This window comes from Electrona antarctica, assembly GCF_951216825.1.
Source record: "Electrona antarctica genome assembly, chromosome: 24".
Taxonomy (NCBI): Eukaryota; Metazoa; Chordata; class Actinopteri; order Myctophiformes; family Myctophidae; genus Electrona; species Electrona antarctica.
The window spans coordinates 21,052,960-21,125,048 of record NC_136803.1 but is presented as its reverse complement, the minus strand read 5'-3'; the positions used below and the strand labels follow the sequence as shown (position 1 = coordinate 21,125,048).

The following is a 72,089-nucleotide window of genomic DNA, read 5'->3' as shown; positions in this document are numbered from 1 at the left end:
GACTTTTTGCCGATGATGTAATTGCCTTCCTCCAGAGACCAAATGACTCACTTCCCGTTTTAAGCAAGGTATTAGAAGAATTTGGTCGTTTGTCAGGATACAAGATCAACATAGCCAAAACACAGATTTTGGCTTTAAATTATGCTCCAAATGCATCTATAAGGGAAGCCTTCAACTTTAATTGGGAACAAAAAAGTATTAAATATTTGGGTATAAACATAACGAAAAAATTGTCTACATTATATAAAGCCAACTACGATAAATTAAATCAGGAGATAAAAAGAGATATTGAACGATGGGCTACTTTGCCACTAGACCTGAACTCAAGGTTGGAGGCAGTTAAAATAAATGTATTATCCAGGTTGCTCTTTCTATTCCAGTCCTTACCGGTAGAGGTCCCCCAAGGGCAATTTATTACATGGGACAGAATGATTTCTAGGTTTGTGTGGGCCGGGCAGAGGCCAAGGGTCAGATTTCAGACCCTTCAACTCCCAAAGGAGGGAGGGGGCATGGGTCTTCCCAATTTAAAAATGTATTATCATGCGGCCCAGCTACGATATGTAGGATGTTGGTGTAAACCAAATTATATAGCAAAATGGAAAGATATGGAAAAGGAATTCGATAAACATCCAATACAGAATATTATAGGAGACAAAGAAAAGTTTAAGAAAATAAAACACCGTATTGATCCAATCACCCTATTTACATTAGAGATCTGGTTTAAAATTGTTAAAAAATATAGGTTTGAAGAGGATATAAAGGTTTTAAAATGGATGGCATTTGATAGTTCATTTAAACCTGCAGGACATGATAAGGGCTTTAAAGTGTGGAGCAATAGAGGAATGACAGCCTGGTGTGTTTTGGAGAAGAATGGGGCATTGGAGAGTTTCACAGATTTGAGTGTTAAATACATGTTGGATAAACATGATTTCTTCAGGTATCTGCAACTAAGGGATTATTATATTAAGGAAATCAAAGGGAGGCCCTCCATAGAAGTGAATGGTATTGTCCAAATTATTAAAAATATATACAAGGGGAAAAATATTCGAATTATATCAGCAATATATACGACTTTGATGAGTGGCAGTCATTCAACAGAATATATTAAAAAGAAATGGGAAGCAGAACTAGACATAGAAATTACAGAAAAAGATTGGGCTCATATGTGGAAAATGCACCAGTCATCTACCAATTCACGGATATGGAGGGAATTCTCTTGGAAAAATCTTTGCAGGTTTTTCATAACACCAAAAATTATGAGCAAGCAGTTGAAGCAACAGATACAATGTTGGAGGGGTTGTGGAGATGTAAATGTGGATCACTCACATGTGTTTTGGAAATGTCCCAGAATTGAGCCTTTTTGGAAAGTGATACATGATCAGATACAAAAGGTGTTGGGTTATGAGGTGCCTATGAAGTGTGATGTTCTGTATTTAGGAAACTTGATGGGGGGAAAGATACGAGGAGAGGATAGGTATCTGGTAAACATTTTATTGGCGGCAGGAAAGAAGGCTATCACAAGGAAATGGGGACAGAAGGAGCCTCCAACACAGGGACAATGGGAGGAGTTGATTCAGGAGATACAGCTCATGGAGAAACTGACACATCGCCTGAGACTGCAGGAGGAACGAATGGAGGACAAATGGTCCAAATGGACAATATTCAAGGACCTGATCATGAGCAATGAGGGCATGGGGGAATGAGGACCACCAGAATATGTCTAGGAATAAGTGATGTTTTGAAAAAGATTTGATAAGCATTGTCGACTTTATTGTATTTTTTATTTTTTGTTTTTCATGTTTGTTTGTGCTGTGTTTGTCCTTTTCTATTGTGTGTTTGTTCAAAAACAAATAAAAATCTAAGTGATAAAAAAAAAACTGCACCGATCTGCGTGAAACGTTGCATGCACACTCCCTAGAGGCCAAGGACAAACCGTTGACCTGCATTTTCCGCATCTGCCTTTTAGAGCGCCACCAGGAGGCCGACTTTTGTAAAACACATTTTTGGATATTACTCCTCCAGATTCTGTCCAAAAATCTCACAAATCGTTACACACTATCTCTATGGTCATGTGCTCAAGTCGGATCTGTCCGATATTTCATATTCCATCCTAATTGGCTATAATTAGCTTTCAGTTTGCAAGATTGCCCCGTTTTGAACAAAAGCCTCAAATCATGAACGCAGCAAGCAATTTACGTGAAATCTTTCACACATTTTCTTACTAGGCTGAGGCCAATTTCACATTGGCCTGTTATAGCGCCACCAACAGGTTGATTTTTGCAAAATTTTTTGGAACAAAATGCCTCAAAAACATGTTTATATTTTACTATGAAAACCTGCATTTCCTGTGCGTCCGTCCGTCCGTTAGTTAGTCACCCCATGCACGCCTCCATATGGTCACGCCTCCATATGGTCACACCTCACGACATCACACCTCCAGGTCACGCCTCGTGACATCACTGTGACATCCATATATGGTCACGCCTTGTGACATCACTGTGACATCCATATATGGTCACGCCTCACGCCTTGTGAAACATCACGCCACCATATATGGCTATCTCCAATCTCCATATATGAAGATCACGACACTGACCTCATCTAACCCTGGATAACCATACATGGAGATGACTGGATCATCAGATCTAGATCTCTCTATACAGTCAGGCGTCTTACTGGTCGTAATAGAAGATTATTTTATATCAGTGTGATAAACTAACCTTTTATGCTTTTAACCTCACTTTTAAGTCACTACAAAACATAAATTATGATAAAATCTTTATCTTTGGGGTACAGACCCTGCGTAAGTGGGTATGAGGAGCTACAGCTATATGACAAATTGTAATAAAACAATTGTACACTTATACCATTAATGCTGGTAGAAAATATATGTTTTGAACCTAAACCGATTAAACTAGATCTTTGGTTTCAATGGACATACGGTACTAGCGTTAAATTAAATAAACCACAACACAATTAGTTATAGATTAAAACATAATAAAATCACCAGAGAAAATCACTGCTACTTTTATGTTTTATAGGCTGCTAATTTGAATAATGCAAACGGAATAATTAAATAATTTGAAACTAACAGTAAACTAACACTAGTTTAATATGAATAAAGGCATGCGCGCACGCGCACACACGCACACACACACACACACACACACACACACACACACACACACACACACACACACACACACACACACACACACACACACACACACACACACACACACACACACACACACACACACACACACACACACACACACACACACACACACACACACACACACACACACACACACACACACACACACGATACTGGAAGAAAGAACCGAAATCTCAGTCATATGACTGAAGATTTCAGTTCTGTCTTTCTTGCCACTTCACTGCCAGTCATGTGTGGTGTGTCTTTGTCCAATTTCCACTTTCCCACCATCACAGTTGTCGATGCGTCAAAACGTACAGTAAAACATTGATGCCATCCATGCTTGTGATCCAGTTTCATGCGTTTACGGTTTATTGCGGTTCCCCATTTAGCCCTCATGGCCGCAGTGAAGTCTACTCTTCCTGGGGCCGTATATGCATGGTCAGCTAATTGGCTGAGGTTTCAGTTCCTTCTTTAATTTTCAGTTCCTTCTTCTTTAAAATAAATCTGAAATGAACTTGTCTTTCCAAGTTCCCTTAAATTTCTTCACGTTGCATTTGTGCCACTCACAACCTGTAAGGATGCATTTGGTTCCCAGTGGTGGAAAGTAACATTTACTTGAGTATACTGTACTGTACTTATTAAGTACAATTTTGCGATATTTGTACTTTACTTGAGTGTTTCCATTTTCCAATACTGTTACTTCTACGCTACTACATCTCAGAGGTAAATATTGTACTTTTACTCCACTACAATCACTTGAAAACTTTAGTTACTAGTTACTTAAGTGTAAGGCCTCACTCACACGGTCGCTGCACTGCATTGCTGTTGTGAGTGTCATGGCCGCCCCAATGCATTTCCAATGGAGGTCACATGCTCTGTTGTATGGCTTTCAGCTGTGTTTCGACTGCCCCCCTCCCCCTCACACAACACAATGTTGTGTCAAACCATGTGACCTCCATTGGAAATGCATTGGGGCGGCCATGACACTACCCAACATTCATCCAACAAGCGCAGTAAAGGTCTGAGCTCAGCCTAAGGCTGTTTGCAAAAAACAAACAAACATGTTTATATTACTCCTAAACATTTTGCCAAACATCTCACACAGTCCTATCCTCCTGGTGGAGACCTGTGCCCAGAAGGGCACTTTTTCTAGTTTTTTCTAATAAGGTTTGGCCTTATAGATTTTGTATAGTTTTGGATATTGATTAATTAATGAACACAAACATTTTTCTCCCAGGCGGCTCTGATGTGCATGCCTCATTGTTATTCATTCATTGATATTTAAAATAAATATTTGAATGAATCATGCTGTAGTAGGCCTATACCTAATTTTGTAAAATCTATTTGCAGTGTTTCAGATCAAGATTGTTTTCTGTGCCTATCAAATAAGAAAAAAACAAGGTCTTGGTCTTAACTCGGTCTCGCCTTGCGGCGGTCTCGGTCTCGTCTCGGTCTCGACCCCTCTATGTCTTGGTCTTGTCTTGGTCTCGGCCCCCTAGGGTCACGGCGGTCTCGGTCTCGTCTTTGGTCTCGACCCCTCTGGGTCTTGGTCTTGTCTTGGTCTCGGCCCCCTAGGGTCGCGGCGGTCTCGGTCTCGTCTTTGGTCTCGACCCCTCTAGGTCTTGGTCTTGTCTTGGTCTCGCTTTAGGTGGTCTCGACTACAACACTATCATAAACTATTCAATCAATCAACTGTTATGTGACAATGAACAACACCTTGAAGCTGTAAAAGAGAGAGACTTACTGAGGTCTGGCTGCTCTTCAGGTTCCTCCTGTTTCACTGGAACAGCTCTGGAGAAAGCCCTGGTTGCTCAAAGCTCTATCTGGGTTTCAGGTTGAAAAGGACAGACTGTCCCTCAAAACGACCAACTGGTTTAAGTTCAACTTTAGCTACAAAACGTCTGTTCACTTGGAATGGACAGACTCTGACTCTAGACTGTCCTCGGGGCTAGCTTAGCATTAGCGTTAGCTCACAATAAAACTAACAGTCTTTGATCTTCGCCGTGGAAATTCCTCCTATTGTCACAACTTTACACAGACTGTCATGCAAACACAACCTCAGACACAAAGTTACACACAGGTTTGTTCACTGCAAACTTCTATTATAAAACGTTCTCTGTTCGTTCACTCTCTGCTGTTTGTTTGTCTCTCTGGTTCACAACGGACGGACGTGGTGGAAGTATAAACCCGGACGAAAGAGGCACGGACCCGGTGTCCGACGCCTCTCTCCCCTCCGTGTTGCAACCATAGAGTATTGCAACCTATGATTGCAACACACTCTTGAGCTCCGTCTGGGGTGACGTCACCAGTGGAGTGAAACCACTGCGTCCCGAAATTCCACATCCACAACTATACTATGTACAATCACAATGCCAAATTACTAGTTGTAATAATGTGACAGGACTCAGTGGGTATATTGATACTTTAATACTACTCCACTCAATAGTACAATGATTTGCTGCATTAACTACTTTTCCTGGAGACCCCCTGGAATGACATTTTAAACATGAAAACAGTCTGTTGTGTGTCTAGTCGTGTGCTTCAAACGATTGTGATGCTACATTTGGGGACCCCCTGGAAACCCCCCCATGCAAGGACCCATGGGGACAGACCCCTTTGAGAAGTAGCCTACTGGTGTAAAACAATAATTTCCATGAATCAATGAAAACATTTAAGAAATAGTGAAAATAGTAGACCTAAAAGCTCACAACACGGCACGAAGCGAATTACATTTTAAACATTATGAAAATAATACCAAAGTTAAATACCAACCTGATTTACACCAAGTTTCATGCACGGTGCACGTACCATATACGGCCATTAGGGGGAGCCATGGTACAGTGTAACACAGTGGTGGAACCAGCTATGGATCATTTGTAGGCCTACTTAATTAGACTTTTCTGTGATGTTATAAACAGTTGACAAGTAATAGCTCTATTATTGTGGATAAAATGTCCAGCAGGTGGCAGTGATGTATCAGTATTCATATGTCATTTGAACCATTTTGTTTTGGGGTTATTTTAATGTAATTATTTATTATAGTCTATAAATTGATCATTTTGACAGATAATGTACGCTTTATTTGAACAATAATCTATAACAGATAACAGTATACTTAAGTTGCTGCGAGAGTGAGGTCTAGCCAACACCAACTTGAGATTCCTGGATCGCTACCACAAATTCCTATCCAACATCAGGTTCTTGAGCTCTGCAGTGTTGTTAGCCAAGCTGTCGCACCGCAGCACGTCTACATAGGTGGTACGCTTCTTTCCCCTCCTGGCTTTGCCCTGGGTTGGCTCCCATAGGGTCAATTGACTTGCCTCAAGTTCTGGGTGCCTGAGTGCCCTGCCAGCCTCATCCTTCTCTCTCTGACTTTGTCCGTGACCTGTGGTAGGTCTCCATAGAGGTCCACATTTCTGATGTGGTCCGTCCATGTGACACCTAGTGCTATTCGTAGCATTCTTGTGTAGACTCCATCCAGGGCTTAAACTACTAACTAACTAGGGGTGTAACCATATAGTAACTTTATAGTAATCTTTCTAATCTGAAATTGTATCGAATACAAGAACGTCAGCACGGTGAATGCTAACGTGTCATTGTTCGCTCGCTCCCAAAGCAACTTTACAGATAAACAAATTAAGTCCAAAGTAGCTTATAATGACCATTCTTGGCAACCCGGTCTGTATAGCTGCAGTACTACAACTCTACAAGCTCACAATATTAAATCTCTGCTGCATGTCAGGAGGAAACCACATAACTCCAAAATGTTCATTTTTCAGGAAATGAAAAATATAGCCTACATTTTTCAGGAAATTATAAGAAAACCTAATTTTCAAAACAAAGCAATACTGCCTCGTCAAAGTTGGTGTTGTGACTTATATTGGCAATTACTTGCACGAGAGGGGGAGAGGTGGTGGAGTTAGCTGCTTTAGGTATACCAATGGAGTTGAGAGGTTTTGTCCAAAGCGTTTTTTATTACTTTCCATTGGTTTCATATTTTCAAAACAACACACAGACGTAAAGGGTGTTCAATAGCACTGATTTATGCAAGAAAAGAAAACCTAAAAAAAAAAATGGAGTTAGGTTTCCTCCCGACAGCAACCAAAAGGCCTACTGTATTTTGGTGGAGATTTGGTGACAGGAGAAGATCACTCAACTGTACTACAAGTACAGTTGTAGTTCATGTCTGTCTCTCTAAGACTAGAGGGTAGAAAATAAAGTGAATACAGTGAACATTTAATTTTTTATTTTCTTTATTTCTGTAGGAGCATGATGTCATCGGTATGTTTTTAAACATTGAAACTACATGGTCTCATAAATACACTTACACAGGCAGAGAGAGAGAGAGAGAGAGAGAGAGAGCGAGAGAGACATGGTTAAGTAGAGCACAGAAACAATCACGGGACTGCAGGAGTTAATAACCAACATCAGGAGACACAGAGAAAGAGAGAGAGAGAGAGAGTCCTCATGGTGAGCACAGAATAAGCCAGATCATGTTTTCTTTTTGCAATAATAATAATAAGTTCCATTCCATTCATTTCTTACGGTATGTTTCCCCCAGCCTCCCCCCAATAAGGTCACGTGTACACAGTCAAAATGGCCTCCCTGCGTGGCCTCCCCCCCCCCCCCAATATGTAAGGGATCATGTTTGGCTGGGCTGTCATTTAGACCTGAAGACGATTCTATAAATGTCTTCTAAATCCTGACAGTTTTCTGAAAAACCCTATGTTTCTATGTCAGTGGTTCTCAAACTTTTTCATGTCAAGGACAAGGACCCCCACAATTATCTGTATTTGGCCACCGACCCCCATCTGAAAATATGTTGTTCCAGGGACCTCCCCCCCAGAAGCAAAGATTTGAGTTAAAAATGTTCGCTCTGAAAGAATATATATTTTAAGATTTGCCACATTTCCGCGATTTTTCAAAAATAGCAGATCTACAAGCTCGTAGCGCGGCACTCGGTGCCGTGCTATGAGCTTGTAGATCTGCTATTTTTCAATAGCTAACGTTTAAAATAATTGTTAAAACACCAAAAGGGGTTCCCGTCCAGAATGGGTTAAATCACCGACAGGATGGTTTATATATAAACCCAGCCAGACATTATCCTGCTTCTTACACGGCTACATAAATACACAAATTAATAAATTGACTCAAAAGTGACAACAAAGTATTTCCTTGCTTTAACGGTAATGAAAGTATATTCCAAGTTGACCCCGCAGGGTGAGTGCAACGAGTCGCCTCGGAAACAAGGGAAGTGAGTGTTGATCAAATGGAATACATTTTCGGGTAGAGCATCGTCTATTTCTCACTTCAAATGTTTTCAAAAACATTCTTGAAAGCATGTTGTTTAGTTACATGACATTGTGTGTTAAGTTTACAATACGTGGCTGTCATGTTGGATACAGCATCAAATCCGTGCAGCGCAGCAGAGCCTTTGATTAGACAGCGGTCTGTTATAGAGCGGAGCGGTCGTTATCCAGAAATAACACACCGCTGAAATTCGGGCGGTTGACCAATCAGAATCAAGCATTCAAACAAGCCGTGCAATAAGGTCACGTATACAGGGTCAAAATGGCCTCAGTGCGTGGCCAATCATAGCTGCTCTTGTGGTGGACGTATGGTTAGAGATGAGTGGTTCCAATTGGTTCTAAACTACACCGTAGTTCACGTAGTTCGCATTTCACTATAGTTTTAACGACTCCAATCCAAGGCCAGTAGAGAAAATGGACACACAAATTGCGAGTCTTTCAGTGTTTCTTTTCAATTCATACCCAGCCTTATTGTGGAATGTTTTCATATTAAAGCTCCAGGCGTTCCAACATAAGTCACTGGAGTGACTGCAGAGTATTTCTCCACAGTCAAGGCTAACAGCGGAGAAGTTAAGAGAAAGGGTTTGCTTCTTGTAGCGAATGAGATTGACTATAGCAGTGGTTCCCAAACTTAAAAAAAAAAGAGTTGACACTAATTAGCCCGTGGACCCCCATTTGAAGAGATATGCCAGGGACCCCCCCTCCCACATAAGAGAAGAGTTTTACGGCTCTAGCAGAGATTCTCAACCCGTTTAATTTCAAGGATCCCCAGATTTACATCCATTAGGCTACGGAGTGGACCCCCATTTAATGGCATTTCTATCTCTGGGACCCCCAATTTATATTGTAAAATCAATGCTAATTTAACTCTGAGAGTGTGCAAATGGAACCAAAGGGACCCATTAGGGTGCGTTTGGTTCCATTTGTACACTCAGAGTTACAGACCCATAAGGGTCCATTTGGTTCCTAACTGTCATTTTGCTGGGGACCCCCTGGAACTCCATCAAGGACCCCTGGGCGGTCCCCGAACCCCACTTTGGGAACCACTGGACTATAGGCTGTGAAAATGAACCCGGAATGCACTCTAGCCAATGACACTCACACTGAAGACATCTAGCTACAGTACAAGTTCCATTAGTACATACCTAATTCTTTTTTTTATTTATTTTTGTCTTGTCTTTTCTTTTTTTTGTCTTTTTTTACTTTTTCTTTACCATGCCAACAGAACAGCATTGTTGCGTTAAAATAACAGGCCTGCGTAGAAATCAGCGCCCAAATCACCCCGACAGGAAGAAGCGCAGCCAATGGTTTGTGGACAAAAAACTAAACAAAACAGAACAAATGTATGTTTTTGTAAAGCTAGCCTTTTAGCATTTGATTCAACATAAGCTCTGCAATGGTCATCTATAAGTCCTACGCCAGTGGTCAATTAACTAGTACGACAGAAAACTACGCCAGTGCAGCCACAGGGAACAAAATGGCATCTTTTTTTCATTCTTTCTTTCTTTCTTTCTATATTTACATAAATAAACTAAAACAGCAACTTTGAACACAATTGTCCAACAACTCAGCACATACTGATCAGGAAAACATGTGATTAAAAAGAAGGGGGAAAAAAAGTAGAAAACAACAACGCTTGTCTAGTAAATCATGTCACGTCGTAGCGGACATGCTCAGTACATCGTCAGCCATTCTTTTACAAGCTAAGTCTTTCTCTCTCACACACAGACACATGAAGACATACGCACAGATGTACACGCACGCACACACACACACACGCACACACACATTTTAAGATTATAGTCTATCATCTAGTCATCTATAGCTGACATTCGGTACCGTATCTTTTGTGACGGCCATGTTTGTCTGCTTGTTCTCTTTGAGCGAGTGGAATGTGGCCGTGAATTAAAATGAATTAAACTAAAATGAATGATGAAAGTAATTGTGGCGGTGGGTTTAAAATTTACACCCGAAACACACCTGTGCAATCTCACAGCGAGAAGATTGTACAGATTGTACCGGGAATATTTCCGGCGCTGCGTGACTCCTGCGCCCGACCGACCACGCATTAAACCAGCCATAACAACTCATCTAGCATCATTACACAACAGAACAAACAGTCCAAAGTCAAATGCATGACAAAATAAGCAAATAAAATGCAGAAAAAGGTGAGCATATGCCTCTTTTTTTCCCCCCTTCCATTTTTTAAGGGATCGAATGAGCAAGGAAAGAGAAATGTTAGAATTCAGGCTTTGGAAATCCCTTCCGGCCGACGAGTGTGTGTGCATGTGTGTGTGCGTGTGTGTGTGTGTGTGTGTGTGTGTGTGTGTGTGTGTGTGGTTTAGAAGATTATTTCCACAGAAAGAAGAGGAGAGGAGGTCAGGAGGACAGTCAACCACCAAGTACAGGACAGGAGAACCACAGGGTCTTCTGAGGTCAGGGGTTATCGGAGGTCAGGGGTCATCTGAGGCTGGGGTCAGGGGTCAAGCACCTAGAGAGACTGTGACGGATGCATTATGGAGTTGACTGACAGTGAAGGGAGAGAGCGGTGTGTGTGTGTGTGTGTGTGTGTGCGCGCGTGCGTGCGTGTGTTACTATACGTGTGAGGGCCAAATGTCCCCACAAGCGCAGTAGAACGTAGACATTGTTGTTAGTAGAGGACAATGTGAGGACAATTATTTTTCCTCATAATAAAAAAAATTAGGGATGCACGATTAATCGGTAGCATAATCGGAATTCGCCATATCGGCCATAAAAATGCCACATCGGTATCAGAATGGTCTCAAAATAATACAGATTATTTAATCTGTTTTCACCAGCAAAAAATAAATACATTTTAAAAACAAATCTACATTTAATTTGTGTACTCATCTCATTCAGTTATGTTAAGTATTATGCTATTTATTGATTGATTGAATACTTTATTAACAGGCTTTGGGCCAAGCCCCTATAATAGGACCTATGCTTGTTTCCATTGTGGTATAATATCGGAATCGGTCAGAATCGGCAGATGTGACCCTGCAAATAATCGGAGATCGGATATTGGTCATGATTTCATAATCGTGCACCCCGTTTCATGGTTACAAGATATTCGGGGAGTTACTTAGACTTATACAGGTAATTAGGAAAAACCTTGATGTTGAGGTTACAAATATAGGCCTGGTCATTTAGGCTATTCAGCTGTTTCCAATGCCGTCGTAAATGTAGATGTGCTCCCAAGTATAGTAATACACGTGCGTGTGTGTGTGTGTACAGTATGTGTGTGTGTGTGTGTGTACAGTATGTGTGTGTGTGCGTACAGTATGTGTGTGTGTGTGTGTGTGTGTGTACAGTATGTGTGTGTACAGTATGTGTGTGTGTGTGTGCGTGCGTGCGTGTACAGTATGTGTGTGTGTGTACAGTATGTGTGTGTGTGTGTGTGTGTGTGTACAGTATGTGTGTGTGTGTGTGTGCGTACAGGATATGTGTGTGTGTGTGTGTGTGTGTGTGTGTGTGTGTGTGTGTGTACAGTATGTGTGTGTGTGTGTGTGTGTACAGTATGTGTGTGTACAGTATGTGTGTGTGCGTACAGTATGTGTGTGTGTGCGTACAGTATGTGTGTGTGTGCGTACAGTATGTGTGTGTGTGTGCGTACAGTATGTGTGTGTGTGTGTGTGTGTGTGTGTGTGTGTACAGTATGTGTGTGTGTGTACAGTATGTGTGTGTACAGTATGTGTGTGTGCGTACAGTATGTGTGTGTGTGCGTACAGTATGTGTCTGTGTGCGTACAGTATGTGTGTGTGTGCGTACAGTATGTGTGTGTACAGTATGTGTGTGTGTGTGTGTGTGTGTGTGTGTGTGTGTACAGTATGTGTGTGTGTGTGTGTGTGTGTGTACAGTATGTGTGTGTACAGTATGTGTGTGTGCGTACAGTATGTGTGTGTGTGCGTACAGTATGTGTGTGTGTGTGTGCGTACAGTATGTGTGTGTGTGTGTGTGTGTGTGTGTGTGTGTGTGTGTACAGTATGTGTGTGTGTGTGTGTACAGTATGTGTGTGTGCGTACAGTATGTGTGTGTGTGCGTACAGTATGTGTGTGTGTGTGTGTACAGTATGTGTGTGTGCGTGTACAGTATGTGTGCGTGTGCAGTATGTGTGTTTGTGTGTGTGCGTAGACTGCGTGTGTCTACACTGTACAGTATGTGTGTGTACGTGTGTGTGTGTGTGTGTGGCATGGGGGGGGAAGGGGGTGGTGTTATGAGACGAGGCGAGGTGAATCCAACGTCAGCACGTCGTAGAGAAGAGAAGAGCGCCCCCTACAGGGAGGAGCAGGAGGTGTTCATTCATAAGCCCTGCTTGGCCAGCGCGTCCGTGACGTCCTGGGCCAGCGTGGACAGATGGGGCGACTCCAAGAGGACCCCCGAGGACCCCCTGCTAGGGGAGGTCCCCCCAGTGCCCTCCGCGCACCCCACGGGCCCCCCGGGGGCCCCAGGGCCATGGGTGATGACGATCTCCGCGCCGTGGTCCACGCGCGCCTTGGCCTCCTCCCGGAACGTCAGCTTGTGGCTCTCGATCTGTGAAGGAAGGATACGGACATGTTTTATAATACTTTTATAATGTCCAGAACATACGTCTATCTGTGAAGGAACGGTGTTGGAATTAGGGATGTTAATAGTTACTCATTAATTGATTAAGCAGCGTTAAGAAATTATTCAATTGAACATAACAGTTAACACTTAGCTCGCTAGCATTTATTGAAAAATTAGGATCTAATTTACGCCAGCATTTTTCCCAGTTGAGCTCTTATTTTGAAAAGCCACATTTCCAGACTTCCGGAAGTAGACATATCCTAGTAAGTTTAACGGGTCTCGGCTCCACAGCGTCGGCTCTGTGCCGTCAAAGAAACGTTGTTGTGACCAAAAATGCCAACTGGGACAAGGAATAGGAGATACAGGCGATTGAAAGAAACAGATTATTATGGCGAGGACGATCTAAGATGGGCGATCCATTGTCATGACAACAACCCGATGCAAGTAGCATTATGGCTTGATCGATCGAAAGCGCTATAAAAGCGCAATTGCCATTGATCAACGGCAATGGCGGTAAGCGTAGTGTCAAAAAATAGGCTTCAATTGACCTAGATCTACGGCAAACGCAGACAGCATTATGTGAATGTAATGCTGTCTGGCCGAGGAACGCACATGTGGGCCGGTTAAAAAAATGTACCCCGCACCTTGGTAGCCACAGAAACGTCACTGCTTTTGAATGTGCAATTGTATTCCTCACATTTTCCATTGCCTGGCCCTGTATCTCAAATGGTCAAATAAATATTTGATTAAGGAATATAATATTGTATGCATTATTGTATTATTTCTTGTATTATCAGCAAAATGCAGATTTGTATGTTAGACATTGAGGGAAATTAAGATTCTCCATACGGTCATCAAAACGTATCAATTATCAATTCATTAATTAATCGATAATTTCCAACACGACACAACAGAACAGTATTACCAGTACAGTACAGTACAGTACAGTACAGTACAGTACAGTACAGTACAGTACAGTACAGTACAGTACAGTACATATTACCATAATATTTCCTCCTCCAGGCATGTGGGTAGAATTGTCCAAGGATCCGATCTTGGGCTGAGCTTTGTCTTTGAAATCCAGTTTGACGCTCTCAATCCGTACCTGGCCGCCCCCTGGTGGACAGACAGGGAACAGTCATCACATGTCTGGAAGGGGTGCATACTGTGGGGGGGGGGTGTTGTACAGACACACTATTTACACACAGACACACGTGCACGGCTGCTACAATGTATTTGAAACCAGAACTAAATATGTGCTCTCATATACACAAGATGGCTAGTTTTATATTTATATATTTATTATTTAACAAATATATTTTTAATATTTATATATTTTATTTCCTGACCTACCAATGCTAATACAAATGCTTCCAGCACATCACGCATGATCAACAAAGTTTGAGTGCATGCTGTGCACAGTGCAACACAGTGTGGGCTTGTAGGTCAGCTTAAGACACCAGCAAAAAGCAGGCTTTTATGTTGCGTTCACATGGGGCAGATGAAACGATGCAGTCTACCATCCATTGTCAAAGGAAGCCAGCGACATGGCGTTGCAAAGGTGCAAAGATGCATGTAGCTGCTCCACATCAACTCACAACGCGTTTTGCATCGTTTCAACTGCCCCTGTGAACGCACCAGCAGGAACGCAGTGAAAGCCTGGTGACGCGAGGTTAGGAACGCACAGAGGCAAGCGGTGTTTTTTTTGATACAGTACGTGCCAGGCGAGTAGGTGAACTCCTCATGTAAACAAAGCCATGCATTAGCATTTCTATGGCCGAGGGTCGTTAAGACTGGTGGGGATGGGCAACAACAACGAACGGACCGCATGGCAGCCCACTAAGCCCAGTATCTATTTCTGTCTGGGGAGAGTCTGCGTTACTTTTTTTCCCAACGAAAATAGAAGCTTGCGTACCGAGGCTACTTTTGTTCAAATCAAACGGCACACCTGGCCATTTCAAACGGCACACTAAAGTGCCGCGGCACTAAGGTTGGCAATCACTGGGTTAGACATACCAACAGAACTACAATTTACAGTGTAGGCATTTAGCAGACGCTATTAATCCAGAGATTAAGCAAGACCGTAAGCTTCAACACATGGTAATACATCAAATACATAAAAATAGTCATCATGAATCATATGTAAGTCATAAACTAAGAACCTAACAGTGGAATATCTATATAATGAGACTATGCGTACATAAGTTGAGCCTTTGCATACGCCTATAAGGTCGGCGAGGCTAGAGCAAGTGCTACGGGCCAAGATGGAGTCTGAAGAGGTGCTACAGTCATGAGTCCGACAACACTGTCGCGTCGCTCCCAACATGCGCGGCAGGTTAAAACTAACCTGTGGCAGGTTAAAACTAACCCGTGGCTTCCTGTGAGGTTAGGGTTAGGGTTAGGGTAGGGTGTCGGCCTCCTGACTGTAGGACCAAACACATGCTACCGTAGACTGTGGAACTTAGCCTAAACGTGACATGCCAGAACAGTGATGCAAGCATTCAGTTGCGGTTAGTTTCCAAAATGTTACTGTACAGTAACCTGTGTACTAAATGTATGTACAGTTAGTAGTACTTCACGTACCTGGTCTATGTTACTGTACAGTAACCCCGCGTACAGTATGTACAGTATTTACAGTTTGTACCTGGTATATGTTACTGTACAGTAACCCCGTGTACAAGTATGTACAGTATTTACAGTTTGTACCTGGTCTATGGCGGATGTTGGACATGGAGCCACATTTAGAGGTGATGTGGCTGACATCAACGACCTTCTGGGTCTGGATTTGAATCTGCAAACAGTACATTGTATACATTAGCCAAACAGACAAACAGCAGTGTATACATTAGCCAAACAGACAAACAGTACAGTGTATACATTAGCCAAACAGTCCAGTCCAGTCCAGTCCAGTCCAGTCTAGTCTAGTCTAGTCCAGTCCAGTCCAGTCCAGTACAGGTGTCATACTTACGTTCCCTCCTCCAGGACTGTGCTGCAGCTTGGTGAGCGAGCCACATTTTGCCTGGACATGACTGAAGTCCAATTTAACACTGGGAATGAACACCTGGGGGCAACAGAGAGACAATGTTATCCAAGTAATCCCCAGGAAGAGGAAAGCTAAAGACAAGTTGAAGTCTCACGTCACCCACTGTGAGCTGAATTACATTGTCAACGAACGGCTCTTACCACAGACAGACAGACAGACAGACAGACAGACAGACAGACAGACCCACCTGGCCTCCTTTGGGCTGGTGCTTGAGGTTGGAGGTGGAGCCGATCTTGGACTTGATGTTGCTGAGGTCGGGCAGCGGCTGGTTGAGCACTTTCAGCTGGCGGTGGAGCGAGGACGGCGACTTGGGCGGCGTGCGGATGACGGCCACCTTCCTCTCCTGCGGCAGGCTGAACGACTTGGGCGTGTGGCTGCCGGGCGTGCGAGAGCCGGGCGTGCGAGAGCCGCCGGGCGTGCGACACGCGTAGGCGGGCGGCGAGCCGGGCGTGACCGCCGTGGAGCCCGGGGTGGAGGCGCCGCTGCGGGTCTGAGGGCGAGAGCCACCTAGAGAGAGAGAGAGAGAGAGAGAGAGAGAGAGAGAGAGAGAGAGAGAGAGAGAGAGAGAGAGAGAGAGAGAGAGAGAGAGAGAGAGAGAGAGAGAGAGAGAGAGAGAGAGAGAGAGAGAGACAGACAGAGAGACAGAGACAGAGACATCAACAGTGCACATGAATTGAGAGAGAGGGGGAGAGAGAGAGAGACTATGACAGAGTATGACTTTAACAAGTCAGTCTCGCGTAGCCAGACACCCTGCTGGAAAAACCAGCATGTATGACCAGCATAACCAGCATACCAGCATACCAGCAAAACCAGCATATGTTGTGTTTTGGTGCTGGTATGCTGATGACCAGCATGGGATGCTGGGATGCTGGTATGCTGGTGACTAGCATGGGATGCTGGGATGCTGGAACAGCATGGGATGCTGGGATGGGATGCTGGGATGCTGGAACAGCATGGGATGCTGGTATGGGATGCTGGGATGCTGGTCACCAGCATGGGATGCTGGTGACTAGCATGGGATGCTGGTGAGCCCACCCCTGGGGGGTGTCGACCATCACCCTATGACACCAGCTATACAGTTCGGCAGAAATTCCACTTCTCTTTCAATCACAGCAGAAACACTCATCACTTCAGCAAGGAGCTACCAACAATACACTGAAAAAAAATAGAATTCATCCAATTGATTATTATATAGCAACTTGTTGCAATTCGTTTTTTGAGTTGAGTCAATGTTGTAGCTTAAATCGTTGACAGAACAAAAAACTTTCCATTGGCTTATTCATTCAGCCAATTGCAAATTTCCAGTTTAAAATGTTGACAGAACGAAGAACTTTATTGGCCATTAATTCAGCCAATTGCAATTTTCCAGAATAAAATGTTGACAGAACGAAGAACCTTTCATTGGCTATTAATTCAGTCAATTGCAATTCTCCATTTTAAAATGTTGACATAACGAAAAACTTTTCATTGGCCATTAATTCAGCCAATTGCAATTTCAGTTTAAAATGTTGACTGAACAAAACTCTATGTTGGCTTATTAATTCAGCCAATTGACACAATTTAGTTATCGCCACTTGTGTAATACACTCAGTCAACTAGTACTGGTTATTTAGACATTAAAACAAATTATTTTACATTACAACATAATTGATTGAATTAAATGTACTATTTATTTAAAAGTACCAATAACATTGGGAACATATTCACTATCTTCACAATACTTGTCACAGTAAACTATAAATTCAGTGCAAAAGTGCCATCATATGGCATCAAAATACTGTCACCATGTTCAGTGCAAATGCCTTCTGTGCAAGTACCAATAACATTGGGAACAACAATGTTCAATATCTCCACAATATTCGTCAGTGCAAATGTGCCATCATATGGCATCAAAATACTGTCACCATGTTCAGTGCAAGTGCAACCATTGGCAACATACATTCTATAACCGCATGTAAAATAAATCATTGTCTGACTTATATGGCTTATGACAAGCTTAACAATTCTTGTAGTGGTTCTCAAACTTTCTTTTTAAGTATGGCCATTGGGCCACCAGGGGGCCCCATTACAACTCTGTGTTTCACTGCCACCTGTTTCAAAAGTGAATTGTTTCGTAATGTGGAGAGACTCTGGCAGATTGACACGTTTCCCAACGCAAATGAAAAGACAGCAATAAGGTCAAAGCAAGACACGCTGGCTCTAGATCTCCTCCATTCTAAGACAGTTAGGGTAGAGGTAGACGGTGTAATGCGCTATGCCACTCCACTGCTAAGAGCTCCCAACATTCCTGTCTTTAAAGCTCCAAAGGAAGCTGTCCTGCCCCGTCTCTGCGCTACAGAAAGACGCCTGTCCAAAGATCCCAACCTGTCTGATAAATACCAAGAGGAACTGGATAAGCTTGTACAGGCTGGATATGTTCAAAGGATTCCCAGTAACCAGGTGGACCAATCACATGAAACCTGGTATTTCCCACATCACATTGTTGAACACAATAACAAGCACAGAATTGTATTCGACTGTTCCTTTGAATACATGGGCCAAAATCTGAACAAATGTCTCCTGCCCGGCCCAACTTTGGGTCCTTCTCTCCTTGGGGTTCTTCTTAGATTCCGTCAACATGCCATTGCCATTTGCGGAGATATTAAAGGTATGTTCCATCAGGTGCGCCTTCTAAATGATGACAAGCCATTACTGCGTTTCATATGGAGAGGAATGCAGCTGGACCAGGAACCCACTGTCTTTGAATGGCAAGTTTTGCCTTTTGGAACAACATGTAGCCCATGCTGTGCCACTTATGCAGTTCAAAAACATGTTCAAGAGCATTCCGAGGGCAATGAGGATATCCTTAACTCTGTCCAACATTGCTTCTATGTCGATAACTGCCTTCAAAGTTTCCCTTCCTCTCATGAAGCCAAAGCCCTCATCGACAAAATGAGACCCCTGCTTGCTGATGGTGGGTTTGACATCAGACAATGGGCTAGCAATGACCCAGCTGTAATCCACCATCTCCCACCAGACGCTAAATCCAAAACAAGTGAACTGTGGCTATCAGAAAATGGAGACCCCAAAGAGCTGACACTAGGCCTCAAATGGAACTGCTCTACCGACATGCTGAGTTACAAGAACAAGTGCATTATTTACCATCAGCCTACAATGAGGAACATATATAAGGTACTGGCAAGCCAATATGATCCCCTGGGCTATCTGACCGCTTTCACAGCTCGTGCAAAGATTATAGTGCAGGATCTATGGAAGCAGGAAAGAGAATGGGATAACATCATTAAAACGGAAAGTTTACTGAAGAAATGGCAAGAATGGGAAATGGAACTGCAAAATCTCCCTGACATTCACTTTCCTCGCTGTTATCTACCCCCCTCTATGAATGCAGCCACATCAGAATCTCACCTGCATGTTTTCTGTGATGCCTCCGAGCGCATCTATGGTGCAGTCGCCTACCTCCAGACTACAGACAAACATCACCACACCCATGTCAGCTTCATCATGGCCAGGTCTCGTATAGCCCCTAAACGCCAGTTATCTATCCCCCGCCTCGAATTGTGTGCAGCCCTATCAGGTGCACAACTGGCTAACCTCCTCAGTTCTGAACTCACTATCCCACTACAGTCAGTGACCCTTTGGACAGATTCCACAACTGTCCTAACATGGCTAACATCTGACTCATGTCGCTACAAGGTATTTGTCGGCACAAGAGTAGCTGAGATTCAGACAATGACTGACACAAAGAGCTGGAGATATGTCGACTCAAAAAGTAATCCAGCTGATGACTTAACACGTGGCAAAACCCTCCTTGAACTGTCTCAGCCACACAGATGGAATCAAGGCCCTCCATTCCTCTTGATGACTTCCGACTGCTGGCCAGCCAATCCAGCTGTGCTCACTGAATCAGAACCTGTGGAGGAACTTAGGCAATCAATGTTCTGTGGCACAGTGATGTTGTCTGACAATACAAACCTCCCTGATCCTAACAAGTACAGCAGCTGGGATGAGCTCATGGAGGAAACAAACAATATGCTTCATGGGGCGGCAGATCATAACTCAAACGTGGCCCAACACTACATAAACTCAGAGAAGCATCTTCTGCAAAGGGCCCAAACAGAGCGTTTTCCCGAGGAGTTCAATGCCCTCAAAACAAACAAACCCATTCCAAAAAGTAGCAAACTACTCCCCCTGTCTCCTGAATATGACCCTGATCTTGGTCTCATTAGAGTGGGAGGTAGACTTCGAAGGGCAGAGTCCCTCGACCATGACAGCATCCATCCAATTATACTGGATCCTAAACATCCCATAACAAAACTCATTATTAAACATTATGATGAGAAACTGTTCCACCCAGGCTCTGAGCGCGTTCTGGGAGAAGTTAGACGCAGGTACTGGATCCTGCGTGGCCGCCAAGCCATTCGCCAACATCAGCACCAATGTCGAGACTGTCAGAGATGGAGAGCAAATCCAGTAATTCCCAAAATGGCAGACCTTCCTCCAGCCCGTCTTAGACTGTTCAAGCCCCCCTTTTGGTCCACAGGCATAGATTGCTTCGGGCCTTTCACTGTCAAAATCGGTCGCCGCACAGAGAAAAGGTGGGGATTGCTCTTTAAATGTCTAACGACACGCTGTATACACCTTGAGCTGCTCAGCAGTATGGATGCAGATACATTCCTAATGGCCTTCAGAAGATTTGTCTCACGCAGAGGTAACTTTTATCTGATTGTGGAACTAATTTCAAAGCAGGAGAGGCAGAGCTGCGAAATGCCTACCAGGCCATGGCACCAGACTTAAAGCAGCAATTGGCCCGTACTCAAGTCAACTTCCAATTCAATCCTCCATCTGCCCCACATTTCGGTGGAAGCTGGGAACGAGAAATCAAATCAATAAAAATGGCCCTCCGTGTTGTTCTAGGGAACCAACCAACAACAGAAACAGTCCTACACACCGTCCTGATCGAAGTGGAAGGTACTCTGAACTCAAAACCCCTTGCATACATCTCCTCTGACCTTGCTGACCCTGACCCTGTCACACCAAACATGTTGTTGATGGGGCGGCCTGATTCCTCTCTTCCCCAGGCAATCTATTGTTCAAGTGAACTCCTTGGCAAAAGAAAATGGCGTCACAGTCAGATCCTAGCTGACCAATTTTGGTCAGCCTTCATCAAATTCTACCTACCGACCCTTCAAGCCAGGCAAAAATGGGAGACTGACAAGGTGAATTTGGATTCAGGTCAGGTTGTGATGCTAGTTGACCCTCAACTGCCCCGAGCATCATGGCCTATTGGAAGGATCACTGAAACCTACCCTGGAAAGGACGGAAGAGTCCGCAGTGCTAAAGTCATTATCAAAGGCCGAGGATACATACGCCCTGTATCCAGACTAATCCCACTCCCTGAAATCCCAGAAGAAACCAACTGAGCGTATTTGCTGCACAAATCCGGGGGCGGCTGTCACAAACTAAAAGATCAACTTCCCCTCCACTCCACAAGGAGACTCCACAGTGGTTCAGGAAGTATCTCAGAGAGCCAGTGAGGTTCTTGAACCAATGAGGCACATCTCGTATGACGTGGCGGTTGCCCTCCCTGATCTGCTGGACTACTCGAGATGTGTGCAGGAATATTCCAGCAGTCTGCAAGCTGCTGTGGAGGCTCTGCAGGCTGCTGTGGAGGAGGAGCGAGCGTCACGTCTGCCTAAAGCATCAGGCTCCCGCCGCTGAGCAGCCCTGGAGAACGCCTGTACTGTTACTGATTTAAATGTTCATTCCGTTTTAAGTTCTGTTGGTTTTAAACGTGTTTTGTAATAAAGCAATTTGTCATGTAAAAAAAATAATAATAAGAATATCAATATATATATATAACCCACATCATGGAGGTGACTTACATTGAAACAAGTTCAAAGACGCATAGGCAATCATCTGGTCATGCACACAGCAAACAAGGGTGGCTGTGTGGTTGGGGATAAAGGGACAAGTGAGCATCCAGGCCTGCTTTATTGAAGGGAAATGAGGGGGAGGAAGTGAGGGAGGCAGTGAGGCACTGCCACAGGTACTTCCTGAACCACTGTGGAGTCTCCTTGTGGAGTGGAGGGGAAGTTGATCTTTTAGTTTGTGACAGTCAGGATCCCAAATTGAAACAAATTACCCCCCCCCCCCCCCATTTGTATTAAAATGTTCACAATATTAGTTCAAATCCCACAATTATTCAACTGTTTTAGAAAATATCCGATCTACATGCTCACAACGCACCACAATGCCTTTTGAGCTTGTAGATCAGCTACCTTCAAACAGCCAAAGTATATGATAAAGGTTGATTTTTATGCCATTGTAAGTAATTGTTGAGAATTCCCTTCAGGACCCCATTTTGAGAACCACTGTCTTAAAGTTCTGAAGTCTGTAACAATATGTAAAAAGTAAAAAAGTTAAATGTGGCCTTTAGTTTTAGTTTAGTAGAGACATAGTTAAGATTTGAAACATTGTGTATTACTGAGACAATATGTTTCTCAGTGTCTCAACGTGTGTTGAACATTTCTCGCTTTTGCACAGCCTCAAAGAAGAACTTCCAACGTGGTGGATACTCGAGACAGTTTGGTTCTAAAGTCAATCTTGTGCAACACCTTATGCAGATCCATTTGGCAAAAGAAAGAAAAAAGTCTATATCTGAGACATAGTTAGATGTAGACCCCATCTTGTGCAACGCCCGTACCCCTTATGCAGATCCATTTGGCAAAAAGAAGAAGAAAAAAAGGTCTATGATGAGACATAGTTGGAAGTCTGAGATTCAACTTCAAAACAATCGGATCTAAAACATTGTCTATTACTGAGACAATAAGTTTCTCAGTGTCTCAACGCGTGCTGAACATTTCTCGGCATCCAGAGAGAGGAACAGCTTTTGCACAGCCTCAAAGAAGAACTTCCAACCTGGTGGATACTCGATGTGGAGCGCATAAATAAGGCCAAAGAGAACAGCGAAGGCACTTGGAACATCTGGAAGGCCGTCAACGACCACTTAATCCTCCAATACCACCGCAGCTTGTAGCGCCGAGTCTGGGCCTCCTGGAAGCGCCACGATCTCCAGAATAGCCATACGGACGCCACTGGTGTGCATGTCCACATCGTCTCTCTAGATTGGAGCACATTAACAAAAAATGAACATTAAGAAATATCCCAAAATGACAATGAGGTGGATTTTCATTGATTGCTGAAATGCTGATTTACCTGACAGGTCTGAACAATTGGATCCTTTTCCTTGAGAAAGAACTGCAGTCCTTTGAGTGCCACCACCCTCCTGTGTCTTATGATATATGTGGTCTACATACCAAGAAAAGAACATGAGTTAGAATTTGATTCAAATAACTGCACAACATTGCATGCTTTATTCATTGATAATCTACTCCAGACAGGACAGTGCTGATGATAACCATGTGGGAATTCCAATCAAGAAATAGATCTGTAATTACTTTTGTTAAAAAAGCAAGGAATATAAAAACCAGCTGTCTGATAATCAAAGATACTTTCTAACCACTGATTCCCATGATCTCTACTATCAGTTATACAAAATATCTTCACAGAAAATAGCCAAATTACAAGCTCACATGTCGCAAAGGTGCATGTGTGAGATTGTAGATGCAGTGATGTAAATAGGTTTTCAATGTAATGAGTCCCGGGATGCAGGGGTGGTCTTTTAGATGAGTCCCAGGGACATTTGATGAGTCCCGCTTCAGCGACGTTTAAGAGTCATATTTTGCCATTTTTACAAATTGCAGCATTTAACTCCCATTTCATCTTATATGGTTATAATGTGGTTATATTCATGTAGAAAACGAAGAAGAAATTATTATTATAACTAAAGCTAGCAAAATAAATTAGAATTTAAAAAAGAAAGCTCTACATTCATACTACATACATATTTCATATGATTTTGGCTATATGAAATCTATAATAATTCTGCCAGTTTTAACTGTAAATAATGTTTTTATGACACATTACACAATACATACAAAATAAAAATGAATGCTACAAAACTAACCTGGAGATTAAGTAGAAGCAGTCATGGAGGAGGTAGGCTGTGCACAGCAGCACACATGTTAGATTTAGAAAATAGGGTTGCTAATATGTTTTGTTGCCCTGCAGTTGGCTTTGGCACTTATTTTTTGGGGGGGTGGGGGGGGCATGTTAATGTGTGGTGGCACCGGTCCACAACATACAACAGTATCGGCGTTTGTTACAGTACACAAAATGTGTGTTTCCCATTCAATCGGGTCTACTGTTTGTCATGCTCAAAAATGTTCGCCTGTCTTTCTGTCGGAGGCAGCGCCGTGTAGATGAGAGAGTTGCGACAACCCCGTTCACTGTTTATTCACGGAGCTTCATGAGTCACTGAACGGTATGTTGTCGTCACTCTCTCTCTCTAAACGGCTCTGGTCTCCAGGCTGCGCTCCGCTCAGCGCTCGTCTCTGAGCAAGATGGCGGCGCCCGTCAGACTGTTGTTGTTAACTAGTGGTTCTACAACGAGTCCTACGTGGATTTTATAGTTTATAACGTAGGATGAGGTCGCATGCGGCCATGCAAAATGATCGTGTCCGTAGATTATTTGTTTTACCGCATTTATTTTCTCCGCGATTTATTTTCCACGTGGATTATTATTACTGTACGCTGAGTACAGTAGTGCATCCCGTGGACGCAGAGGTTTTTTTGAAGTGCGGCCCAAAACTATAAAGTGCGTTTTGGGACGCAAAACGCACCCTATTTACATCACTGTAGATGTGCTATTTTTGTGTGTTCCACCAGAATAGGGACTATATAGTGGCATGCGGTTAAAGGCATAGACATAAAAACCTAGTTCATTGGAGCGACCTGTAAAAAACAACAGAGCGGAAGTGAGGATGGCACTCTGCCACTCAAAGTGACTACTGGCCAATCAGTGTGTCTTTTCATGAGTTGTCAGAATATAGGGTGCGTTCGAATAAACGAACGACCAGAGGGCACAGCAGTGGCCTTAGTTCTATATCTGAACGCACCCTGGGTTAACGAAAAGACCCGTCCCCAACTGCCTCTGATATTTTAAGACCCTTTTGGGCATTATTTCTCCATCTCACCTGGTCATCAAGGCTCTCCAACAGGACCTTTAACTTCTCTTGACTGGGGTGGTGTGCTCTGGAGCGGTAAACTTGAATCAGGCCTCTGGTGTGCTCATCCAGCGTCGAGAGGAATGTTGAGATCAAGTCAACTCCTGTGATTCTTTTGAATTCGGCATACACCTGCAAAACTAAATTAGATAATGGATAAGACAGAATTGTACATCCTAAGACAGGTCATGTAGCTATCATAACTTCACATATCTAGCATCACAGCAGTTGCTCAGGAGATGGAGTGTCTGTGAGTCAGACACTGCCATTGAGCAGGTTGGTACTTTGCATGTGGTTGTCTCGGTTAGGGTTAGGGTGCAAGGGTTTGGGTTAAAGTTACAGTTTATAAAAGGGCAGGCAACAGTGATTTTGTCATGTGTTAGATGTCCTGTAAGGTGTTTGAAATATGTCTTTTCATCACAGACCTCATTAAATTCACAAATGTCACACTTAACTGTAGCACTAGGCTGGGATTGAGGAAATATTGTACATTTTCCAATACATTTGTGAAATGGCTTTAATTATTTGACAATGGATAAGTTACAGCTACGACAGTTAAAATGCTGCTTCAGTATTGACTTCACAATGTCATAATAATATATAGATATTAACTTATATACATACAGTAGGAGTCCTCCCAGAGAACCTGGCAAGTAGGACAGGAAACTGGAGTGACCTGGAACATAATGAAAACAGAACTACTAAGTTAACCCATTCAGGACCGGAACGCCTTTGTGTTTTAAGCATCATGTTATACTAAAAATAGCAGATCTACAAGTTCATAGCGCGGCACCGAGCCACACTACGAGCTTGTAGATCTGCTATTTTAAAAGAAGAAAAACGTGAAAATGTGGTGCAAATCTTTGAATGCATGTTCTTTCACAGCGAATGTTTTTAACTGCTTCTGGGGGGGTCCCTGGAACAACATATTTTCAGATGGGGGTCAGCGGCCATTTCCATATGATTTCTGGGGTCCTTGACATGTAATGTTTGAGAACCACTGACATAGCAACAGGTTTTTCAGAAACTTTAGGATTTAGAATGGAGTTCCAGGGGGTCCCCAACTTAATTATAGTTTGGAACCAAATGGACCTTTATGGGACTGTAACTCAGTGATACAAATGGAACCAAATGGACCCTTATGGGGCTGTAACTCAGTGATACAAATGGACCCTTATGGGGCTGTAACTCAGTGATACAAATGGAACCAAATGGACCCTTATGGGGCTGTAACACATTGATTTTACAATATAAATTGGGAGTCCCAGAGATAGAAATGCCATTAAATGGTGGTTGGTTGGTAGACTAATGCATGTCAAACTGCATGGGGGTCCGCGGGATAATTAGTGTCAATTTGGGGGTCCTTGACATGAAAAAAGTATGGGAATCACTGGTCGAGGAGTACTCGCAGTGACCACTGACCAGAGAACCTGGCGTGCAAACATCTAACAAATAAACAGCTATTAAAGTTCTATAGCTGTCTCCTCGAAGTTAGCAAGCTAGCGCTTAGCTTAGCCTTCCCCAGCTATCCCCGGTGGTGAATCTAGCTAAGATAACGTTAGCCACTATTAGCTGCTAACGGCTAGCCAACACTTGAAATGAATAGAAATTTCGGACAAATGGAAAAGAAAAAACACACCAAGTGTTTCTTACCTCTGCCTCCTCGTTGAGGTCGTCCACACTTCTTCTCTCACACCGTCACACAAACAGTAAACTTAAATTAATAAAAACGTGGGTCCCTGGCCTAGTTTACTGTTGTTTTAGGCGGGCGGTCTCAGCTCCAATGTGCATTACCGTAACTGCTCTGCTATACGCGCATCGCAATACACGGTTACCGTAAATGACGCCGCCCCCATCTTGTTGACCCAATGTTTGACACATTCTTCAATCCATTGACCCAATTAACATATGTTAGTTGAATCAAAACAGCCATTGTGGGTATTCACCCAATTAGATTGCCGCCCCCATCTTGTTTATTCCTCACAAAGATGCCATTGACTGGCCCTGTATCTCAAATGGTCAAATAAATATCTGATTGAGGAATATAATATGCCTTTTGTATTTACATCAGCAAAATGTATTTTATGTTAGACGTTGGGGGAAATTAAGATTCTCATTAAAATAAACTATAAAAATGCCGCCCTCAACTAACCAGTTAATCGATAAGGTTATTATCAATGAATTGATCATTCCCATCCCTAGTCTCAGTCATATAGCTCACAATTACGTTTAGTAATCAAGCACCAGCTACAAGCTGAAACTGATGAGCTGTGGGTTTTGAACAGTTTACGTTGTCTTTACATTGCTTAAACCTATGTGAGCAGTAGTGGAAAACATTTCTTAAGTTAAAGTATGAATACTGGTAGTAAAAGTCTGGTAATATTTACTTAGGTAAAAGTATTGGTATCAAAATGCACTTAAAAGTATACCAAAAGCAGAAAGTACTCATTATGTAGAATGCTTTCAAATGCTTAAAATGTATAAAACATATTTTGAAACTGGATCTACAAGTTCTCAATTGGGAACTTGTAGATTGGCCATTTTCAAATGGCCTAAATCTAAGGTGGTTTCCCTACTGTACTTGAGTCAACAAACTGTTGACTCAAGTCAACTGTTGACTCAAGGGGGTGCCATTTTCCCTTTGTTTTTTGCAGATGGGTTCCCAGATTGCTGTAGGTTTTGTAATAAAAATACAAATTAACTAGTAACTAAAGTTTTAAAATAATTGTAGTGGAGTTAAAGTACAATATTTGTCTCTGAGATGTAGTGTAAGAGTAGTAGAAGTTAATAATAATAAATCAAAATGTACTGCAATGTTATTTAACACCCTCCAAAATACATTACATAGTCCTACACAATGACAGTTGGATCACTGTGATTGTGATAATAAAAATGGTTAAATTAAAATGTATCTTTTTTGTTTACTGTACATGTGTAAGCAGATATGTTAAAGTATTTAAAATATATAAATTGATGGGGGGGGGGTCTCAAGGTTCGGGGACCCCTGGGGACCCCCAGGGACCCCCCTCACATGGTAACTCTGTCATTTCTCAACCGTTTTGGACGGAGGTGGGTTCGTTGGAATCGTGTCGCCCCCCTGGGGGCGTTTGTGGGGCTCCCAAGGTTTGGGGACCCCAGGGGACCCCCAGGGACCCTCACATGGTAACTGTCATTTCTCAACCGTTTATACAATGACTACTGTACCGATGGCAGCATGAATATGTACAAAGTAATGCATGAGACCAGCTAAACCATCATAGGCCAGCTTCACCAGCATAGCTCATGCTGGTAGACCAGCATGAGCTATGCTGGTGAAGCTGGTGAAGCTGGCCTATGATGGTCCACCAGCTAGACCAGCAAGGCTCATGCTGGTAGACCAGCATGAGCTATGCTGGTGAAGCTGGTGAAGCTGGCCTATGATGGTCCACCAGCTAGACCAGCAAGGCTCATGCTGGTAGACCAGCATGAGCTATGCTGGTGAAGCTGGCCTATGATGGTCCACCAGCTAGGCCAGCATCACCAGCTAAGCTCATGCTGGTCTACCAGCATGAGCCTTGCTGGTCTAGCTGGTGGACCAGCATGGTCCACCAGCTAGACCATCATAGACCATCATAGACCAGCAAAGACCAGCAAAGACCATCAAAGACCAGCAAAGACCAGCAGGGAAATCATGCTGGTTTTTCTAGCAGGGCAACTATTCCACATCTATCTACACCTCCCCAAATCCGAGTAAGGAAGCTGCCATTTCCGTTCACGAAAATATATTTAAATTTTATTTTTTCATTTCCATTTCTGCTAAGCAGCAAGCTATATATGCTTAGATGTTTTCTATTCGTATTAGGATGCATTTGCGTGACTGTAAAGACGAAATGGAAGTGGGGAGGAGGCTTCACTTCCGCTTTATCTTTTACAACTTCCGTTGCTCCAGACTGTATGACGAAAACATTTATATTTTACTCATGATCAGAGCTTCCGTTGCTCCAGACTGTGTGACGGAAGCATATATTGAACATTGCGAGAGGCGACAGACAGTCTGGCAACGCGAGACTTATCAGGACAGCAGAGATGAAACCAGCGGCATCAAAGTTTCCTGGACAAGACCTCGTTGGAGATTCAATTATATCGACAACGAACGAACAACGAACAAATGAATGAATGAATGAATGAATGAACGAACTAAGTTAGTTCAATGAATACACACATGCAACACACCAGTGCACACACGTACCGTCGGCGTTCAGGACACAATGGAAGTCTAATACCTGTTAAATTCACAGTGACAACCCAATGAGCATTTCTTTGTCTAATAGACGTCTAATATTCGTCTAAAGGGCCGTCTAAAAATGCGATAAAAAGCGGCAAAAAAATAATGTTTATTAGACGTCTATTCTTAGATTAGACGTTGATTAGCGGTTGTTTAAACGTATATATAGACGTTTAAACAACCGCTAATCAACGTCTAATCTAAGAATATTTAGATTTTAGCCGTTTTTTAATCACATTTTTAGACTAATAGCCGTCTTTTGCTCAGTGGGAATGCTCTGTGTGCATTTAACTCTGAGAGTGTACCCTTACGGCCCGGGTCCATTTGGTTACGTTTGTAGATTCCGTACACTCCCAGAGTTAACCCTATATGAATACTAGTGCATTTGTTGATGGTTTTAGAGATGGATTTTAAAGCCCAGGGTGTTCTACCTGCCATGCTAGGGGCTCGTCCAGACCGGCTCTCCCTCGAGCCCTCGCTACGAAACGCTACGCGGGAACGGCAGGCAAAAGAAAAGCAGGAAGAGGAAGTGAGGCAGAAAGCAGTGCAGAATGAGGAGTTACAGCATAGAGTATATAAAAGGATAGAGACTGAACTGGCGCGAAGCTCCGCCCCCCCAGCTATTCATGTCAGTGGAAGTTGCTCAGTGGCGTTTTGAAGCACCCGGAAGACTGCCGGAAGTACCGTCTCAGAACGTCTACTTCCGCATTTGACCACCACATTTTGGTGGTCAAATGCGGAAGTGCAACCGAGCGCTCAATGTTAAAGCCCAGCTGCACAGGGTTTCCCGGTCATGAATCCACGGGTCCGCCTGTAGTCTCTCCTCCTACCACTAGGGCCCAGAGCTTCAACGTTGAATAGCCTCACTGGCCCCTTGAGTTACAGTAGCAGGAGGAGGAGTTACAGTAGCAGGAGGAGGAGTTACAGTACCAGGAGGAGGAGTTACAGTAGCAGCGGAACTGGACTGAATAGGGCTTTAAGTAACTATTCAACTAGTCGACTAGTAAACTAGGCCAGTGGTTCCCAAAGTGGGGTCCGGGGACCCCCAGGGGTACTTGAGGGAGTTCCAGGGGGGACCCAGCTAAATGATAATTTGGAACCAAATGGACCCATATGGGTCTGTAACTCAGAGAGTGTACAAATGGAACAAAACGGGTCCATTTGGTTCCATTTGTACGCTCTCAGAGTTAAATTAGCATTGGTTTTACAATATAAATTGGGTGTCCCAGAGATAGAAATGCTATTAAATGGGGGGTCCGTAGACTAATGCATGTCAAACTGGGGGTCCTTGAAATTAAACGGGTTGAAAACCACTGCTAGAACCATAAGAATTATTGGGATCCCTGGCACATCTTTTCAAATGGGGGTCCGCGGGCTATTTAGTGTCAATTTGGGGGTCCTTGACATGAAAAGGTTTGGGAACCAGTGAACTAGGCAACTAGTAAAAATCACTAGAAGTGATTCTAGTGCCCTAGACTGAACAAAACCACACAGTTATTAGCCAAGCATGAGATATTAACAATAAAGGCCTTAGATATGGGCTAACACCTGCTGTTCGAGGGTAGAAACCAAGGGTTAACATGGGAAGCAAATACAACAGAAATGTGTGTAGAAATATGGGGCTCCATCTTGCGCCACCCTTATCCCTTATCCCTAAACTTATTTTGCCATATTTTACTATTTTGAAAATCATTTTAAAATAGTTCAACTAGCCTATCTACATCTACACGTTGTGAGCTTGTAGATCAGCTATCAGATAACTATTTTAAAATAGTAAAGAAATGGCAAATAAATTTAGGGATAAGGGAGCCAGACCAGAGCCAGAGCCAGACCGCTCCGACGCGCTAGTGTTAAGGGATGGCGCAAGATTATATGGATTACAGCCATAGAGCTGATTTGTTATTACTTAAATTGTACTATAGAGTCATGCAAAGGCTTCTGCACCCAACTTCAAAATGTTGTGCATGGACAGAAATATGCACGCGCGTGTGTGTGTGTGTGTGTGTGTGTGTGTGTGTGTGTGTGTGCGTGCGTGCGTGCGTGCGTGCGTGCGTGCGTGCGTGCGTGCGTGCGTGCGTGCGTAGCAAATGCGAGTGGCTCAGAGCCTCAAAAGTCTAATATCCCCCTTTACTCTAGTGGTTAAGATGTTGGACTTTCACGTGGGAGACCCGAGTTCGAATCCCGGGCGTTACACGTGCGTGCATGCGTGTGTGGTGTGCACGAGCGTTTGCACGCCTTACAGGTAGGCCTGCGGGGGGTGCTGTTTTCCTCCTGTTCGGCAGCGGGGATGTGTCGCGTCAGAGACTTGGCTGGTCTGGGCAGAGACGACCTCTTCTCTGGGCTGCGGTAGCTTCCCTCCTGAACACACACACACACACACACACACACGAGCACACAATCCATATTACACCAACTTCACAGTCACACTAATCCAGCATGATGTTGACTATTAGCTATAGGGATGTACCGATTTGGACAGTCTTGGCCGATATACGGTGTTTAAAACAACACTTTAGCCGATACTGATACAGATGCGTTTATTTTGTTTTTGTTGTTTTTTATTTCTCCCTTTTGTGCTGCCAGGGAAACAAATACATCTTCAATTCAAGAAATAAATGGTTCAGAATAGCCAACGCAAAATGTGTGCTTATCAACAACAGATACATATCGGCTACTGCCATCGGCCAATTCAGTTTTAATCATACTAAGAAGTAAGCTAAGAAGCTAACGGTGGAATATCTAATGAAACTATGAGTATACACTATAGAGTACTATGTCTACATAAACTGCTATCTAAGTTACATAAGTTGAGCCTTGAGGCTATAGTGCAAGTGCTACGGGCTAAGATGGAGGTTTTCAGATTACGGTGGAAGATTGTGTCTCTATAAGAATAGATTGGGATCTCATAAAGGGTTTCGTCTCTATAAGCCGCTACGCCTATACGCTCCTCTCACGTTGCGTCTTTTCTCGCGTTACCTTCGCCCCGAGCGAGCACGCGGAGGAGGGGCGGGCCACGTCGAGCCACACCCCCGCCGCGGGGGGGCAGCCAATAGCGCTGCTGCAGGCGGAGCCCGGGCGTGGGGGCGGCGGCCCGTGGCGCTGCAGCACCATCTTTAACAGAAGCGCCCGCGTGGGGTTCTGGGGGGGTGCGGGGGGTGGGTGTAGACGTGGCAGTCAGGAGGGGTGTGTGTGTGTGTGTGTGTGTGTGTGGGGAGGAGGAGGGACAGATGCATGCGGCATGGAGGACGAAGGGAGACAAGAGACGAGATGACGATAAAACATCACAGCTGAGACAGGAGAGGGTTAAAGATGAAATGAGTTTAGAGCTGAACAGATGAAAGGAGATATCATAATGATAAATAATGTAAATGTATATTCCTACAACGTGATCGTTAACGGGAATCGTTAGGGAAACATTATCTCCAAGCTAATGTTAGCACCAGTAAGACGCCCTGAGGGCGAGAAGCGACCTCGCCCTAAAAGGCGTGCATGCATCCGCCTGGGTGACGGCAGACCGCTGGACAAGCGCTGCTGGCGCTTTGGAATGGGATCAGATCTAACCTGACTCCGCCAGATGGGGCAGCAGAGAGTACACTGGGTTCCCCCCTCCTGCTCCCATCTGGGAACTCTCAGGCAGACTTGATGCCCGGCCACAAAACGGCCTGGCCAATCAGCAGCAGCTAGAAGCTAGAAGCTGCTGCTAGAAGCTGCTAGAAGCTGCTGCTGATTGGCCAGGCTGTTTTGTGGCCGGGCATCAAGTCTGCCTGAGAGTTCCCAGATGGGAGCAGGAGGGGGGAACCCAGTGTACTCTCTGCTGCCCCATCTGGCGGAGTCAGGTTAGATCAGATCAACATATGGAATGAATTCTGCACTGGACATCAGTGTCTTGAGTGTACAGGGTTTGATGAGGTCTGGCCATATATGGAGCGTGTCTTGAGTGTACAGGGTTTGATGAGGTCAGATCAACATGTGGAATGTCAGAACATGTCAGCTCCATATATGGAGATATAAAGGATGGCAGCAGCCTCTGGTCTGTCCTGCTGAAGTGTTCTGGAAGCGCTGTGTGTTTGTAGCGAGCTCCCAGGAGATCTGGGCCTTCAGGTGAACCTGCGATCCGAGAGGTCGAACCCAGAACACACCCAGAACTCTCCCACTAGGATGTAATTCAGCATCATAAAACACAGAACAGACGATGAAGGATATTAATCTCTTAGGTGTTAAATTGAGCTGTTTTTCAGCTTCACTGTCGATGTGTGGCACCTTCCAGTGACACCGCTACGGCGCTACGGGTGCATGTGTTTGGTCCGACGTACTAACAGACCGACAGTCATGAGTCCGACAGCCTACCCCAAAACCCAACCCTAAACAACCTGCCATGGGTGAGTTTTAACCTGCCACAGGTTAGTTTTAACATGCCACAGGTTAGTTTTATCATGCCACGGGTTAGTTTTAACTGGCCGCACATGTCGGACTGTCGGACTGCTAGTATGTCTAACCAACGTACCAGCGCCCCCACTGCTAGCTGGCCCTTTTGAAATGTGCTATGTTCCTTATGTAAATGAATGGAGGATACTTACAGGAAATCTATCTTGAGACTGAGCGACCGTGGGGGAAATGGTAGCATGCAATGACAAGAACATGACAGACAGACAGACAGACAGACAGACAGACAGACAGACAGACAGACAGACAGACAGACAGACAGACAGACAGACAGACAGACAGACAGACAGACAGACAGAGACATATAATACAGGGGTTGACCGTTGACACTAAGGTCTCAGAGGTACAGGTCATGTTCGACTTGCCCACAGGACAAGGCTTTATAGGGGAGGGGCTAATCAGTACCTACTGACACCTGAGTAATTGGGGTGTGGCCTGGTCTCCCTGTCAGGTGTAAGTAGCCTAATCAAACAAGTCCCATTTGCAGCAGAAATAGCAGGGCCAGTATCTTAACCAGTGCACCACCATAGTTCATATCTGAACTGTTCTTGTGTGTCCAATTCAGTGAAAGATCAGATAAAGGTGCAAGAGTCAGGTAAAGGTAGAAAGACATTCTTGCTGTATTTGAACCAGGAACCTTCTGGTTACAAGCCCTGTATCTTCACCACTGCACCACCACTTCTCATACAGAACTCATGCTATTGCATGCTCTACAGTGAAATATTGGATAAAGATGCAAGTTTGAAAAAATACCCTTGCTGGACTTGAACACAGAACCTTCTGTGAGGAAGGCCCATATCTTCACCACTGCACCAACTGGCTCATGTAAAATTGATACTATTGTGCACACTTCATTGAAAGATCAGATAAAGGTTCAAGAGTCAGGTAAAAGTAGAAAGACATCCTTGCTGTATTTGAACCAGGAACCTTCTGTTTGAAAGGCACATATCTTCACCACTGCACCAGCTTGGTTCAAAGATTGTTTGTTCTCTTGTGACCTCTTCATTGAAACGTTAGAGACAGGTACAAGGGTACAAATTTGGAAAGATGCAAAAAACATAAAAGAAGAAACAACAAAAGGTTCTGCTTGTGGAAATGCAGGTACAAACTTGGAAAATAGCCCTTGCTGGATTTGATTTGAACCAGGAACCTTGGGCCTGTATCTTCACGACTGCACCACCACAGTCCATACATCACCTCTTCTCTTGAGTGCTGTTTAGTGAAAGATTAAATAAAGGTAACAGAGCCAGTTAAAGTTTGGAGAAAAAAAAACCTTGCTGGTTTTGTACCAAAAGTGTTCTTCTTACAAGGCCTGTATCTTAATTAGAGCCCTGCAAGCCCATTGGGACCCGACCAGGTCCCGGCCGTTTCTGTCCGTGACCAACGAGCCGGGCTCACGTGCTGTTAGATTAATTTTCCGATGTGAAAATCCCCCCCCCCCCCCCCACACACACACACACACACACTGTTTTTAACAAACAGTGTGTTGAATTCTCTTCAGACATAAAACATTTCTCGTTTCTTCTGTCTGTCAGAGTGTCGATGCCACGGTGCTGTGCTCTCATCCTCTCTCTCTTCTGATTAGTTATGCACTGCAGCTGCACGCACGCGCACACACACACACACACACACACACACACACACACACACACACACACACACACACACACACACACACACACACACACACACACTGTTTTTAACAAACAGTGTGTTGAATTCTCTTCAGACATAAAACATTTCTCGTTTCTTCTGTCTGTCAGAGTGTCCATGCCACGGTGCTGTGCTCTCATCCTCTCTCTCTTCTGATTAGTTATGCACTGCAGCTGCACGCACGCACATACACATACACATACACTCTAGGTGCTGCCACACTTATAAAAGAGCAGCGCACGTCTTAAGCTGTGCGCAGCTTATTTTCCGAGTTTTTAGACAGCTGGTGGATGGAAAAGAAACTCCACCTCCGCGGACGAAAAGTCAGGGGTTAACAAACTAAAGCCATGGTTGTAGGTACAAAACTCAAAAACTCAATATAAACACCAAAACAAACAAAATGCCTCAAAAGTGACTCCAATGCATCAAATGGCAACTGCCAATAAAACAGATGAAAAATAAACAACCTTAAAAATCAAATGCCTCAATGTCAAACAATAAAATAAAGAACTTTACTTAATATGCAAATATTGAAGATGTGCAATTGGCAAATGAATAAAGCTCCTCCCTTGTAGAGTGAAGCTTTTCTCACTGAAATGTATGTTAGTCTTTGGCCTTCAGTACAAGTAGGCTCTTCTACAAGTAGGTGTCGTATCTTATGAGTGAAGTTCACAGAGTGAAGTTCCTTGATGATGTTGGTTTATTTCGGAGTACACAGCAAAGCATAGCATAGCATAGGCCTGGCTGGCCTTGACCAGCCACCAGGTAGTGACTGGCCAACTGACTGAACTGGTTACATTCAATTGCATGACATTAAGTACAGTTTACAAGAGGTGAGAATAGAGGCGTGTTCACTGTTCCCCTGAAGTCAACCCCAGCTTACGCATTGATCAGCCATTTGTTGAGTGGCCACTTTGAACCCATGTTTAGCATTTGATTGCCCTAGGTGTGAATCAGGATCTCAGGACTCAAACAAAAGGCACAGTAAAACAACCCCTGTCCCCAGGTGGTCCTTGAATATCAAAGACAGACCCCAATTAAGCCAGCCAGCTAGTCTGACCAACTAAACAACAGATCACCATATGCTATGCCCAAGAACATGAGATATTGTAAGAATTATTGATTCATAATTCACCACATTCCCCCTTTGACAGACACAGTCTGTCACTATGAAATATGAAACCATAATTATCTTACCAGTTACCACCCCCCCTTGATCCTCAGCTTAACAATACTCAAGACACCAGAATAACAGATTTCCCCAACATAGTTTTCAGACAGACATTCAAGATTACACAACTCGACATAAATGATTTCCTTTACAGTAAGTACAAATACAATTTCGTATCAGTGGATAATTCATAATTGGTTTCCATTACAGTAAGTTAAACACAATTTCGTATCAGTGGATGGATCGGATCAGAATTCTCTTTGCGTTATTTCAAACTCTTATGGCTAAAAATGTCACAGAACATTAGGAGGATAATTTCCCTGTTGTTACTCAAATCTAGGATAACATGTTTATAAGCACCAGATCACATGAAACTCTCTCTTTGGAGTTTTCACAGGACCGAAATCAAAATAAGTCTTAGACTTATCCTGACCATAACACACCAAATCACATAAACCTCTCTTTGGAATTCACATGAAAAATAAGAAAAAGGAAGAACACGTTATATCCCAGAACAGAAGCCAACAGAAATTTAACCCCTCACTAATAACTCCCATCCCGTAATTTAAATCACATTTTAAGCCCTAGAAAACCACAAAAGAGTCAAATTAAACCCTCCTTTCAACACTGTCGGTACTACACGACTACCAATTAATTACCCTGTAATTTAATCACTATCCTGACTTTAAACACTGTCGGCACTCAACGGCTGCCAATTGCCCTGTAATTTAAACATAAATGATTAGTACAAACGAACGTGACGCACAATTGTAATCAGAAAGAAGGAATGTCCGTCTCCCTCATATGAACAAAGGAAATTCTTCTGTTTGCTGCATTCCGTTACCTCAAAGTTCGCTCAGCTGCATGGACCAAGTTGAGAAAATGTTCACCGCTGTTTTCCCTCTGAAAGATCTCATAATCATCTCATCATCATCCCCCCCTCCCAGCTCTGAAACAACAGAGATGGGAAAACGAGAGAAAAAGGCCGCAACGTAACTTCATCACAGACCCCGTAGGCCCGTGAAGGCCCTCAGCTTGCGTCGTCAGTCGGCCATGGAAAGTGGAAACCGTCGCCGCGCCAAGCGTCGAGTGGTCGCCTCTCCCCGTCGGGATGAGCGATCCCCCCTCCCCCCTGGAACGCTGGTGTCCCCGCCGCCGTGCCTCGCTGCATCGCTCCCCTGCCCGCCGTCCCCCGCGCCGAGTTGATGATCGAAGGCCTCCGTGTGGCTGTCCGCTCCTCGCCGACCGCTCCCCTGTCCACCCCGTGCACTGGCTGGATAGTGACGCAGGCCGCCGTTGCGCAACACTCCTCATCGCGGTGGTCCGTCGTCATCCTCGTCCTCGTTCCGCTGGAACCCGTCGTTGTCGTCTCTCACAAAAACTCGCTGATTAGACTGAATAAAAAAGCCGCCGATTCTTCTCCTAACTGGTGTAAACACCATGAAGGTCGGGATCGCGCACCATCTGTCGTATCTTATGACACGAGACCCTACAAACTTAACCAAAACACTGGGAGAGCATTGAGATAATTGTGAGACGCAGACAGAGTGAAGTTCCTTGATGATGTTGGTTTATTTCGGAGTACACAGCAAAGCATAGCATAGCATAGGCCTGGCTGGCCTTGACCAGCCACCAGGTAGTGACTGGCCAACTGACTGAACTGGTTACATTCAATTGCATGACATTAAGTACAGTTTACAAGAGGTGAGAATAGAGGCGTGTTCACTGTTCCCCTGAAGTCAACCCCAGCTTACGCATTGATCAGCCATTTGTTGAGTGGCCACTTTGAACCCATGTTTAGCATTTGATTGCCCTAGGTGTGAATCAGGATCTCAGGACTCAAACAAAAGGCACAGTAAAACAACCCCTGTCCCCAGGTGGTCCTTGAATATCAAAGACAGACCCCAATTAAGCCAGCCAGCTAGTCTGACCAACTAAACAACAGATCACCATATGCTATGCCCAAGAACATGAGATATTGTAAGAATTATTGATTCATAATTCACCACATAGGCTCACAGAATAGGCTCTTCTACAAGTAGGCTCACAGAATAAGGTCTTAAGGTATATTGCCAGGGGTTTGCCAACTAAAGCCAAGGTTGTAGGTTCAAAACTCACAAAACTCAATATAAACACTCAAAAAAAAAACCGGAGCGGTGGTCACCTCACCACCGAAAATCCAGACTATGAATAGGCCTTGCTTCTCCTTGCTCTTCCTTCGAGTCGAAAGCATCTAACCGGGCACTCTCCAAACTTTTTAATCTTCACAGCTTTAACCACCTGCTCCTCGTCCTTGCACTGGGTGACGACCATTCCGGTTCTCGTGATCCTCACTAGGTCCACCTTGCCCACTGCTCTCTCCACAAACTTTCCCACTTGACGTGGGTCACTGAAGACGCCATCTCTCTGAACCACCGCTGTCATTCCGACAGCACATTTGTCCTTGTCATCCCTGGCCCCACTAGCTTCGCTCCTCCGCCTTTTCCCATACACTCTTCTATCCTCACTTTCTTCAGCACCTGACCTTTCCTTGTCCGACTCCAAATCTTCTTCACAAGATGCCACTTCCTCACTCCCTTCTCTCGTTTGTCTCAGCTCATCGTCAGATACGGTCGGGTTGTAGAACGGACAAGTGGGCCTCCTTTCTCTCATTTGTCCCAGCTCATCGTCAGACATAGTCGGATTGTAGACCTATAGTGGGCCTCGACGGCAGGGAGCTGGATGGGTTGTACCCCCCCTCGTTCCCCGCCACCTACCTCACTCGCCCCTTCTTCCTCCCTTTTCGACTACCTCCTGTGTCCTCCGCTATCCCTCCAGCCGATGACAACACGCCTCACAGACAGTCACTCACTACACAGTCACAGTAACAGCACTCCGACCTGCGTTCAAACTAGCCGCCCTGATCCTCCGAGATCCTCCGGAATAAAAAAACAGTCTCTCACACCTCGTGACACGTCACACCACCATATGGCCGTCAGTGAAGATCATGACACTGTCCTCATCAAACCCTGGATAACCATACATAGAGAAGACTGGATTATAACCTATATCTGCATATATGGAGCCGGCCAGCAACTCTACATCTGACCTCAAACCCACTGATCTCCATTTATGGAGCTGACCTGTTTTGACCTTGATCCATCCCTACCCATCCTTCCTCTTCGATGTCTCCCTTTTGACTGATACCTGTCCATTCAAACTCTAGACGGGCCTGCCCCAAAATGTTATGAATGACATTTTAAACATGAAAACAGTGCATGCTGGTGTCTAGTCGTGTGGACACCCTGGAACCCACCCAAGGACCCCTGGGGGTCCCCGGACTCCACTTTGAGAAGCACTGGTGCAAAACAATAATTTCCATGAATAAATCAATGAAAACATAGTGAAAGTAGTGAAAATAGCAGCTCCACCAGAGTGCTCCAGACTTCCCTCTCCAGAGCAACATTAGTGACTTCCTCCTGGGGGATCCCGAGACGTTCCATGAGGCCAGTGAGTTGATGCGTTTCCTCCAACTACACCTTGGTCTGCCCCGGGGGTCTCCTCCCAGTGGGACGTGCATCGAGGACCTCCCTAGGGAGATGATCGAGAGGCATCCTAACCAGATGCCCGAACCACCTAAACTGGCTCCTTTCCCGGCGAAGAAACAGTTATACCTGAATTACACAAATACGAGACTGCTCGCCCCTTTACCAACTCGCCCCCGCGATTTTTTTTTAATGTAGTTGACAGTTAATTTAGTATTTCCCTCCCTCTCTGAAATCTGAAATGATCTTGTATACAGATTTATTTGATTGCATAGTAGGCCTAGTCGATCTCTATACTGTAAAATGTAGAAAGAACATGTCACAGAGACGGTGACTGCTTAATTAAGTTAATTTATGACCTTCTAGCAGTTAATTTAGTTTTATTAATCACATTTCTTCCATGTAGCCCATGTTTTGTAATGGCATCATCATGCTATTATGCCCGTGGATATACAGAGTGAACTTAACAATGATGAATTAATATGATAATACCTTTTAAATAATCACAAACATGAATTATGTTTGTTATTTACAGCTAGGTAGAGTATTGGGGCGAGATGGAAAAGGAGTGAGATGACCAATTACACTAAGTTTCATGCACGGTGCACATACCATAAACGGCCACTAGGGGGAGGCATGGTACAGTGTAACACAGTGGAATAGCTATATACTGTGATCTCATCAAAGTCTAACTCCACTAAATCATTTAAAATATAAGCTTAGAAACAATTTGATGGATCAAATCTAACAATGCAATGTCTTCCACTCCACCCACACCCACACATGTAAACCAAACAGACCTGTAAGGGTCCATTTGGTTTCATTTTACACTCTCAAGAGTTAAATCATCAGCGTTACTTAATACACAATTAGATGTAGAATGATTGTTATTTTGATCAACGTTTGCCTGTTATCTCTCCTAATGGTACAGCATCCATACAGCATGGAATTGCGGACAAAATTACCTTTAGTTTTGGGCCTCAACAATATTCTTTAGTTTTGGGTCTGAGAGGCTAAATGTCATCAAATGGTGGTCCGTGGCTCAAATGCTGAATAAATAATAGGCCTTGATATGAAAAGGGTTATAAACCACAGATTTAGACTATAGCCCACTAAGCCCAGACATGTTTGTGCTGTTGAATGATGTTTTCATATTATCTTAAAGTTGTGCTATAAATAAAATAGTGAGAAAAAAAGTCAGTTTTGTGGTCTGGGCCGTGGCTCAGCATTCCAGGCACCTTGGCTGGTAATTCAGTCTGGCAGTGTGCTGCGGGTTCGACTCCCGATCCCGACGGCCTTTACGGCATGTCACCCCCCATCTCTCTCCCCATTTCCTGTCAGCCTACTGTCTATCCCTCCATAAAAAATAAATAATAAAGGCGAAAGCCACAAAAACAAAAAAAACATTTAAAAGTCAGTTTAGTTCAGCCATCACCCAGGAGGACATAGAATGGGTGCTGGGCTGGCATCCTTCTGATTTACTGATGGATGCTGAGTCCAGAAACACTTCAGGACAGGAAAGATGAAATGACATCTTCTGTACTGTGATATTATGTCTGCTACGTGAACAGAGATGACACAATGACACTACACATGGACGATATTGGTTCATTATGGCGATACGATTCAATGATTTAAAATCAACACAGTAACTATTTAGCAAAGACATGAAATCTGTGTGAAACATGTGGATAGAGCAGTTTAAGGGAACCATTTATTATTATGAATATAAATTAAACATGTTTCTCTGCCAAATACATGGACATTATATATGGACAAACCTGCACCTTGACATGAACACAGAATTCACACATTTATCGATAGACCATGTGTAGCGATATGGAATGGAAAAGTAATTAAACACATTTTATTTTCTTAAAATTGCTAAGTGCTTAGTATTGATACAATCTTTTTTTTTTAAGTTTGTTTTATTATTTATTTTCATTGCAAAACGATTCGATACAGATTATTTGCATTTAAAATTATACGATACATACAAAGTGAAACGATGTGATATGTTGAGTTTCCATTTCGATATACCTAGATTCTTGAAATGAAATGCCGTCACAATAGAGCGTCACATTCCCGCCCCCTTTCATGACGACGCCAGGCCCAGGAAATGATTCCCAATGCATTTTTCCCATAGACATTTCAAAAAGTATTTATTTAAAGACGGTTACGCCGTGGACAAAGCCAACTCGAGTTGTGACAACTCATGACAACAAACACAATATTTTGGACCAAACAAATAATTACAAAGAAGAAAAACAACAAAAAGTGTTGTAACCTGCCGTTTTTTTCTTCTAATTATGTTTTTATTGTAACAAATGTGCTTGTCATGATTTGTTGGCTTTTTACGAGGCTTAAATGGTCTTTAAATACAAAAAATTTGAAATGTCTATGAGGAAAATGAACGGAGAATCATTTCCTGGGCCCTGGTAGGGGGCGGGACTGCGACACCACTAGAACACATGTATCTATTTATCCATTTCCTGAAAAGTAAAGGTTTTGGACATACAAGATAACCACAGTGACAATATATTAATGACCATATTGTGCTTAACTTTAAATCTAGATGCTCGCTGCAAGACATTTTGATGACCTGGTGACCAGCCAAGACTACATGACCTCTGACCTGGTGAGTGACCAGCCCAGAGGTCATGTGATCGCTTACTGTCACCAATCAGAAGCAGTGGACTGAGGGTTGGGAGACACAGCTTGGCAACACATTATATTAATGTGTTGTATCTGGGCATTTCATAGTTAGTCCCCACAGGAATCCGCGGAAAAAAAGTCTCGATTCCACGGTGAACATTCCTAATTCAGTGGACAACAATCCTTGATTCCGCCGACATTACCTTATTTAACCTAAAACGACCAGTTATCAAGCCATTTCTTTTTTTTTTTTAAATAATAAGTAGAATCTTTCATGAAATAGATACAATTAATTGCAATTATGGACAAGTCATAATAATCAAAGATTCCAATAATCGTTTTTGGGGATCGATTATTATTCATGTTTTAATTATTTGTTTTGGTTGCAAAGGTTGTCATTCAAACCCTGCCCACAGTAACTACAGTTTAGACAAGAAGATACTTAATGTGGGTGTAATATTTATTCTTTTCTGCTTTAGCATTGTCAATTTGTCATTGTCAGGACTCAGGACATGGATTCAGTTTCAGTAGGAACCTTATTTATGTCCCCTCAGGACATAAATAAAGTGTTGTCAGACACCTCACCATGTACAAATCCCTATTATAGTACCTAGACTACCTACTTATTACTTGTACCTACTGGTAGTAATAAGTAACTTTGTCATGTTATACGGACGCTCCGCGACCCGTTTTTCCCCCACTATCCCCAGTAGAAAATCCCGGGAGTAAAAACGGGGGTGTCCGACTATATTCCACGGACATTCTAATATTCCGCGGATGGTCGAGAATTCCACGGACGGCCTTGAAATCCGCTGTAAATTCCGCGATAGCGGAATCGCGGATTCCTGTGGGGACTACATAGTGGACAAACATTGGGTGTAAATAGTTCATTAACTGACTGAAACTCATATCACACTGTTAACATTGTGACAAGAGCTTTTCTCCAGTGTGGACACATTGGTGCTTCTTCAGACTACCTGACTTAAACTCTTGTCACAATGTTTACAGTCGAAAGGTTTTCTCCAGTGTGGACACGCTGGTGTGTCTTCAGGTGACTTGACAGACTGAAACTCTTGTCACAATGTTGACAAGGGAATGGTTTGTCTCCAGTGTGGACACACTGGTGCTTCTTCAGACTACCTGACTGAAAGAAACTCTTGTCACAATGTTTACAGTGGAAAGTTTTTTCTCCAGTGTGGACAAGCTGGTGTTTCTTCAGGTTATTTGAACAACTGAAACTCTTGTCACAATGTTGACAGTGGAATGGTTTTTCTCCAGTGTGGACAAGCTGGTGTTTCTTCAGATTATCTGACAAACTGAAACTCTTGTCACAATTTTTACATTGGAAAGGTTTTTCTCCAGTGTGGACACGCTGGTGTGACATCAGATTACTCGAGAAACTGAAACTCTTGTCACAATGTTTACAGTCGAAAGGTTTTTCTCCAGTGTGGACACGCTGGTGTGTCTTCAGACTACCTGAATAAATGAAACTCTTGTCACAATGTTGACAGTGGAATGGTTTTTCTCCAGTGTGGACATGCTGGTGTGTCTTCAGGTGACTTGACACAATGAAACTCTTGTCACAATGTTGACAGTGGAAAGGTTTTTCTCCAGTGTGGACACGCTGGTGTGTCTTCAGACTACCTGAATGAATGAAACTCTTGTCACAATGTTGACAGTGGAATGGTTTTTCTCCAGTGTGGACAAGCTGGTGTTTCTTCAGGTTATTTGAACAACTGAAACTCTTGTCACAATGTTTACACTGGAAAGGTTTTTCTCCAGTGTGGACAAGCTGGTGTTTCTTCAGGTTATTTGACCGACTGAAACTCTTGCCACAATCTTTACATTGGAAAGGTCTTTCTCCAGTGTGGACACGCTGGTGTGTCTTCAGACTATCTGAATGAATGAAACTCTTGTCACAATGTTGACAGTGGAATGGTTTTTCTCCAGTGTGGACAAGCTGGTGTTTCTTCAGGTTATTTGAACAACTGAAACTCTTGTCACAATGTTTACACTGGAAAGGTTTTTCTCCAGTGTGGACAAGCTGGTGTTTCTTCAGGTTATTTGACCGACTGAAACTCTTGCCACAATCTTTACATTGGAAAGGTCTTTCTCCAGTGTGGACACGCTGGTGTCTCTTAAGGTGACTTGACCGACTGAAACTCTTGCCACAATCTTTACATTGGAAAGGTCTTTCTCCAGTGTGGACACGCTGGTGTCTCTTAAGGTGACTTGACTGATTGAAACTCTTGTCACAATGTTTACAGTGGGAAGGTTTTTCACCTCCACTTGTCTCACCCCAATCATCACTGTCTTCAGTGACTTCAGAATCAGATTCAACTTCAACTTCAGAGCAGTGTGAAGAGATGTCTTCATCAACTTCACTTTTCACTGCTAGTAATGTTAACATCGACCCACCAGGCTCCTCTGGTATTTGAAGTAGTTCCTCCTGTTCATCTTTAATGCGTGGAGGCTCTGGTTCCTCCTGGAGCAGACTGGGGCTCCTCTCCTGTTCAGGAGAAACTTCCTCTTTACACACAACCATGTGTTCAGTTGAGGTGCTGGCCAGAGGCATCTTTCCGTTTTCATCACCTTCAATCTTTACAGCTACTAATGTCAACACTGACCCATCACCCTCCTCTGGTCTTTCCTGTTCTTCTTTAATCTGTGGAGGTTCTAGTTTCACCTGGACCAGACTGAGGCTTCTCTCCTGCTGTTCCTCTTTAATCTGTGGAGGTTCTAGTTTCACCTGGACCAGACTGAGGCTTCTCTCCTGCTGTTCCTCTTTAATCTGTGGAGGTTCTAGTTTCACCTGGACCAGACTGAGGCTTCTCTCCTGCTGTTCTTCTTTAATTTGTGGAGGTTCTAGTTTCACCTGGACCAGACAGAGGCTCCTCTCCTGCTGTTCAGGGGAAACAACCTCCTTACACACAGGGAGGTCTGTGATATCTATAAGGAGGAGAGGGGAGGTAATCAGCAGAGAGAAAATCATTGTTCTGATTGGATAAGATTGATTCTCCTACTTACTGATTTGTTTTGTATTAATGTCTAGTGTTTTAATTAATTGGCTTTTATATATATATATATATATATATATATATATATATATATATATATATATATATATTAGTGGTGGGCATAGATTAATTTTTTTAATCGCGATTAATCGCACTGCAATCCTGGAGTTAATCGCGATTAATCGCGATTAAAACGGCTCATTTGAAGTCTGCCAAAGGCATTCAAAATATGTGTGCGCTACCTAAATAATGACCAGAAGTCCTTTGAACGCGTTTCTCAGGCCAGGTGGCCCATTAGACCAGGTGCCCTAATTATGGATATTAACAATACAACTAGCCTATTAATACCTTATATTTCATATTGTGAGCTTGTGGAACTGTTCAGTGTTGCCAAGTCTAGTCATTATAAGCTACTTTGGACTTGTTTATCTGTAAAGTTTCTTTAAAATATTGGTGGTCCTTGAGATGAAAATGTTTGAGAACCACTGCTCTAAAACAACATTGGACAATGATGTTTGACAGTCAACACTATAGTTGCTAATTTTAAACTTAATTTCTGACTTTTTCGGATTTTCTAACTTGATCTGGCCTGTTAACATTTTCATAGACCTGGTTGCTTGTTTCTCACGAAATGTGGCAACCGTCAAAACTAGTCCTAGTTTGTTTTGGTTGTGATGCATGGATGATGGCATCATAATGCTACCGCACAGACCAAACAGACTACCGCGGAGACGCAGACTATCGCGGACCCCCACGCAGACTATCGCGGACCTCCGCGGGGGTCCGCGCCGACCTCCGCGGGGGTCCGCGCCGGCCTCCGCGGTAGTCTGTGTGGGGGTCCGCGGATAATGGGGGTCCCCGCGGAGGAGTCTAGTCCATTTATTTTTTAGAAAAGGGTCCTTTGGTTCCATTTGAAGCAGGCTATGGCTACACTCGCAGTTACAGAGACCCAGCTCCAAGACCCAACTTTGAGAATAGATTAACGGCGATGAGTCTCGCGTTAACGCAGCACGTTAACGCCGATAACGGCCCAGCATTAATATATATATATATATATATATATTATATATATATATATATATATATATATATATATATATATATATATATATATATGGTATAGAGGCTTTGGCATTTTACAGGGGCCAGTTCCGAATTGCAGCACGTGTGCTCTTTTAGAGCCGTTTAAAAAGAGAGTAAGTATTCACATTTCTTTATGACTGTTGGTAGGGCGAACCACACTTCTTCATGACTGTTGATAGGGCGTTCCACATTTTTTACAGTGGCATAGCAGGCGCTACCATAGGCCGTCACTTTTTATATTGTTTTACAATTCTTCGTTGTATAAACACGTTTGTCAGTGAGAAAAGACCATGGCAGCAGAAAGACCGTCGGCTTCATCTTGTCTATTCCTTTTATGACAGTCACGCAGTCACAGGAAGTAACCTGAAACTGGCACGTGTGTTACAGTCCAATGTATACTAGTCGTAGGACAGGGCCACGTGCCGAAAATAGCAGATCTACAAGCTTACAACGGATCGCAAGCTTGTAGAGCTACTATTTTAGACACGCTGTACGGTGAAGTATAACTCCAGCTGGGGAGTGGAGCTGTTCTCATGTTATTTCATTTTCTGTCATGATCAATTTTTGGGCTGACAGTGAGTTACCCCTAACCATGGCAAATAGGAATATTTTCATCACACAACCTCCAAAGTGTTCCCATATTGGGGGTGTCACATTACTTTTTTTTTTAGACCAGTCTCCAGCTGTTTATTTATTATTTTTTAGATCAGTCTCCAGCTGTTATCTGACATGCTGCCATTATCTCTACTGCTTCCGTAAACAATAATCACATGTCACGTTGATTAGTGATTGATTAAAAATGATTCTTTCTATTCTTGTTTCGTCACTTGTTCTGTATGACTGCAAGCTGAATCAGTTCATTATTAGAGCAGTGTTGTGATCATGTCTGGTTGGAGTGTCCTGGTCGAGAATGTAAACATAGGATAGATGAAGGCTGGGGGGCATCATGTTTACTGAGAGAGTGACATCTCTGGTTAGCCAAAGTATCACTATATGTCTGTGAGATTGATTTTACATTCTCCTGGAACTGTGCGTCTAGTCTTTTCCAAACTTGTGTCAGACTCCTGAACCATTTTGAGGCGATAGATAGGACATACTGCATCCGTCTCTCTTTTCACCACTTTTTATGTATTACTCAGTTGTGTGTCCAATAATTACATTATTCATCTGTTGTATCAAATACACCTACTAAAGACATTTAGAAGCATTCTTCATTCTCTCACAGAGGAAATATTTAATTTCCCACAACAGCTACCATATCACGCCACACCTCCCTTGCTGACGACACGTTGCCAGGCCCTATTAGCTCAGTGGCAAAGATTTAGGCACTTGTGCAGGAAGGAGAACTGGGTTTGGATCCAAGGTACAAAGGACAGTTACAGAGGATGACATGTTTAACTAGCTGTAAATAAAATGGTGCATACCCATCCTGTACAACTTTACTACGGGTTGCAGCTTTGCATCAAACAGTCCATGTCCCTGGTCCATCTCCCGCTGTTCCACTGACCGTGCTGAATATCGTTTGGAGGCCATCTCTCCTGATGGCGTGAGAGCTCCTGTGGAAATAAACAACAGAGAAAAATGTTTAGTTATCATTCATGCTGTCTCCATCACCATCAGACACAGACACAGACACAGACACAGACACAGACACACACACACACACACACACACACACACACACACACACACACACACACACACACACACACACACACACACACACACACACACACACACACACACACACACATATGGGAGGGATGTAGCCTGTGTAACTGTTGTGTCCGTCCCATAAATAACACACACAGGCCTATTTTCAACCGGGGATGAACCAGTTTGGTTCTCCTGCCTAATATTTACCCAGCATAAGTTTGTTTGTAGTTTGCTTTAAAGACTAGCAGAGATAGAGATTTTTTCAGTCTAGAATCAACAGCATTCCAAAGAGTAGACCCTCTATATCCTATTGAGAACAGCCTAAGGGAAGTACGACAATAAGGTATGGGCAGGTCCTTGGATTGACGTGTGGCATATGAATAAAATAACAGGAAATGGGGAGTAGATGGGGGGGAAGTCATGCAGTAAAGGCTGTTGGGATGGGGTCGCGTCACACTGCCAGACTGGATTACCAGCCAAGGTGCCTGGACCACTGAGCCATGGCCCAGGCTGACCATCAGTGATCTTATAGTGGTTTTAACATTTAGACTTCAATTTAAACCAAATTTAATTCAATATTTTAACGGTTCATTTTAACCTACGTCATCCTCGTTTATGTCTTTATGTAAATTAATCTACAATACAAAAATAAGGAAGATAATACGAAAATATAAATAATGCCATACATCACTCGGCAAACTACAGGCTCTATTAAAATAGCTGCTTAGGGACAATTTGATATTTTAAAGAACGTGTCCACTGGAGCAAAAGTGAAAACATTCACCAAAAATAGCAGATCTGGCCTGGGCCGTGGCTCAGCGATCCAGGCACCTTGGCTGGTAATCCAGTCTGGCAGTGTGCCGCGGGTTCGACTCCCGATCCCGACGGCCTTTACTGCGTGTCACTCCCCCATCTCTCTCCCCATTTTCCTGTCAGCCTACTGTCTGTACCTCTATAAAAAATATAAAATAAAGGCGGAAGCCGCAAACATAAAAAACTTTAAAAAATAGCAGATCTACAAGCTCACACGGCGTCAAGTTGTGATGTGTTGTGAGCTTGTAGATCGGCTATTTTAGGTTTGGTAGTCCATATATTAGGTTTGGTGGTCCAAGTATAAAGGGTTTAAGTGGTTAAACTGAAGAGACATTAGTGGAGCAGATAAGTGTAAGGATCGTTCAAATGGTGATACAAGCATGAAATTTGGTACATATACTCTTCAAATCCCACTCTTTTCAAAAATACCGCTGGCCACGCAAAATTCCAAGATGGCGGGCCCAAAAATCCAAGATGTTAAGCCACATAAATGTATTGAAGGCGAATATAAAGTTGGGCATTGCGGATATTTTGTCATGTCTGTATCTATTACGGTTCTTGAGATACAGCATACAGGTACTTTTACAGACTCGGGAGAGCTAGAAATTTGTAACATTGATTGTTGTGTGAAATGAAGTGAATATGGTAATACAAATGTTATTTTCATAACCCCATATTTTCAGTAAGGTTATAACATAACATTCTAAATGCAAGATGGCATCCAAGATGGCTGCCATTAACTTGAAGTAATCATATTTTAGCAACTATGACATTACTTTTTGGCGTGCACCTGTTTTTCGTCTATGAATCGAATTATAGGTACTTTTACAGAATTGGGAGAGCAAAAATATGAGTTTGAGACCCACACAAGTGTAGTGCACCTGCCACGACAGCCAGCTTTACTGCCACATTTGGTGAGCTGTTCGCAAGATTTGGCTATAGGAGAGTTGGCTGTCCAGAAGACCTGCCATTCCTCACCAACCTTCTGCCATCCCCCGTCTGCAGGGTCCTCTGCTTCTGGCTGACACTGGGTTGCCTGGGCCCACACACAACCAGCCTGGTAGGCAGCATGCCTGGTGTGTTGGAGCAGAACTGCTCTGGTTGGTGGGATTGACTCATAAGGCCTCTGCTTTCTGGTGAACATGTCAAGCCTGGCCTCATCCACAGTAACAGCTGTGCTATCTGTCATACATTAGTATGACAAACTTCTCCAGAATCTCTAGGTCACTATACTCCACTGTTTGGAGAATACAGGCCTCTGGACATATGTCCCATGTCTGCCAAGCAGTTTTCTTGCCTTTGTTACGGAAGGCTGACACGGTGACACATCCTGTAAACGCGTGAAATAATAGCATGCCTTTGACCTTCTCCTGGCCAACATAGTGAAATAGGTCATGCACATTGATCAGGGTCTGACCTTGCCCAAATGCAACCCACATATTTTGTAGTCCAGCCTCTTGAAGAGCAGCACTGACACTTAGTGCTAAGACAAGAACATCTGTCATTTACCTTGATTATTTTGGATTGGCTACCATGTTCTGCAGCATGTTTGGCTGTCAGCTTCCTTGTGAGAGCATTTATCCAGTCCATCAAGACTAGTTTCATGAGTGCTGAGGAAAGGTCCCTTTGTGACAATCATAATATTTGGCACAAACATTTGTGCAATCTTGTCGCCAAGAAAGTGGTACAACTCTGTCTTGTTGTCATTGTGCCTCGGGAAGTTATGCCAGTTAGATGGCATGGTGTTCTTATTTGTCACCTTGCGTCTTCCTCCCTGGCCACGTTTGGACCTGGTTTCAGCTTTAAGACTTGATGGGCTGTACACATCAAAGACCAGATACTTGCTGGTGTACATGTGTATCACTGGTAGGAAGTCGAGAGCTGCATAGTCCTCAAATGTCTTGGATCTTTTTGGTGGCAGGGCATGGACCAAAGTTGACCCATCTACAATGAGAATGTCTGCCTCAGGTTCTTTGTCAACTGGTGGGACATACGTCTCACGGATAGAGGTCAGCTGAGACTTCTGGCAAGAGTACAATCTTCCACCCTTGCTCAATGCAACAGGGAAGGACCTTCATCCAGCCTTGCTGGATCCAGGATCAATGGCATTTGCTGGATTTTATGAAACATCGGTATGTTTATGAAATCCAGATATATATAGGAAGTATGAAAGACAAATTAATTGTAGGTCTGTGTCTTTTTGACAAAGACAACATTTAGATCAGTCAGTTTGTGTTTTTACAAACATGGGGTTTTAATCTGCCATTTTGGGTTCAATCAAATAACACACATTCCTGTATGGGATACAACTAGGTTCAGTTATTGTTTAACCTACACCTAGCCCGATTATTCATCCAGTGCCATTTAAGTCCTGTGTGATCTGTACACCATCCGGGTAACTGAAGGCACGTTACCCTCAGTGGCTCGGCTCTCCCGCGCTGGCACACCCTGTCAATTCAGGTGGGCTATCTAACTATATCACTAACTAACAACTATGGTTTACTAGCTAATGGATATGGGGCTGCTTGGCAGACATGGGACATATGTCCAGAGGCCTCGCCTGTATTCTCCAAACTGGGTATTTACCCTCCCACAGTGGAGTATAGTGACCTAGAGATTCTGGAGAAGTTTGTCATACTATGTATAACAGATCCAGCACAGCTGTTACTGTGGATGAGGCCAGGCTTGACATGTTCACCAGAAAGCAGAGGCCTTATGAGTCAATCCCACCAACCAGAGCAGCTCTGCTCCAACACACCATGGGCGTGCTGCCTACCAGGCTGGTTGTGTGTGGGCCCAGGCAACCCAGTGTCAGCCAGAAGCAGAGGACCCTGCAGACTGGTAATGGCAGAAGGTTGGTGAGGAATGGCAGGTCTTCTGGACAGCCAACTCTCCAATAGCCAAATCTTGCGAACAGCTCACCAAATGTGTCAGTAAATCTGGCTGTCGTGGCAGGTGCAAGTGCTATAAACTGGGTCTCGTGTGTACAGCTCTGTGAGGTGTAACACTACACTTGTGTGGGTCTCAAACTCATATTTTTGCTCTCCCAATTCTGTAAAAGTACCTATAATTCGATTCATAGACCAAAAAACAGGTGCACGCCAAAAAGTAATGTGTCATAGTTGCTAAAATATGATTACGTCAAGTTAATGGCAGCCATCTTGGACGCCATCTTGCATTTAGAATGTTATGTTATAACCTTACTGAAAATATGTGGTTATGAAAATAACATTTGTATTACCATATTCACTTAATTTCAATCAATGTTACAAATTTCTAGCTAGTCTGTAAAAGTACCTATGCTGTATCTCAAGACGTGTAATAGATGCAGACATGTACCTGGCACCAAAATATCCGCAATGCCCAACTTTATATTCGCCTTCAATACAATTATGTGGCTTAAAATCAATGTATTTCAAGTTATAAAGGAAAAACCTCATTTCTGGACGGACATCTTGGATTTTTGGGGCCGCCATCTTGGAATTTTGCGTGGCCAGCGGTATTTTTGAAAAGAGTGGGATTTGAAGAGTATATGTACCAAATGTCATGCTTGTATCACCATTTGAACGATTCTTGCTATAACGTGCACTAATCTCCCCCACTACATTGATACATTCCAAATATGAAAGTATTCTGCAGCACCGCTGGACTTGTGTCACGACACCCACTGGGCTAGTCACTGTAGGCTCATAATTTTTTAGGCTCATATTTTTCATTCAAAACGTACATATTTTTCATTAAATAAAATAACCAATTGACCAGCCTCTAAGTTGGTCAACAACAACCAAATGGACAAAAGTTGTTTAACTAAACATTCAAGTCTTATTTTTGTTCTTAATGTGATTTTTCCGTCTAGGCTATATTACTACATAGTTATAGATAATGCAGTTAAACCTTTTCTTTACAATGTTGAGGGTAAAATGCTTAGACTTGAGATGTTTGTGGATGTGATGTGATGCTGCATAGAGCCCACTGTTATTGATGTGCCGTTATGTTTTGCTTTGATGCGTCTATTGTAGGAATCTAATCAGAACATAATCCCTGGTGTTTTTGACAAAGGATCCTGGATGTCATAAATAATACTGCAATTTTTGAGGAATGAGACATTTCTCTTCCCTTACACTGAGTTGTACATGTACAATAGACACACTCTGCTGAGAGTTGTATTTATAATAGTGTTGCATCCCTACACTTAAAGGTTCCTCCAACAATTGTATACATTATATCGCATATAATTTTGTCTTGATGAAGCACATTTGTTTCACTGTCAACAGTGCAGCAGGTGTTTGGTGTTTTATAGCCTAAGCCTATTGTTAAATAGTGTATGCGAGTTTTAGACACAAACACAAAAGTAGACTTAAAATAGTCAGACAAACATCTTTACTGCACACTAGCGGAACTAAAACGTTTGCTTTGGACGAATTAATCTGTTCTGGAGGAGGCATTCTTCTTGTGTACAGAACACCACACCTACGCCTACTGCTGTAAGTGTGCATGTTTACCGTGCGCTCAGGTAGCTGTCCTGTTGTTAGCATGGCACAACTGAGGGCATTTTTTTGGTGCTATCCCTTTTGGACTGATTGTTGGACTGTACTCCGTTGCTGTTATGACATGTATGTCTCATAAACTAGTGTTGTAGTTCTCGAGACATGGTCTCGTCTCGAGACCAGCCTCGAGACCACATTTTCGTTGTCTCGGTCTTGTCTCGGTCTCGCGCCTCTCGCCTTTTTTGTCTTGCGGTCTCGTCTTGGTCTCGCCCCTCATTTGTCTTGGTCTTGTCTCGGTCTCGCGCCTCTCTCCTTTTTTGTCTTGCGGTCTCGTCTTGGTCTCGCCCTTCATTTGTCTTGGTCTCGTCTCGGTCTCGGACCAATTGTCTCGGGTCTCTTCCCCCACCGAGACCATTTGAGACGAGACAATGCAAAAAGTTCTATCAACCCGATCGCAAGGACTGATCCGGTGATCCCATTCATATTAACATTAAAGACAGCTGTAGGAGCGCAGCGCAGCGCAGAAGAAGAGCAGACGTCTAATCTTAAGTCTATTGAAATTGGGTTAGAACATGTTCTGATTGTATGAAATGATATCAGGCTGGCATAAATAAAGTGTCGGCCGGGTGGCGGAGAGTTACACAGCGGCACAGCCTGACTTTTTAGGTATAGTGCGAACGGTGCGGCTTGAGGCGCCTCATGCTAGACAGCTTTTTTTTATTATTTGAAATGGGAACGGGGCTTTAAGCTCGCTCTCTCTCTCTCCCCGTCTGTGTGTCTGTCTGTGTCTCTCTCTCTCTCCGTCTGCCTGTCTGTGTCTCTCTCTCTCTCTCTCTCCGTCTGCGTCTCTCTCTCTCTCTCTCTCTCTCCCCGTCTGCCTGTCTCTCTCTCTCTCTCTCTCTCTCTCCCCGTCTGCCTGTCTGTGTCTCTCTCTCTCTCTCCCTGTGTCTGCGTGTCTGTGTGTCTCTCTCTCTCTCTCTCTCTCTGTCTCTCTCTCTCTGTGTCTCTCTCTCTCCCCCCCCCCCCCTCTCTCTCTCTCTCTCTCTAATTACATATTTCCATTTTGCACCAATATTATACTACCATGTCTTAATACAGTGTTGCTTTTTTGCGATGAAGAACACCCGCTGCTGGGTTTGACTGTGAACAGTGAATCATTCTAGTTTCTTACCTTGTGGCTCATGCTAGTCATTTGAAGAATTATAATCCAATAATTATATAATCCAAGGTTTGTTTGTCTGGAGATCCAACACTATGTCATATTATTAAAGTAAGTAAACTTTAAGAAGCGCTGGTCATTGTGCTGCAGTCAGTGAGAAGCTGCTCCGCTCTGCTAATTCACTCTTCGCTAAGTCCCACCCAAGCCCGTTGTTGGCCAATACCACGTTAGCGACGGTTACTAAGGTAGAAAACTGGTCACGCTTGCATGCTGGTCAAATACCTGGCTCTCAAAGTCAGTCAGTTAGCACATAAGCGAACACAACAAAAGCTGATTCTGACAGTTTATGACATCAGGAAAACTTTTCGTCTTTTGATAGATTTATAAAGTAACTATTTTGGTTGGAGATATACAGTGAAGCGGTTCTGGTGTTCCCAACTCTCGTTTGTAAACAAGTCTCCATGCTGTTTGAGCACCCAGCTGCAGTCCCAGACATTTCTCCTAAAGTGTCTCCCTCAAACGCGTCCAAAATTGTGTATGGTGTTTGCGACAAGTGGACGAGATCAAATACATTTGTTTACATCCAACGGCCTGGATGGAAGGCTGAGACCGAGGCTACTTCAGAAGTGTGTGTACAGATTTGGACCAATCAGATCGTTTTGTAGGCAAACCGGAACTTCTTTCCACACAAACTTGTCAGGGTTGCCAGGTCTGCTTATTTCCCGCTACTTTTGGCTTAAGGCTAATAATTAGTGTATGTAATACATTACCAAAACATTAATTATCATAGACATAGGCCTACATAGTATTTATAATGATAAAGGCATACAATCTTTTTATTATGATTATATATGGTCATATGATTGTGTTTGTTTTGGCTTGTTTTTCTTGATTTGGCTTTAAGAGTTGGCTTGTTTTTGGAGGTGGGTTGGCTTATTTCTCTCACACAATGTGGCAACACTGAAGTCAAAACAAAAACAGACAAGACAACGTTGACATTTTTTATTAAAAATAAAAGTGAGTGAGTTTTCCTGATGTCATAAACGGTCAGAATCAGCTTAGTGTTCTAAAAGAGTGACTTTGAGAGCTGTTCCCCCGTTACAATGGAAGTCAATGAGAGCCTATTTTTATTTCTAATATGTACTATTAAACTGCACAACGGAGCGAAATAATTCATTGAACGGACTAGTTTGCTCATAACAAGGTAAGAAAACAAACCCTCTTTCTGAGGTCCACACATGCTGTACAGCAAATATATTTATTGACATTGCTTAAACATTTTGACCAGCATTGCAAGCGTGACCAGTTTTCTACCTTAGTAACCGTCGCTAACGTGGTATTGGCCAACAACGGGCTTGGGTGGGACTTAGCGAAGAGCTAATTGATCTGACCTATATATTTGCGCAACTGACTGGCATGAGGGTAATTACTTATTTGGCACAATTGGCAGCACCTGCAATTCCAATAGGACATTTGAAAAGGCTTTCATATATTAATATTTGTCTCCACCAGGCCGAAGGCATGGGGAGAGAGTATGTTTTGCACTCCGTCCGTGTGTGTGTGTGTCCGTCCTTCCGTCCGTCTGTGAACAGCTAATCTCCGGCACCGTTAACCCGGTCGATGCCAAACTTTGCACACACACTCCCTGGAGGCCAACGATGAACCTCTGCCCCACATTTTCCACAACGGCCTGTTATAGCGCCACCATGAGGCAGCTTTTCACATTTTTTACCTAAAACTGCACCGATCTGCGTGAAACGTTGCATGCACACTCCCTAGAGGCCAAGGACAAACCGTTGACCTGCATTTTCCGCATCTGCCTTTTAGAGCGCCACCAGGAGGCCGACTTTTGTAAAACACATTTTTGGATATTACTCCTCCAGATTCTGTCCAAAAATCTCACAAAGTTACACACTATCTCTATGGTCATGTGCTCAAGTCGGATCTGTCCGATATTTCATATTCCATCCTAATTGGCTATAATTAGCTTTCAGTTTGCAAGATTGCCCCGTTTTGAACAAAAGCCTCAAATCATGAACGCAGCAAGCAATTTACGTGAAATCTTTCACACATTTTCTTACTAGGCTGAGGAATATATCCCACCCTTTTCACATTGGCCTGTTATAGCGCCACCAACAGGTTGATTTTTGCAAAACACATTTTTGGAACAAAATGCCTCAAAAACATGTTTATATTTTACTATGAAAACCTGCATTTCCTGTGCGTCCGTCCGTCCGTTAGTTAGTCACCCCATGCACGCCTCCATATGGTCACGCCTCCATATGGTCACACCTCACGACATCACACCTCCAGGTCACGCCTCGTGACATCACTGTGACATCCATATATGGTCACGCCTTGTGACATCACTGTGACATCCATATATGGTCACGCCTCTCACGCCTTGTGAAACATCACGCCACCATATGGCTATCTCCAATCTCCATATATGAAGATCACGACACTGACCTCATCTAACCCTGGATAACCATACATGGAGATGACTGGATCATCAGATCTAGATCTCTCTATATGGAGCCGGCCACTGCGGCCAGCAACTCTACATCTGACCTCAAACCCTTAGATCTCCATATTTGCATGCTGACCTGCACTGACATTGCATATGTTGACCCTTCCCCACCAGTCCTTCCTGTTCTGACATTCCGTATGTTGATCTGACCTCATCAAACCCTGTACACTCAAGACACGCTCCATATATGGCCAGTACAGAATTCATTCCATGTTGATCTGACCCCCCCATGCCAAAGCACCAGCGGCATTCGGCCGTCACCCAGGCGGATGCGTGCAAGCGACCTCACCACCAAGGTGGCTTCTCGCAGTCAGGCGTCTTACTGGTCGTAATAGAAGATTATTTTATATCAGTGTGATAAACTAACCTTTTATGCTTTTAACCTCACTTTTAAGTCACTACAAAACATAAATTATGATAAAATCTTTATCTTTGGGGTACAGACCCTGCGTAAGTGGGTATGAGGAGCTACAGCTATATGACAAATTGTAATAAAACAATTGTACACTTATACCATTAATGCTGGTAGAAAATATATGTTTTGAACCTAAACCGATTAAACTAGATCTTTGGTTTCAATGGACATACGGTACTAGCGTTAAATTAAATAAACCACAACACAATTAGTTATAGATTAAAACATAATAAAATCACCAGAGAAAATCACTGCTACTTTTATAGGCTGCTAACAGTAAACTAACACTAGTTTAATATGAATAAAGGCATGAATAAATCGTGCACACGCACACACGCACACACACACACACACACACACACACACACACACACACACACACACACACACACACACACACACACACACACACACACACACACACACACACACACACACACACACACACACACGATACTGGAAGAAAGAACCGAAATCTCAGTCATATGACTGAAGATTTCAGTTCTGTCTTTCTTGCCACTTCACTGCCAGTCATTTGTGGTGTGTCTTTGTCCATTTTCCACTTTCCCACCATCACAGTTGTCGATGCGACAAAACGTACAGTAAAACATTGATGCCATCCATGCTTGTGATCCAGTTTCATGCGTTTACGGTTTATTGCGGTTCCCCATTTAGCCCTCATGGCCGCAGTGAAGTCTACTCTTCCTGGGGCCGTATATGCATGGTCAGCTAATTGGCTGAGGTTTCAGTTCCTTCTTTAATTTTCAGTTCCTTCTTCTTTAAAATAAATCTGAAATGAACTTGTCTTTCCAAGTTCCCTTAAATGTCTTCACGTTGCATTTGTGCCACTCACAACCTGTAAGGATGCATTTGGTTCCCAGGGGTGGAAAGTAACATTTACTTGAGTATACTGTACTGTACTTATTAAGTACAATTTTGCGATATTTGTACTTTACTTGAGTGTTTCCATTTTCCAATACTGTTACTTCTACGCTACTACATCTCAGAGGTAAATATTGTACTTTTACTCCACTACAATCACTTGAAAACTTTAGTTACTAGTTACTTAAGTGTAAGGCCTCACTCACACGGTCGCTGCACTGCATTGCTGTTGTGAGTGTCATGGCCGCCCCAATGCATTTCCAATGGAGGTCACATGCTCTGTTGTATGGATTTCAGCTGTGTTTCGACTGCCCCCCTCCCCCTCACACAACACAATGTTGTGTCAAACCATGTGACCTCCATTGGAAATGCATTGGGGCGGCCATGACACTACCCAACATTCATCCAACAAGCGCAGTAAAGGTCTGAGCTCAGCCTAAGGCTGTTTGCAAAAAACAAACAAACATGTTTATATTACTCCTAAACATTTTGCCAAACATCTCACACAGTCCTATCCTCCTGGTGGAGACATGTGCCCAGAAGGGCACTTTTTCTAGTTTTTTCTAATAAGGTTTGGCCTTATAGATTTTGTATAGTTTTGGATATTGATTAATTAATTAATTAACAAACATTTTTCTCCCAGGTGGCTCTGATGTGCATGCCTCATTGTTATTCATTCATTGATATTTAAAATAAATATTTGAATGAATCATGCTGTAGTAGGCCTATACCTAATTTTGTAAAATCTATTTCTCTATGTCTTGGTCTTGTCTTGGTCTCGGCCCCCTAGGGTCGCGGCGGTCTCGGTCTCGTCTTTGGTCTCGACCCCTCTAGGTCTTGGTCTTGTCTTGGTCTCGGCCCCCTAGGGTCGCGGCGGTCTCGGTCTCGTCTTTGGTCTCGACCCCTCTAGGTCTTGGTCTCGCTTTAGGTGGTCTCGACTACAACACTATCATAAACTATTCAATCAATCAACTGTTATGTGACAATGAACAACACCTTGAAGCTGTAAAAGAGAGAGACTTACTGAGGTCTGGCTGCTCTTCAGGTTCCTCCTGTTTCACTGGAACAGCTCTGGAGAAAGCCCTGGTTGCTCAAAGCTCTATCTGGGTTTCAGGTTGAAAAGGACAGACTGTCCCTCAAAACGACCAACTGGTTTAAGTTCAACTTTAGCTACAAAACGTCTGTTCACTTGGAATGGACAGACTCTGACTCTAGACTGTCCTCGGGGCTAGCTTAGCATTAGCGTTAGCTCACAATAAAACTAACAGTCTTTGATCTTCGCCGTGGAAATTCCTCCTATTGTCACAACTTTACACAGACTGTCGTGCAAACACAACCTCAGACACAAAGTTACACACAGGTTTGTTCACTGCAAACTTCTATTATAAAACGTTCTCTGTTCGTTCACTCTCTGCTGTTTGTTTGTCTCTCTGGTTCACAACGGACGGACGTGGTGGAAGTATAAACCGTATAAACCCGGACGAAAGAGGCACGGACCCGGTGACCGGTACACGTGTCCGCCCCTCTCTCCCCTCCGTGTTGCAACCATAGAGTATATTGCAACACACTCTTGAGCTCCGTCGTGACGTCACCAGTGGAGTGAAACCACTGCGTCCCGAAATTCCACATCCACAACTATACTATGTACAATCACAATGCCAAATTACTAGTTGTAATAATGTGACAGGACTCAGTGGGTATATTGATACTTTAATACTACTCCACTCAATAGTACATTAAATGCATTATAGTCTGTCTGTCTGTCTGTCTGCAGAAAATACCAGATGTACAAGCACAACCAACAGTGTTTAAAATGATTTGCTGCATTAACTACTTTTCCTGGGGACCCCCTGGAATGACATTTTAAACATGAAAACAGTCTGTTGTGTGTCTAGTCGTGTGCTTCAAACGATTGTGATGCTACATTTGGGGACCCCCTGGAAACCCCCCCATGGGGGCAGACCCCTTTGAGAAGTAGGCCTACTGGTGTAAAACAATAATTTCCATGAATAAATCAATGAAAACATTTAAGAAGTAGTGAAAATAGTAGACCTACAAGCTCACAACACGGCACGAAGCGAATTACATTTTAAACATTATGAAAATAATACTAAAGTTAAATACCAACCTGATTTACATCAAGTTTCATGCACGGTGCACGTACCATATACGGCCATTAGGGGGAGCCATGGTACAGTGTAACACAGTGGTGGAACCAGCTATGGATCATTTGTAGGCCTACTTAATTAGACTTTTCTGTGATGTTATAAACAGTTGACAAGTAATAGCTCTATTATTGTGGATAAAACGTCCAGCAGGTGGCAGTGATGTATCAGTATTCATATGTCATTTGAACCATTTTGTTTTGGGGTTATTTTAATGTAATTATTTATTATAGTCTATAAATTGATCATTTTGACAGATAATGTACGCTTTATTTGAACAATAATCTATAACAGATAACAGTATACTTAAGTTGCTGCGAGAGTGAGGTCTAGCCAACACCAACTTGAGATTCCTGGATCGCTACCACAAATTCCTATCCAACATCAGGTTCTTGAGCTCTGCAGTGTTGTTAGCCAAGCTGTCGCACCGCAGCACGTCTACATAGGTGGTACGCTTCTTTCCCCTCCTGGCTTTGCCCTGGGTTGGCTCCCATAGGGTCAATTGACTTGCCTCAAGTTCTGGGTGCCTGACGCAGTGCCCTGCCAGCCTCATCCTTCTCTCTCTGACTTTGTCCGTGACCTGTGGTAGGTCTCCATAGAGGTCCACATTTCTGATGCGGTCCGTCCATGTGACACCTAGTGCTATTCGTAGCATTCTTGTGTAGACTCCATCCAGGGCTTAAACTACTAACTAACTAGGGGTGTAACCATATAGTAACTTTATAGTAATCTTTCTAATCTGAAATTGTATCGAATACAAGAACGTCAGCACGGTGAATGCTAACGTGTCATTGTTCGCTCGCTCCCAAAGCAACTTTACAGATAAACAAATTAAGTCCAAAGAAAACCTAATTTTCAAAACAAAGCAATACTGCCTCGTCAAAGTTGGTGTTGTGACTTATATTGTCAATTACTTGCACGAGAGGGGGAGAGGTGGTGGAGTTAGCTGCTTTAGGTATACCAATGGAGTTGAGAGGTTTTGTCCAAAGCGTTTTTTATTACTTTCCATTGGTTTCATATTTTCAAAACAACACACAGACGTAAAGGGTGTTCAATAGCACTGATTTATGCAAGAAAAGAAAACCTAAAAAAAAAAAATGGAGTTAGGTTTCCTCCCGACAGCAACCAAAGGGCCTACTGTATTTTGGTGGAGATTTGGTGACAGGAGAAGATCACTCAACTGTACTACAAGTACAGTTGTAGTTCATGTCTGTCTCTAAGACTAGAGGGTAGAAAATAAAGTGAATACAGTGAACATTTATTTTTTTATTTTCTTTATTTCTGTAGGAGCATGATGTCATCGGTATGTTTTTAAACATTGAAACTACATGGTCTCATAAATACACTTACACAGGCAGAGAGCGAGAGAGAGAGAGAGAGAGAGAGAGACATGGTTAAGTAGAGCACAGAAACAATCACGGGACTGCAGGAGTTAATAACCAACATCAGGAGACACAGAGAAAGAGAGAGAGAGAGACACAGAGAGAGAGAGAGAGAGAGAGAGTCATGGTGAGCACAGAATAAGCCAGATCATGTTTTCTTTTTGCAATAATAATAATAAGTTCCATTCCATTCATTTCTTACGGTATGTTTCCCCCAGCCTCCCCCCAATAAGGTCACGTGTACACGGTCAAAATGGCCTCCCTGCGTGGCCTCCCCCCCTCCCCCCAATATGTAAGGGATAATGTTTGGCTGGGCTGTCATTTAGACCTGAAGACGATTCTATAAATGTCTTCTAAATCCTGACAGTTTTCTGAAAAACCCTATGTTTCTATGTCAGTGGTTCTCAAACCTTTTCATGTCAAGGACCCCCAGAATTATCTGTATTTGGCCACCGACCCCCATCTGAAAATATGTTGTTCCAGGGACCTCCCCCCAGAAGCAAAGATTTGAGTTAAAAATGTTCGCTCTGAAAGAATATATATTCTAAGATTTGCCACATTTCCACCAAAATAGCAGATCTACAAGCTCGTAGCGCGGCACCGAGTGCCGCGCTATGAGCTTGTAGATCTGCTATTTTTCAATAGCTAACGTTTAAAATAATTGTTAAAACACCAAAAGGGGTTCCCGTCCAGAATGGGTTAAATCACCGACAGGTTGGTTTATATATAAACCCAGCCAGACATTATCCTGCTTCTTACACGGCTACATAAATACACAAATTAATAAATTGACTCAAAAGTGACAACAAAGTATTTCCTTGCTTTAACGGTAATGAAAGTATATTCCAAGTTGCCCCCGCAGAGTGAGCGCAACGAGTCGCCTCGGAAACAAGGGAAGTGAGTGTTGATCAAATGGAATACATTTTCGGGTAGAGCATCGTCTATTTCTCACTTCAAATGTTTTCATAAACATTCTTGAAAGCATGTTGTTTAGTTACATGACATTGTGTGTTAAGTTTACAATACGTGGCTGTCATGTTGGATACAGCATCAAATCCGTGCAGCGCAGCAGAGCCTTTGATTAGACAGCGGTCTGTTATAGAGCGGAGCGGTCGTTATCCAGAAATAACACACCGCTGAAATTCGGGCGGTTGACCAATCAGAATCAAGCATTCAAACAAGCCGTGCAATAAGGTCACGTATACAGGGTCAAAATGGCCTCAGTGCGTGGCCAATCATAGCTGCTCTTGTGGTGGACGTATGGTTAGAGATGAGTGGTTCCAATTGGTTCTAAACTACACCGTAGTTCACGTAGTTCGCATTTCACTATAGTTTTAACGACTCCAATCCAAGGCCAGTAGAGAAAATGGACACACAAATTGCGAGTCTTTCAGTGTTTCTTTTCAATTCATACCCAGCCTTATTGTGGAATGTTTTCATATTAAAGCTCCAGGCGTTCCAACATAAGTCACTGGAGTGACTGCAGAGTATTTCTCCACAGTCAAGGCTAACAGCGGAGACGTTAAGAGAAAGGGTTTGCTTCTTGTAGCGAATGAGATTGACTATAGCAGTGGTTCCCAAACTTAAAAAAAAAAAAGTTGACACTAATTAGCCCGTGGACCCCCATTTGAAGAGATATGCCAGGGACCCCCCCCTCCCCCATAAGAGAAGAGTTTTACGGCTCTAGCAGAGATTCTCAACCCGTTTAATTTCAAGGATCCCCAGATTTACATCCATTAGGCTACGGAGTGGACCCCCATTTAATGGCATTTCTATCTCTGGGACCCCCAATTTATATTGTAAAATCAATGCTAATTTAACTCTGAGAGTGTACAAATGGAACCAAAGGGACCCATTAGGGTGCGTTTGGTTCCATTTGTACACTCTCAGAGTTACAGACCCATAAGGGTCCATTTGGTTCCTAACTGTCATTTTGCTGGGGACCCCCTGGAACTCCATCAAGGACCCCTGGGCGGTCCCCGAACCCCACTTTGGGAACCACTGGACTATAGTCTGTGAAAATGAACCCGGAATGCACTCTAGCCAATGACACTCACACTGAAGACATCTAGCTACAGTACAAGTTCCATTAGTACATACCTAATTCTTTTTTTTGTATCTTTTTTTATTTTGCCTTGTCTTTTCTTTTTTTTGTCTTTTTTTTCTTTACCATGCCAACATAACAGCATTGTTGCGTTAAAATAACAGGCCTGCGTAGAAATCAGCGCCCAAATCACCCCGACAGGAAGAAGCGCAGCCAATGGTTTGTGGACAAAAAACTAAACAAAACAGAACAAATGTATGTTTTTGTAAAGCTAGCCTTTTAGCATTTGATTCAACATAAGCTCTGCAATGGTCATCTATAAGTCCTACGCCAGTGGTCAATTAACTAGTACGACAGAAAACTACACCAGTGCAGCCACAGGGAACAAAATGGCATCTTTTTTTCATTCTTTCTTTCTTTCTTTCTTTCTATATTTACATAAATAAACTAAAACAGCAACTTTGAACACAATTGTCCAACAACTCAGCACATACTGATCAGGAAAACATGTGATTAAAAAGAAGGGGGAAAAAAAGTAGAAAACAACAACGCTTGTCTAGTAAATCATGTCACGTCGTAGCGGACATGCTCAGTACATCGTCAGCCATTCTTTTACAAGTTAAGTCTTTCTCTCTCACACACAGACACATGAAGACATACGCACAGATGTACACGCACGCACACACACACACACACGCGCACGCACACACACACACATTTTAAGATTATAGTCTATCATCTAGTCATCTATAGCTGACATTCGGTACCGTATCTTTTGTGACGGCCATGTTTGTCTGCTTGTTCTCTTTGAGCGAGTGGAATGTGGCCGTGAATTAAAATGAATTAAACTAAAATGAATGATGAAAGTAATTGTGGCGGTGGGTTTAAAATGTACACCCGAAACACACCTGTACAAACAAGAAGATTGTACCGGGAATATTTCCGGCGCTGCGTGACTCCTGCGCCCGACCGACCACGCATTAAACCAGCCATAACAACTCATCTAGCATCATTACACAACAGAACAAACAGTCCAAAGTCAAATGCATGACAAAATAAGCAAATAAAATGCAGAAAAAGGTGAGCATATGCCTCTTTTTTTCCCCCCTTCCATTTTTTAAGGGATCGAATGAGCAAGGAAAGAGTAATGTTAGAATTCAGGCTTTGGAAATCCCTTCCGGCCGACGAGTGTGTGTGGGTGTGCGTGTGCGTGTGTGTGTGTGTGTGTGTGTGTGTGGTTTAGAAGATTATTTCCACAGAAAGAAGAGGAGAGGAGGTCAGGAGGACAGTCAACCACCAAGTACAGGACAGGAGAACCACAGGGTCATCTGAGGTCAGGGGTTATCTGAGGTCAGGGGTCATCTGAGGCTGGGGTCATCTGAGGCTGGGGTCAGGGGTCAAGCACCTAGAGAGACTGTGACGGATGCATTATGGAGTTGACTGACAGTGAAGGGAGAGAGCGTTGTGTGTGTGTGTGTGTGTGTGTGCGTGCATGTGCGTGCGTGTGTTACTATACGTGTGAGGGCCAAATGTCCCCACAAGCGCAGTAGAACGTAGACATTGTTGTTAGTAGAATGTAGACAAGTAGACACTGTTGTGAGGACAATTATTTTTCCTCATAATAAAAAAAATTAGGGATGCACGATTAATCGGTAGCATAATCGGAATTCGCCATATCGGCCATAAAAATGCCACATCGGTATCGGAATGGTCTCAAAATAATACAGATTATTTAATCGGTTTTCACCAGCAAAAAATAAATACATTTTAAAAACAAATCTACATTTAATTTGTGTACTCATCTCATTCAGTTATGTTAAGTATTATGCTATTTATTGATTGATTGAATACTTTATTAACAGGCTTTGAGTCAAGCCCCTATACTAGGGCCTAGACTTGTTTCCATTGTGGTCCTCTGTATAATATCGGAATCGGTCAGAATCGGCAGATGTGACCCTGCAAATAATCGGAGATCGGATATTGGTCATAATTTCATAATCGTGCACCCCGTTTCATGGTTACAAGATATTCGGGGAGTTACTTAGACTTATACGGGTAATTAGGAAAAACCTTGATGTTGAGGTTACAAATATAGGCCTGGTCATTTAGGCTATTTTTCAGCTGTTTCCAATGCCGTCGTAAATGTAGATGTGCTCCCAAGTATAGTAATACACGTGTGTGTGTGTGTGTGTATGTACAGTATGTGTGTGTGTGTGTACAGTATGTGTGTGTGTGTACAGTATGTGTGTGCGTGCGTGTACAGTATGTGTGTGTGTACAGTATGTGTGTGTACAGTATGTACAGTATGTGTGTGTGTGTGTGTGTGTGTGTACAGTATGTGTGTGTGTACAGTATGTGTGTTTGTGTGTACAGTATGTGTGTGTGTGTATGTGTACAGTATGTGTGTGTGTGTGTGTGTGTGTACAGTATGTGTGTGTGTGTGTGTGTGTGTACAGTATGTGTGTGTGTGTGTGTGTGTGTGTGTGTGTGTACAGTATGTGCGTGTACAGTATGTGTGCGTGTGTGTGTGCGTAGACTGCGTGTGTCTACACTGTACAGTGTGTGTGTGTACGTGTGTGTATAGTATGTGTGTGTGTGTGGCATGGGGGGGGAGGGGGTGGTGTTATGAGACGAGGCGAGGTGAATCCAACGTCAGCACATCGTAGAGAAGAGAAGAGCGCCCCCTACAGGGAGGAGCAGGAGGTGTTCATTCATAAGCCCTGCTTGGCCAGCGCGTCCGTGACGTCCTGGGCCAGCGTGGACAGATGGGGCGACTCCAAGAGGACCCCCGAGGACCCCCTGCTAGGGGAGGTCCCCCCAGTGCCCTCCGCGCACCCCACGGGCCCCCCGGGGGCCCCAGGGCCATGGGTGATGACGATCTCCGCGCCGTGGTCCACGCGCGCCTTGGCCTCCTCCCGGAACGTCAGCTTGTGGCTCTCGATCTGTGAAGGAAGGATACGGACATGTTTTATAATACTTTTATAATGTCCAGAGCATACGTCCATCTGTGAAGGAACGGTGTTGGAATTAGGGATGTTAATAGTTACTCGTTAATTGATTAAGCAGCGTTAAGAAATTATTCAATTGAACATAACAGTTAACACTTAGCTCGCTAGCATTTATTGAAAAATTAGGATCTAATTTACGCCAGCATTTTTCCCAGTTGAGCTCTTATTTTGAAAAGCCACATTTCCAGACTTCCGGAAGTAGACATATCCTAGTAAGTTTAACGGGTCTCGGCTCCACAGCGTCGGCTCTGTGCCGTCAAAGAAACGTTGTTGTGACCAAAAATGCCATCTGGGACAAGGAATAGGAGATACAGGCGATTGAAAGAAACAGATAGAATGGATTATTATGGCGAGGACGATCTAAGATGGGCGATCCATTGTCATAACAACAACAGGTAGCTACCCGATGCAAGTAGCATTATGGCTTGATCGATCGAAAGCGCTATAAAAGCGCAATTGCCATTGATCTACGGCAACGGCGTTAAGCGTAGTGTCAAAAAATAGGCTTCAATTGACCTAGATCTACGGCAAGCGCAGACAGCATTATGTGAATGTAATGCTGTCTGCGTGCGCGTGGCCGAGGAACGCACATGTGGGCCGGTTAAAAAAATGTACCCCGCACCTTGGTAGCCACAGAAACGTCACTGCTTTTGAATGTGCAATTGTATTCCTCACATTTTCCATTGCCTGGCCCTGTATCTCAAATGGTCAAATAAATATTTGATTAAGGAATATAATATTGTATGCATTATTGTATTATTTCTTGTATTATCAGCAAAATGCAGATTTGTATGTTAGACATTGAGGGAAATTAAGATTCTCCATACGGTCATCAAACAGTACAGTACAGTACAGTACAGTACAGTACAGTACAGTACAGTACAGTACAGTACAGTACAGTACAGTACAGTACAGTACAGTACAGTACAGTACAGTAAATATTACCATAATATTTCCTCCTCCAGGCATGTGGGTAGAATTGTCCAAGGATCCGATCTTGGGCTGAGCTTTGTCTTTGAAATCCAGTTTGACGCTCTCAATCCGTACCTGGCCGCCCCCTGGTGGACAGACAGGGAACAGTCATCACATGTCTGGAAGGGGTGCATACTGTGTGGGGGGCCGGGGGGGCTGTTGTACAGACACACTATTTACACACAGACACACGTGCACAGCTGCTACAATGTATTTGAAACCAGAACAAAATATGTGCTCTCATATACACAAGATGGCTAGTTTTATAATTTATATATTTATTATTTAACAAATATATTTTTAATATTTATATATTTTATTTCCTGACCTACCAATGCTAATACAAATGCTTCCAGCACATCACGCATGATCAACAACGTTTGAGTGCATGCTGTGCACAGTGCAACACAGTGTGGGCTTGTAGGTCAGCTTAAGACACCAGCAAAAAGCAGGCTCTTATGTTGCGTTCACATGGGGCAGATGAAACGATGCAGTCTACCATCCATTGTCAAAGGAAGCCAGCGACATGGCGTTGCAAAGGTGCAAAGATGCATGTAGCTGCTCCACATCAACTCACAACGCGTTTTGCATCGTTTCAACTGCCCCTGTGAACGCACCAGCAGGAACGCACTGAAAGCCTGGTGACGCAAGGTTAGGAACGCACAGAGGCAAGCGGTGTTTTTTTTTATACAGTACGTGCCAGGCGAGTAGGTGAACTCCTCATGTAAACAAAGCCATGCATTAGCATTTCTATGGCCGAGGGTCGTTAAGACTGGCGGGGATGGGCAACAACAACGAACGGACCGCATGGCAGCCCACTAAGCCCAGTATCTAGTTCTCTGGAGACGCAGACTCTGGGGAGAGTCTGCGTTACTTTTTTTCCCAACGAAAATAGAAGCTTGCGTACCGAGGCTACTTTTGTTCAAATCAAACGGCACACCTGGCCATTTCAAACGGCACACTAAAGTGCCGCGGCACTAAGGTTGGCAATCACTGGGTTAGACATACCAACAGAACTACAATTTACAGTGTAGGCATTTAGCAGACGCTATTAATCCAGAGATTAAGCAAGACCGTAAGCAAGAACAACACATGGTAATACATCAAATACATAGAAATAGTCATCATGAATCATAATGTAAGTCATAAACTAAGAACCTAACAGTGGAATATCTATATAATGAGACTATGCGTACATAAGTTGAGCCTTTGCATACGCCTATAAGGTCGGCGAGGCTAGAGCAAGTGCTACGGGCCAAGATGGAGTCTGAAGAGGTGCTACAGTCATGAGTCCGACAACACTGTCGCGTCGCTCCCAACATGCGCGGCAGATTAAAACTAACCTGTGGCAGGTTAAAACTAACCCGTGGCTTCCTGTGAGGTTAGGGTTAGGGTTAGGGTAGGGTGTCGGACTCCTGACTGTAGGACCAAACACATGCTACCGTAGACTGTGGAACTTAGCCTAAACGTGACATGCCAGAACAGTGATGCAAGCATTCAGTTGTGGTTAGTTTCCAAAATGTTACTGTACAGTAACCTGTGTACTAAATGTATGTACAGTTAGTAGTACTTCACGTACCTGGTCTATGTTACTGTACAGTAACCCCGCGTACAGTATGTACAGTATTTACAGTTTGTACCTGGTATATGTTACTGTACAGTAACCCCGTGTACAAGTATGTACAGTATTTACAGTTTGTACCTGGTCTATGGCGGATGTTGGACATGGAGCCACATTTAGAGGTGATGTGGCTGACATCAACGACCTTCTGGGTCTGGATTTGAATCTGCAAACAGTACATTGTATACATTAGCCAAACAGACAAACAGCAGTGTATACATTAGCCAAACAGACAAACAGCACAGTGTATACATTAGCCAAACAGACAAACAGTACAGTGTATACATTAGCCAAACAGACCAGTCCAGTCCAGTCCAGTCCAGTCCAGTCCAGTCCAGTACAGTACAGTACAGGTGTCATACTTACGTTCCCTCCTCCAGGACTGTGCTGCAGCTTGGTGAGCGAGCCACATTTTGCCTGGACATGACTGAAGTCCAATTTAACACTGGGAATGAACACCTGGGGGCAACAGAGAGACAATGTTATCCAAGTAATCCCCAGGAAGAGGAAAGCTAAAGACAAGTTGAAGTCTCACGTCACCCACTGTGAGCTGAATTACATTGTCAACGAACGGCTCTTACCACAGACAGACAGACAGACAGACAGACAGACAGACAGACAGACAGACAGACAGACAGACAGACATACAGACCCACCTGGCCTCCTTTGGGCTGGTGCTTGAGGTTGGAGGTGGAGCCGATCTTGGACTTGATGTTGCTGAGGTCGGGCAGCGGCTGGTTGAGCACTTTCAGCTGGCGGTGGAGCGAGGACGGCGACTTGGGCGGCGTGCGGATGACGGCCACCTTCCTCTCCTGCGGCAGGCTGAACGACTTGGGCGTGTGGCTGCCGGGCGTGCGAGAGCCGGGCGTGCGAGAGCCGCCGGGCGTGCGACACGCGTAGGCGGGCGGCGAGCCGGGCGTGACCGCCGTGGAGCCCGGGGTGGAGGCGCCGCTGCGGGTCTGAGGGCGAGAGCCACCTAGAGAGAGAGAGAGAGAGAGAGAGAGAGAGAGAGACAGACAGAGAGACAGACAGAGAGAGACATCAAAAGTGCACATGAATTGAGAGAGAGGGGGAGGGAGAGAGAGACTATGACAGAGTATGACTTTAACAAGTCAGTCTCGCGTAGCCAGACAACTATTCCACATCTATCTACACCTCCCCAAATCCGAGTAAGGAAGCTGCCATTTCCGTTCACGAAAATATATTTTAAAATATATTAAAATTTTATTTTTTCATTTCCATTTCTGCTAAGCAGCAAGCTATATATGCTTAGATGTTTTCTATTCGTATTAGGATGCATTTGCGTGACTGTAAAGACGAAATGGAAGTGGGGAGGAGGCTTCACTTCCGCTTTATCTTTTACAACTTCCGTTGCTCCAGACTGTATGACGAAAACATTTATATTTTACTCATGATCAGAGCTTCCGTTGCTCCAGACTGTGTGACGGAAGCATATATTGAACATTGCGAGAGGCGACAGACAGTCTGGCAACGCGAGACTTATCAGGACAGCAGAGATGAAACCAGCGGCATCAAAGTTTCCTGGACAAGACCTCGTTGGAGATTCAATTATATCGACAACGAACGAACAACGAACAAATGAATGAATGAATGAATGAATGAACGAACTAAGTTAGTTCAATGAATACACACATGCAACACACCAGTGTACACACGTACCGTCGGCGTTCAGGACACAATGGAAGTCTAACACCTGTTAAATTCACAGAGACAACCCAATGAGCATTTCTTTGTCTAATAGACGTCTAATATTCGTCTAAAGGGCCGTCTAAAAATGCGATAAAAAGCGGCAAAAAAATAATGTTTATTAGACGTCTATTCTTAGATCAGACGTTGATTAGCCGTTGTTTAAACGTCTATATATAGACGTTTAAACAACCGCTAATCAACGTCTAATCTAAGGATAGACGTCTAAAAAACT

The 72,089-nt window shown here is 43.5% G+C and overlaps 2 protein-coding genes across 5 annotated transcripts in view; both read right to left on the bottom strand.

Moving 5' to 3' along the window:
• Positions 1-12,281: 12,281 nt before the first annotated feature.
• LOC306917402 (uncharacterized protein) lies at positions 12,282-34,232 on the bottom strand. The gene is made up of 7 exons (XM_079495626.1): positions 34,045-34,232; positions 31,708-31,825; positions 16,266-16,585; positions 16,004-16,096; positions 15,742-15,826; positions 14,039-14,151; positions 12,282-13,020 (listed from the first exon to the last, which is right to left on the bottom strand). The coding sequence occupies exons 1-7, from the start codon at positions 34,105-34,107 to the stop codon at positions 12,790-12,792; spliced, it is 1,023 nt and encodes a 340-aa protein (XP_079351752.1). The 5' UTR covers positions 34,108-34,232; the 3' UTR covers positions 12,282-12,789.
• A 31,945-nt stretch (positions 34,233-66,177) lies between these two features.
• Positions 66,178-72,089, bottom strand: part of LOC306917399 (uncharacterized protein) — an 86,172-nt gene continuing 80,260 nt past the window's right edge. For all 4 annotated transcript variants that reach the window (XM_079495619.1, XM_079495621.1, XM_079495622.1 and 1 more), the window contains 5 exons: positions 70,804-71,123; positions 70,514-70,606; positions 70,229-70,313; positions 68,500-68,612; positions 66,178-67,488 (listed from right to left, as the gene is read on the bottom strand). In XM_079495619.1, the coding sequence (XP_079351745.1) occupies positions 67,258-67,488; positions 68,500-68,612; positions 70,229-70,313; positions 70,514-70,606; positions 70,804-71,123 (842 nt within the window). In that variant the 3' untranslated portion in view covers positions 66,178-67,257. The remainder of the gene's footprint in view (positions 67,489-68,499; positions 68,613-70,228; positions 70,314-70,513; positions 70,607-70,803; positions 71,124-72,089) is intronic.

What these genes read in the sequence shown, in the direction of transcription:
- LOC306917402 (XM_079495626.1), bottom strand. Translation starts at nt 34,107, where the DNA reads ATGTTCTTGTCATTGCATGCTACCATTTCCCCCACGGTCGCTCAGTCT. An exon ending in AGTCTCAAGATAGATTTCCT is followed by an intron (nt 31,826 to 34,044) that starts GTAAGTATCCTC and finishes GTGTGTGTTCAG; the next exon opens with GAGGGAAGCTACCGCAGCCC. An exon ending in ACAGTCCTGGAGGAGGGAAC is followed by an intron (nt 15,827 to 16,003) that starts GTAAGTATGACA and finishes TACTGTTTGCAG; the next exon opens with ATTCAAATCCAGACCCAGAA.